The sequence below is a fragment of the Oryza sativa genome, chromosome 10 (genome assembly GCF_034140825.1).
Source record: "Oryza sativa Japonica Group chromosome 10, ASM3414082v1".
NCBI classification, from domain to species: Eukaryota; Viridiplantae; Streptophyta; class Magnoliopsida; order Poales; family Poaceae; genus Oryza; species Oryza sativa.
Window position 1 is genome coordinate 12,344,674 of NC_089044.1, and position 60,876 is coordinate 12,405,549.

The window sequence follows — 60,876 nt, forward strand, 5'->3', positions numbered from 1 at the left end:
AACGTGGGCATCACCGCATTGACATCGGATTGGGATGGACTTAGGCTTCGTCGAAGCGGCTGAATCAGTGAGCTAATTTGTTTGACGTAAAACGAATGTAGCATATAATTAATTAAGTATTACTAATAATTATATATTTTAAAATAAATTTATTTGATTTTAAAAAGAAGAGTAAAGTACACGGCCAGTCCTTAAAGTTGGAGCGAGGTGTCACTTAGGTCCATGATCTAGGTAAATCGTCATTCAGGTCCATGATCTTGTTTAAGTAAATTATTTAGGTCCAAAGCACCTCTGATTGGGTTGACTGGCTTACATGGCTATCCACGGTGGCAGCATATTTGCATTTTAGCCCCCCCCCCCAATCTTGGCTCCCCCTTGTCTCTATCTCATTTCTCTATTTCCACATGCTGCTAGCTGCTGACCACCACGCGTGCATGCATGAGCCATGCATGGCGGCGGCGGGCAAGCAGCTCACAGCACCTTACCAAGAATCGCCGCCGCCATTGCTGCTTCCGTTGCCGAGCATGCTGCTATTCCAGAACCCTGGGGTCTCATGGCCACCGATGACGCCGCCTCCGCCACCTTGGTTCTTGCCGTGGTCGTACTGATGATCGCCGCTGCTGTTTGCGTCGCTAGCCGTGGCGCTCGCCACCAGCTTCAGGTCCTCGAACGGGAACAACAACCTGCCCCACCGCGCTCTCTTGCAACCCAGCGCTGCACGCGCCAAACACCCTGGAGCTGCCGCCTGCACCCGCCATGCGTGTCCTGGGAGAAACCGAGCGCAGTCTGAGCTTGTTGCTGATGCTACTGTGGCGGTGGCGGCATGCGGAACTCGCCAAGATGGAACCCCACAACTGCATATTCCACCGGCATCCCTAGCGGCCCCATCTGAGGCAGAGGAACGTAGTAGCCGATGCTCCTCAGCAACTCCATCGCCGAGAACACGCGCCCACGCTGCCCCTGCCACCGGCGCCGTTCGCCGCCGCCAGGTTGCCTCCGGGGTTGCACATGGTGCTGCTCTTCAAGCTCGGGAATGCCGTGAACTCCGGTGACTGCAGGGCATGACCATGGTGATGAGGGAACGCCAGGTTGAGGTCCTGCGCGCCCTCATGCATCAGCTTCGGGTTCTTAGCCGCCAGCCCCACGGGGACCGAGCCGGACACCGCCGCGGAGGTGGAGGCCTACGCGGCCGCCGACGACACCATGAGGACGACGAGCGCTTGTTCTCCCGTGCCGTTGCCGTCGTACGCGCCTCCCTCCTCTTCATCGTTGTCGTCCTCACGGCCGCCGCCACGTCTCCACCGCCACCCCAATCGACGCTGCAATCGCTAACCCTAGAAATCACACAGGAGGAGGATTTCGGGGAGAATGGTTGGATTGGAAATGGGGAAGCCAAGATGTGGGGGGGCTAAAATGCAAATATGCTGCCTCCGTGGACGGCCACGTAAGCCAGTCAACCCGGTCAGAGGTGCTTTGGACCTAAATGATTCACTTAAACAAGATCGTGGACCCGAATGACGATTTTCCTAGATCATGTATCTAAGTGAAACCTCGCTTCAACTTTAAGGACCGGTCGTGTGTTTTACTCTAAAAAGAAATTTCTATATATATATATATATTATTTTTCACGAAAAACTCAATTTAGCAGTTTGATAAGCGTGTTCCTGATAAATGAGGAAATAGTCTAGCTCAATGGTTCTTTGTAACTCACCTTTATCCCATTCAGAAACAAGCTGCATTTTTTTCATCGGATGGGTTAGGTCGAACCCATTTCTAAAGTGTTTAATTTGAGGATATGTGAGATGGGTTGATCTCCAAAGGGGAATATTTCCCTAATATTCGTGTTAGATTCACACCTCAAAATCTAAGGGTCCAATTCAACCCACCTCCTCTCTCTCCCTCGAAAAAATGGAACCAATCCATTCTTAATGCCAAATAGTAAAACTATCCCATTAAAAAATACGGATGATTTTAACCCATTTCACCTGATCTCTAAACTAAACGCACACAAGTGTTCTCTTTCAAGGATGGATCACGTGAAGCTACGAAGAGCTAGAGCTCTAGCCAATGGATGATTTTAACCCATTTCACCTTATCTCTAAATTAAAGCATTGCTAGTTCTCTATTATTTTTGGACGTATTGACGATCGAAATTGGTCTATAACGACCATCAATAGTATGCAGGTGATTACTTGTTCCAATTGAGAGAAAACACTAGTAAGAAAGCACAACTCCAACCAATCAGAGGAGAGTACACGAATTAAAGGGCCCACACAAGGAGGAGAACAGCCTAAACTTGAGGACGCACCAAGCGGTGACCCTGACAGAAAACGGCGCGAACAGGATCGGCCGAACCCTGGCTGGCTCCCCTCGGCCTCAACTTCCACGTGGCGACGATTACTGATCTCCTGAAGTAAGTGGCGTAAGTCCCAAGGTAGGAAACCACCATCTAATGTCGGTTGTGGATAGGTGGAGGTTTGAGAGGAGCTGGAGGGAGAATATTCCCTTAGCATCCCCACTCTCTCAAGTCACTTCCACACCATAAATAGGCCTCCACTCCTCACTCTCAAACACACACCAAGGTAGAAATCAATGCCACATTCCAAAGGTGAAGCTCTCTGCAAGCGCACAGATACCGTTGTAGCTTTCACCCAAGAGTATTCCAGGGTGTCATATCCGCAGGGAACGTGTGTGAACTAGTTTTCTAACTAAATTACCCAAGGACACAACATAAATGGTAGGTGAAGATATGAGAGGAATTCCAATGGCTTACTTATCTTAGTTTAAGTTAAAGTAAAATTCTATCAATTGCTTCGGGCACCGGCTTACCCCTGATCTGCCAAGGAGACTCTGGCCTTATGATGTACCCGAACGTGGAGGATTACGAAGGATGGACATGGCTATCACCACCAGTCATCTACCTCTACAACCCGTGGGGCACACAAAAAACAATGGTAATCTCTAGCCTAGACACCACATCTATGCTATTAATTACTACCTTAATCTCAGTACAAAGTTAAGATTAATGTACTCTACCGAAGCAGCGCGATGAACCCACAACGATGAGAATATATCTTACTTAAATAAGAAGAGTGAATACCATAATGAATACTTACTTATACTAGAAAAAATGTCCGTGCGTTGCAACGGGTAAGATGTTTTTGAATCCATTCTTTGGCCCAACCTGCAGGTGGAGCCGTGGGTCTCCATCTTCTACCTCCACGAGATGGTGCCATGCACATATGATGTTTGAGCTGATTCTCCCCATCAAATCTGGCCGAATGTTTTTCGATCTCCTAAAATTGGTTTAGGGCTTTTGATCTACTCGATCTTCTCTTTCCATTTTTTCCAAAATTGGAGCGAACAAAACTCGGGATCAAAACGGTTGAGGAAGCTTACTGGCCGGCCATCATCGACGACACTGGCCGGCCATCATCGACGACAGTTAAATGGAGATTAAATCCGCCCAAGCCGAATTGTAGGGGAAAATCATGGGAAAAATGATGAGGGATGAGTGGAGAAACGATTTTTGTAATCAATTAGAGGAGGAAACGCATGGGGAGGCAGATTGACATGGCGACGGAGCTAGGGTTCGGCCTAGCGAAGGAAAAACACGGATTGGTGACAGCCAACGTGATTAATTTATGTAGGACTAACAATGCACTTCTTCTTGTTGCTGGGTGTAACAATTTTGTTCAGTTTTAATATTTCTAATTAATGTAATTTAAATTAGCTGGACTTATAAATTTTTTACCCATTAGTTGAAAGGGTAAGTTAACCCGAGGTAACCAAACTCTAATATATGCAACCAACCAAACAAGATTTTCCCTCATGTGCATTCATCCAACCACTATACCATTGCATCCAAGATCAACTGATCTAACCAGCCAAACAACATCAATTGTACACACTTATCCATGACACGGTAAGCCAGGATGATCCATACGGGCTATGCTAGACTAGTGCAGATAAACAAACACTGGTTCATTCCTTGTGTATACATAAAGGTATATAGTTTAAGGAAACATAGTAGCCAAGGGAACCTATTAAGCTGCTAACTAACGGAAGAAAAATCTGCTAACTAAGGGAAGAAAATCTTTTATAGTTAAAGAAAAAAAATACTGCTAGCTTACCACCTAACCCTCTAGACTAACTCACAAACTATAGTAAGGATTATACTAACAAATTATTCTTTTGTGGAAAATAATATATATTTTTTTATGTAGCTAGCTAGCTAGAAGTTCTCCTTGAATATTTTGTCAATGCAATCTAAAGACGCATATGGTCATGATCTTCAATCACTTTTAAGACCTACATTTAATATCTTGTATTGAAGATGTCACTTCTCGCGTTGTAGATTAGCATCTAACTGAAGACATAGATTCTCAATATTGAATAAGGTATAGGATATTTCCAACTAGAATCAAGTATCTGAGATCACCTTCAGGTATGTGCCACTTAGCATGGTAATCTCCACCACAAACACATTAGTTATATCAATATTAACATATATACCTAAAAGAGTGAATTAATTTTAAGACCAAGGACAATCATATGCAGTGATTCTACATATACTGAGTGGATAATATAAATGGATAAAATGTTGTTTTTTTGATTGTTTCGAAGAGGTGCATCTTCAATGTCATCAGAAAACTCGAGCATCCACAGTGACAAAAGGATGTAATGCTGCCTAGCTTATTATCCTCAACTATTGTCATCGACGAACTCGATGTTAATGATGCAAGACTCGTGAGCATATCTCTATTTTATAGCCCACAGATTTTTAAAATCAATAAAAAGCATAAAGTATGATAGGTTGATATATTAGAAACTAAATTGCATGTTAGTTCTAATACTCTACGAATACACAAAATAACATAATCTTACATGTGGATTGATTCATCTAATATAAATGTTTTGTGTGAAAAAAGAGTTAATTCAAAACCAATAATAGCCTAAATAGTAAATACATAATGCACATACCCTCGACTTTTTATAGTTGTATACACATGACCTCCACTAGGTCGGTCCCCACTTATTCTTAAGATGAAAGACATCAAGTGAAAAATGTTTTGTTGGTACATGCTGCAGCAAATACTTGAAGGTTGCAAAAATGTCAGAATATTAGAAGGGGAGGATTTCATACCCATGCAAGACTTTAAATCACGAGAAAGTAAATTGCACAAAAGAACTTCAATTCATCTCAATTACAAAAGAGTGGAACATAAACACTCAAAGATGCACCTTAACTTAATTAGTTTGAATTTAAACTCTCACACAATGAGGCCCAAATGGCTCTCACACAAGGGACACCTCAAACCCAAGGTTTGGTGCACTATTTATAGGCTAAGTTGATTGAACACCCCCTCTGGAAATCTCTAAACAACCCTTGGAACATAGCCACATCAATAGCCACACTGATGCCTGAGCACCGCCACACGCCGTCACAGAAGATCCTAGGCGCTATCCTTCGTCCATGTTGTGCTGCCCAACCAGGAACAGCCACGCGTCCCGCGCCGTCTCCTAGCCTCAGAACTTATCTGCATCCTCCTACTTTGCACCAATAGCCAATTGACATGTTGTTGCCTCGATCCCTTGCGTCGTATGGCTCCAGCATGAGTGCGTCCACAGGCGAGGCGAGACGCCTCTCCCGCACCCCCACTTTGTCGTGCGCCCATCAATCTGAGGCGCTGCTGACTGTCGTTATAGACAAATTTTGACTGTCAATATACCCAGAATAAAGGAGAATTAGGAATGCTTGCATGCATATTTGTTTAAGAATAATCTATTTCCGACAATTTCCGATCGCCACAACCATCATTGGCAGCCTATTTAAGGACCTCACTCTCTCCATTCCAAAGTGCACCAAGAAGGATCAAATCCAAGAAGCTCTCTAGTTTATTTACATTGTTCTAGTGCTAGTGGAGTAGGATAGAATAGTTTCTTTAGTTCTTCAAGTCTTCAGGAGATTTTGGGTATGTCTCTAGTAGCTTTTCCTTCTATTTTAAGACACTCATTAATGAAATATTCTTCTTTATATAGTTTTGGTCTTATACTTCACTCATATTATTATTCAGCTGCCGACTTTAATTAGTTCATATTTATCTTGTAATAATTATGTAGCTAGCTTACTGGAAATATGCAATGGTGTTGGTTTAATGTTCATTTATATGATTGCTCTGTGTCATTTGCAAAGATGTAGAGTAGTATTTAGTAATGTAAGTGCTGTGCTTTTATTATTAGATACCATTAAATGGTGTTATATGCCACGGGTCTATAGAGGTAGGCCACTGATGGGAGACTAGGACTTTCCCAAAAAGAAAAACAATGCAATGCCGTTTCAGGAAAAGAACGGAAACGGTCCCGCGAACTGACATGGATACGGTTCGTCATGCAAAACAAAATCGCGGACTGAGAGGGGAGTGAATTGGGCACAATTCATGACCAAAGCAAAGGAAGAAAACTATTAGCTTGACACTTTTAACTTAGCAACATTGCCTCCGGTGATCTGATATTTAATCTCCGGTGACCTAAGTCATGTTAGTGATTTTCGGAGCAAAGAGAACTCGAAAAAAAAATTATCCCTGACAATTCCAATTATTAAATGTATTATTAGCTGGGGTTTTCTCCTGGTTAACCAAAGCAAATTCTCGAGGCCATTTATTTGTGATTTGGAACCTAAGGAAAGGGAAAACTCCGGGCGTGACAATAGTTTAGCAATATGTCCTCTTTAGATTAATATTGTGGCCAAGGAAAATATAGAGGTGTTTTAACAAATGTTAGTGTTTCTTGAATATCTACGCTTGCTATCTACATTTTACTTCCACTAAGGCAACTATGGATGATTTTTGTTTTGGAATTATATGTGATGACCATTTCGTGCAAGTGAAATAGATTTAAACTTCGTGTTTTGCAGAGCACATGAACTTCTACTGCACACATGGAAGGAGCTAGTTGTATACACCTCATTGGTGATGATGTAAATGCTATTTTCAATTGATGGCCATGACGGGTATATTTGAAGTATTGTTGGTGAAGACATCGAGTCCTTTTTATACGATTACTGTAGCTAACGTGGGAAACGTGTATTGCACGTACACAAATTACTAGTATTTGTTAAGCTGGCAATATGTATGTATATGATAAGGCAAACTAATACTGGTTGGTAGGTTTCATCGCATGCTCACTTTGCAAAAGTCCGTAACTTTACGGGCCCCTTTGATTCAAAGGATTGGCAAAAGGTTTCATAGGATTCAAATTCCTATGAAATGTTTCTTACAAGACCCTTTAATTCATAGGAAAAAAAGAAGGAAACTATAAATGTATTCATATGCTTCACTTTCATAGAAAAATAGCAAGAAGTATGACCTATTTGTAAATTTCTTTTCTTTTTGTATGGAACTATCAAAGAGGCCATGTCCTATTTTTTGGTTATTTATAGTCCCATAGGATTAACGGAATTGCTATTCGTCTTGCGACAGATTTGTGGCTCCTGCTGATCTTTCGTTTTTTGCGAAACCGCTTCACAATATGTGCATTGCATATATGTTATGGTGATATACTGATATATAGCTCCCGCCTTCTCGTTCAAGCAACCATTCAGAAATTTCGGATAGCTTTAGTATATGTCTTTTATATGTCAGATGCCAGCATTTTGCAAAGCAAAAATGCCTCATACGCCAAATGAGATTTCGTCATCGGATGAATCTGGGGTTGACTACTGCAATTCTAATTCCGACCGTGAACCGTGCAACTACACTGTAAGTGGTCTGTAACTACCCTTTAAATGATACTCCCTCCATTCCATAATATAAGGCACAACCACTTTTTTTAGATGTTCCATAATATAAGGCATACATGCATGCATGCCATTAACTATGACATATTCTCCATTAAATTACTACTTTTTAAAATCCTTCACTCTCACATACTCTAACTCTATTGGATGCATGTATTATATTTATTAGGATGATTCAAACTACAATATGATAATAATTATTTCTTGGTTTTGGGTTAAGGGTGGTTGTGCCTTATATTTTAGAATGGAGGGAGTATGTAACTACGTAGAAAAGTGGTATGTAACTATTATGTAATTGGTATGTAACTACACTATAAGTGCTCCGCAAACTATAAGTGCTCCGCAACTATCCTATGGCTGCGTTCGTTTGTGCCGGTTAGGGGTCTATCCCTCTGGCACGGAAAACAGAATAGCTTATTGTCGCATAATTAATTATGTATTAGCTAAAACTAACTTTAAAAATGGATTATGATTTTTTAAGCAATTTTCCTATAGAATTTTTTTACAAAAAACACATACCGTTTAGTAGTGTAAAAAGTGTGCGCGAAAAACGAGGGAGTGAGGTTGGACAGCCTATAACTAGTATTAACTACATTGTAAGTTATCTGTAACTATTATATAATTGGTCTGTAACTATAGTGTAAAAGCAATGTGAACTGTAACTACGGTGACCTGTGCATGGTTCTGTTTTTTTCTTTTTTTTATGGTCGAGCAAGTTGCTATCTGTGTGTTATATGGGAGGATAAGTTGCTGTCTAAGTAAGTTGCATCTTCTTCGCGAAAAAAAAAAGAAATAAATGAAAGTAAATTATGCCTCACATAAAAATATTTTATATAAAATATGGAAATTTTTAGAACAAAACATGACTCCATGGCCCAATGGATAAGGCGCTGGTCTACGGAACCAGAGATTCTGGGTTCGATCCCCAGTGGAGTCGTATCATTTTTTTTTATTTTTTCCTAACAAAGTAGAATTCGGCTTTGTGCCAAGTTGGCCATGTATGTTTTGATATTGCTATACACAGGATTTTTTTTTCTTCAAGGTGGTATTTGTGTATTCAGAAATTCTTGTCGTTGTTCAGCAACTTGACAAAAAGTTTGTACGGTCTAATCTATTTTACTTTCTTTTTAGAGGAGAATAATCAATAAAAAATACGCCAAATAATTAAGAAGAGTGAGGCCTCGAACCCAGATCATCTAGCTCATCACCTTATGAAGCTAGCCAGAAGATACGTGGGCGTTTCTCGAATAATCAATCAATTATCTCCCATCCCAACCAAGACCTGACTAGCCTCTTTTAAGATCAAACAAAACACTCCCCGCAAAAAAAAAAAACAAAACACGTCAAACACACTACAACGCTACAATGGCAAATTTACTTGCAAATTACATAGAAATGCTACACCCAGCCCCATTCAAAGCTAGGCATACTCTTGAATCATTAATACAAACCGAGGAACTGAAATTCATCGATCAGTCGAAATCATCCCCCTCTTCTCCATATGGAGTTATGGACAATACAATACCCATTCAAGGGAGTCCAAATGTTCTTATAATCCGCAACGTAATCTTTAGTGCTATGGTATAAAAGCGCATAATTAACCATGGAAAATGCCAAACTCATCGTTATCAAGTAAGATGGGGCAGCACACGCGCACGCCACGCTCGTCCTGGATTCCGGCATCGACCTCCGCGAAGATCTCAGCGATCGACTAGCGTGGTCGGGGAGAGGACACGGAAGTTGTAGTGGTGATAGGTTGATCCAAACTCGTCGGTGCTTATCCTTATATATATCTCTGTCGAATCCGAAGTCTAAGTTACCATGGGCACTTCTAAATTGCTAGAAAATTAGAGTCATATGAAAACAAAAGGAATAAAAATCTTCGAGAGCATGCACTTCTGGAAGATTCCATTTTGCATATTCCAAATACTCTTTTCTCTTTTGCACTATTTCATTTGCAACACTTTAACAATAACAATAAATTCCCATCAAGTTCCTAACTAAAGTCAACAAAAGAATATCAAAACGAAAAAAATAAGTAGCCCTTCTATTTCCTTTTGAATTGCTTGAGAATATGTCTAGAAATTTACTGATAACTTGGAATGATCACATCTAATAAATCACATACACATAGCGAGAACTTTTATCCACTTCTCCATGTTTGAGAGAATGCAAGAAACAAAATGAGTCCAATACTGAATATATTTGAAAAGAAATTAGATTATCTACCTTCTATGCACCACTTATAAATCTATAGAAAATTATACTAGTTCTTTCATATGAAAAATTTAGAATATGTTTCATATCAAAATATTATGAATTCTGATTCTTAGGGTTAATAAGAAAATATCGATATGTCATAGGTTAAATAAAAAACTAACTGGCCTTCACCAATTATTTTATATTATGCAAAATTGTTGTATTCTAAAGGAGAATATGAATTGCGAAAGAATGCTAGTAGGTCCAATAGGAATAGGTAAGGTGCCGCCAATCGATCCAATCCTGAGGTTAGACTCATGAGAGCTAGCCAAGGGAATTTTGTGGTTTTTCAGTTAAAGAAATATATTATTACATGTTAATTTAGAAATTAATAACCCATCAAGTGGTCCTTCTAAGTATCGGTAGAAATTCAATGGGATATAACTAACTCCATGAAAAAATTTCTTAACTTTTGTGTATGTTAAACATGACATAAACAATATACATTGACTAATTACAAAATTACTTAACAAACATCTTATAAAATAAGAAATATAATAAGAAAGTACAGAAGGTATGATATTTATACTTTGAAAGAAAAAAATAAATATAACTTTTTAAGAACAAAAAATGACACATAAGTATGAGCTATTTGCTGAAATTAAACAAAACATATATTATTTTAGATTTTTTATAAGGATGACAATAATCTATCTATCTATTATATACTAAAAGTTCAGTAAGCTTCCTTAAAACACTCTCAAGATGCCACGTGGCTTCCTAAAAAATGCTCTCAAGTTGTCATGTGGTGCCAATAAAATCTATCCCTTGATTTTTACTTAATTCTATGGGTCCAATACTATAAACTACTAGGTGATTCCCTACGCTTTGTTGCAGAAATTAGTAACTTCTATTTTTTAAAAAATCAAGCTAAAAGTAAAAAAAAAATTAGTTATTAACAACAAATAAAACTGATTTGTCAAACTATTTTAAGAGAAATAAATTTAGTAGACTTTGTATGAAATTATAGATGAAATATGATGTCCTGTACTTTGATTATATGGATTATATGGATGAATATATGTTAAGTATTATAAAAATGATTGATATATATGTTAAAAAATATTGTGAAAAAGAATGTGAAGGAAGATGATTGGATATTGATGTGTAGAACTCAATGAATTATAGATGTTATTGCATGCTTGTATAAGTTTATATGTAATTATTGCTAGTGGATAATGAGATGGCATGTTTGTATGTTGAGCTTTAGAATTAGTGGGTTATAACTTTATAGTAAGATAGGATTAGATTTGATTAAATCTAAAACAAACCAGAGATACAACGTCAAAGTTTGTCTTTGTTCAATCGTATACGTCCATAGCAGCACAACGGTTGGATTACCACTACTACATGATATATTTTCCTAGACGCCACCCCTTTTGTTTCCATGTGGTCCATAAGTAGAACCACACGGGAAAATAGGGGGACCGACGCCGGGTTGTCCCCCGCACGAGAAAATACATTTTTCCATGCGGGCATCTTAATCCGACCGAATAGGATCACTACGCCAGATTCTCACACCTGTGGCGGCATATCTGTGACGGACATAAGTGCTGGTCAGTGATGAGGGTCACCTTTGACGGGTCCTACAACATGTCATCATCGGTGAGCCATCCGGCGGCGACCCATCACAGGTAACTAGTCACCTGTGACAGTCCAAAAATGGAACCCGTCAAAGGTGAGTTAAAGTCACCTGTGACGGGCCAAAAATATTTAGCCCGTCACAGCTAACTAGTCACCTATGACGGTCTAAAAATAGAACCCGTCAAAGGTAAGGTAATGTCACCTGTGACGGGTCAAATTTTGTGTGCCCATCAAAGATGATAAAAAAATCGCTCTCATAACCCTCCCCTCTTCCCGTGCAACTGTATCGATCGATCCTTATCCTCTCCCAAACACAGATAGCCACACAGGGATCCTTATCCTTATCCTCTTCTCTTTCAATCACTCCCCCCCTCTCTCTCTCTCTCCCTCCCAACCCTTTCTCTCTTCATCGGCGGAGGGCACTGGCGCCGGCGGGTGCGCGGGCCGTAGGGGGAGGCGGCACCGGCAGGTGCGAAGGCCGAAGGCGGAGGTGGCCCGGGCGGGTGCTGGGGCCGGATGTGGAGGCGGCACCGGCGTCGGCGCCAGTTGGAGGCCAGGAGCTCGGGGTTGCCGCCTCCTTCGCCGGAGATAAGGTCGGCCTCTCTCTGTCCCTTTCTCCAATTCTCTCGACTTCTCCTCTCTCTCTCTCTCTCTCTCCTTCTCTCTCTTTGTGCAGCGGCGGCCCCATCGAGCCAAAGATGAAGACAACGCCACTGCCCAACGCCATCGACAAGCCCCGCCATCCATCGCTGCTTATCTCCAGTCGACGACGAGCTTCTGCATCCCCACCTGGCCTCCCCTTGACAGCCCCAGCAACCATGAACCCGGGGGCTCTAGATCCGGACACCCTGAACTCGAAGGTCGCGGATCCAGCCATCCCGAGTTTGGGTGCTCCAGATCCGTCCGCGAGGAAAGCAGTCCGCCGTCCACACCACTCCGCGTCGTCGAGGTCAACCTGCCGAGGGGAGAGCAGGCGTCGGCTATCCCCTTCCACCCCATCGTCGGTAGTCACTGCCTCCTCATCTATTTTACTTAGTTTAGTACTAAGCAGAAGTCACCCTTTCCTTCTCTTGCGTCCAGATCTGAGCTTGCAGTCAACCGATTCTAGCATCTCCTGTGGCTCCTGTGGCTAAATCCTTGTCCAAGGATGCATCTAGCTTTAACCCCAGGCAAAAATCACGAGCTACTGGATCATTAATTAGATGATCTTTGTGTACTAGTATTTTGTTTGGATAGTGGGCATGCTGTTTCGCTTTGTTTTCTTGTTCTATTTAAGTTGATGCATCACTAGATATGTTTTTATTTTCCTTATTAGACCTCTTACCAGAAGTTTTTTTGGGTGTGTTCTTGGATACTCTACAAATTCCCCAATTTCTATGCTAGCTGAACAAATTAGACGCTAGTTCTTTCTACAAATGGTAAGCTTCCTCTGCTAGTTGATGTATTTCCGTTTCTTTCACATAATATTTAACTACTGACATGCATATGGATGACTATCAAGGATGGGTGAAAGGCTAATGAATACTAATCTGAGGTAAACTTCTCTGAATGATGTCATTGCAGGCACTGGGGGCTGTACTCATGATCTAATTGTAAGTTTGTATGTTATACCATATTCGTCAGGCTCAGAAACCAAAAGAAGGAAATGCTATGTTCAAGTTTGTGTCACTTAGGCTGTATTTCTCATTTTTCAGTATGTTGGCATTGAAGTATGATTCTTTGTATTTTTGATAACCCTGTGTGCATATTAATGAGCACGGCATGAAGTATGTTCTCTTCTTTTCTGGATTTATTTGTGGTGCTTTGAAGTATCGGCTTGGCTCAATTCGAGAACTTGCAATGCATGTGTGTGAATGTCTATGGATTTTCGGTGACAACATGGAATGCATGTGATGTTAGTTTGAAACTTTTAATGCAATGGGCTGAAACTGGAGACATATATATTGCATGTGTATGTTCTGTTTTTAATTCCAGAGGGCATGTCTAGCAAATCCTAGGGCTAACCAACATTTAGAAATTATTTTTTTCTAGATGTAAGCTCATCACTGACGGTTCATATCGCAAAAGCCTGTCACAGGTGACCATACCAGTGACGGCTTTGCACATACATGCCGTCACAAGTGACACACCTGTGACGGTTTTTACTCTTTGAGCCGTCACAAGTGAGTCATCTGTGACGGGTTGCAAAATGGCATGGGTTAGTGCAGACACTTATCTCTGACGGACCGTAGAGTTCTAGCCCGTCAGAGGTGACTGTCATCAGTGACGGTCTTCCACCCATCAAAGGTGACTGTACTCACCAGTGACCACTGATCACTGACCAAGCCCAAAGCCGTCAGAGGTGAGGGTTTGGGCCCGTCACAGGTGACCTTGTCCAGTGTAGTGGATAATCCTCATTATCCCGTGCGGTCGACTTAAGAGGACCGCACGGAAAAATCAATTTTCGCGTGCGGGCATATTAAGTGGACCGCACGCGAAAATACATCTCCCTCTCACTCACTTTAAAATTTTCACACCTCTCCCTCTTACTCACTTCAAAATTTTCACACATCTCCCTCTAACTCATTTCAATTTTTTCACACCTCCTCTCCCTTCCTTTTTGTTTTCACTCCCCTCTCTCTCACTTTCCTCCTCTCTATCTGTCTCACTTTCACTCCTCTCTCTCTCTATCTCTCTCTCTCTCTTTCTCACTTTCTCTTCTCCTATCCTCTCCTCTCCGCAGGAGGCGCGCGGCCGGCTGGCGACGAGGCGAGCGGCAAAGCGGCAACTGGGCAGGCGGGGTGAGGCGGCGACCGGGCGTGGCGGCGGCGAGGAGTGGCTGTCCCCCTCCTAGATCCGGCGGCGGCAGTTGACCCCCGCCCGGATCTGGCGGTGGTGGCGGCCGGCGCGACTGTAGGCCAAGTCGGCGGCGGTGTCCACGATGTTGCTCATGCCCGGAGTTGATGTCGCACCGGACGTGAGGGAGGAGGAGGAGGAGGTGGTGGTGGCAGCGGTTGCGGCTGCGGCTATCGGCTGGAGCGGGACTGCGCGGCTGCGGAGCGCATGGGGCAGGACCAGCTGTAGGACGTCGATGACGTCGTGCACCACGGCGGCGGTGACCTTGCCGCCGACCTGCCGGTGGCGAGGAAAGACTCGCCGCAGCGGCTGGTTGCGTGCGGGCCGGCGGGCGGGCGGCGATTTTCGCTTTTTTTTTATATTTTTGGTTTTTTTTTTGTTCCGTATGGGCGGTATAATTTGACCGCACGGGATAATCGATTATCCCGTGCGGTCCACTTAACCCGACCGCATGGGAAAATGATTATCCCGTGTGGTTGTGACGTCCACACGCGAAAATATTGATTTTTCCATACGCTTGGGTGCAGACGGGCAAATCCTCCACATGGGAAAATTATTTTGACCGCACGGAAAAATGTTTTTTTCCTAGTAGTGTACGTTGTTCACAAAATCACCTAGAGTTCCTCTTTTTCTCTACCAGTAAATCTATTTCCTTGTCACCATAGCTGACATGGCTGGTTGCATTGTTGTGGAAATCTCATCTCTACTCATATTCACGAGACTCAAACACCAGCATTAGCACCTAGGTTGTATGTGGTTTTCAAATTGATTAATCTTTGGTTGGAAGGAGACCAGCTTGGTTAGCTTCGCTGACCTTAAATATATATTATCTTCTCTCCCCCGTGAGCAGTTGCTCTTTTGATTTACGAGAAAATCGCTTCTGTACCTCTAAAATTTATTTTAGTTAATCTTTTCTATGCCCCTAAATTTAATTTGCTTACTTTTTGTATAACCCAAAATTTAATTTTAATCCCTTCCATAAATACCCCTTCCGTCAGTTGACCGTTAGTGACCGTCTAATTTCTATAAAGATGATCATTTTACACTTTGGATGAACATAGAAATTCATGAATTACATTATTCAAAATGTAAAAGTTTGTCGCATAAGACTATTATAGTTATGAGTGAGTATTCAGGGTTATAAAAGGGATTGAGTGAGTTTTCAGGGGTATATAGGGTGTTTACTCTTGATTCATATCGCAAGATCTCCTGGAGTGTCCAAGGGCGAGACTATGTGTGAAGGTGAGGTAACAGGAGAAATAAGATGAAACAAATGAAAAGCTAATAACAACTGCAGAAGCAAGCAAGCAGGGAAAGTAAACCATGGCCAAATACAAAGGGGCTCACGTTGGAGAATAAAGGTAGGAGTATAGCAGTTATGAGTTTCTTCACATAGTATTTGTGATATATAAGCTACACTAAGGTAGCAGTGTGTAGTTGGTTTAAAAGTTATATTTGTTGATTTTAAATTCAAATTTTAGGACTCATCTTGACTAGGTATTTTAAAGAAACAATCTCTAGGATTTATATATCTATTGTCTTTATTTACTCATATGTAATAGACATCATTAACCAACTAGAAGGAGAAGTAGCTTAATGGTACAAATAAAAAATATTTATTATCAATAATAATATTTTATCAACTTAAAATGGAAAAAAAACCTTATTTTGAATTTAGAGTTAGACATGTCTTTTAAAAAAAACTAAGTTAACCCTCTTTGTACATAATGAAAAAGATTACAAATAATTTCTTATAGGAATGAATTCAATATTATATAGTTTGAAGTTAAAAAATGGCTTGAAAAAAATTTACCAAGCAACGTTGACGAAGAAAATTTGTGGAGTAGTAGTTTTGAAGCTTAGCAAGTGTTATCCGTTTCATATTCATTCCTTATTAGTTTCTCAAACACAACTTACAATACATATCCATGCAAATACACGGGCTACTTCCTAGTCTTTATAAAACTCATAATATAATAACTCTGAATAATGCAGTCACGCTAAGGCTGTGTTCGCTAGGGGAGAATTGGAACATGCACAGTGTACACGGAAAACGGAGTAGTCCATTAGCGTGTGATTAATTAAGTATTAGCTATTTTTTCAAAAATGGATCAATATGATTTTTTAAACAACTTTCGTATAGAAACTTTTTGCAAAAAACGCACCGTTTAGCCGTTTGAAAAGCGTGCGCGTGAAAAACAAGAGGGGAGTGCTGGGAACTTGCTCTTGCAAACACAGCCTAAGAGCAAGGCTAATAATACAGCCAGCTGCTTACTGTATAGATCTTTATAGACTATCTCTCAGCTCACTCATATAGTGGTTAGCTCTTCATTATATAAATATATGGTCCACATGTCTGTCTCACATATTTTCTTGATTCTTGTGCCTAAGCCGGCTGTAAACTTACAGCCCGCTTCTCATCTCTCTCCTCTCCTCTCTGATCCACCTCAGCATTCAGCCTTCTTATAGCCCTCTATTATACTTGTTCTACAGGTGTGTTCTCTGCAGGGTGTTCCCTACCGGAACAGTGCGCACGAAAAACGGAACGATCTATTAGTGCGTGATTAATTAAGTATTAGTTGATTTTTTTTCAAAAATGGATCAATATGATTTTGTTAAGCAACTTTCATATAGAAACTTTTTTCAAAAAACACACCATTAGCAGTTTGAAAAGCGTGCGCATGGAAAACGAGAGAGATGGGTTGGGAAACTTGGGGTAAGAACACACGAGAATCCTAATTCTCGCGCGCGCACTCCCGGCCCACACGCCCCACGCGGCGCGCGCGCGATTTTTTTTCGCTAACCTACCGCCATTTTCTTTTTTTTCGTTTTCTTTTTTCCGTGATTTTTTTCGCTTTCCTTTTTTTTTGCGTTTTTTTCCTGATTACTTTTTAATCTTCCAGCAGCAAGTGTTTTCAATTTTTTTGTTGAAAGTTTTTAAATCTCGAGTTGAAAATATTTAAATCTCGAGTTGAAAGTTTTCAATCCCGAGATGAAAGTTTTCAAATCCAAGTTGAAAGTTTTCAAAATCTCGAGTTGCTCTCAAGTTGAAAGTTTTCAAATCCAAGTTGAAAGTTTTAAAATCCCAGTTGAAACTTTTCAAAATCTTGAGTTGAATGTTTCCAAATCTCGAGTTGAAAGTTTTCAAATCTTGAGTTGAAAGCTTTCAAACACTAGTTGAAAGTTTTTCAAATTTGAGATGAGAAGTTGAAAGTTTTTAAATTTTGACTTCAAAAATTCAAATTTCGAGTTTGTCGGTGATATGGGACCGGGAGTATCGTGACCAGAGGCTTGAGGCAGACACAATCGCCCACGTGGCCTGGCACCTTCGGGGACGTCGGGCCCGAGGGTGAGGTGTCCGCCCTCCTCCTGATTTCCCCGAGGGGGGGTCGGGTGACTCCTGCCCCGGCCCCGAGGGCCGAGGCGCCCCGACCCCTTGTGGAGTTAGCGCCACATGAATGGGTTGGGTGAACACGGTAAGCCTCACCTAACCACATTTATTGCGGTCTGGTCGAACGTGTCACGCTGCATGCAGCGTAGTGCAGCACGTTCCTTTATCCGGTCTGTGACCAGTCACAGACCGGTCAGATCACGGGTTAGGTGGCGACTGGCGGTCTGACGCACGCCTTGCCCCATCCCGTCAAGACGAAAGCCTCTAGGCACTCGTCTCAAGCCGGAGCTAGCGTGTAATCTCTTAGAGATGGCACGTTAGCCCTGGTTAGATTTATACCAGGCTTCATCCCAACCATTACAGGCAAGATGCTACATGAAGAAGGGCAAACATACACGTTGCTAAGCTGACACGTGGTGGACAAGGATGACTGATTTGTGACCGGTCTGACACTGGTCGCGTCATCAACAGACAGCCATAATCCCACGTCGCACCTGTTTCCGGCGGAAAGGGGGGTAGATATGGGCCGTCCCGTCAGAAGGGCACCCGGAGAGCAACCGTACCGATCTCCGTCCATTTATGAAGAGAAGAACAGTCCAGTTTGGAGAGGGAGAGGGGCATGTGGTATCCCCTTGAGATATAAAAGGAGGACCTTGCCCACTTAGATAAAGAGAGGACTTTTAGACACAAGGCCTTCTCCAGATCCGATCCCAGGGCGATTGGGGGCTGGTTGACACTTTGTTACTTGTTCATACACAAATCCACTAAAACACAGGAGTAGGGTATTACGCTTCCCAGCGGCCCGAACCTGTATACATCGCCCGTGTCTCGTGTTTCTTCCTAGCTGGCGATCTTTCCACATACCGAGAGAGCTTGAGATTTCACCCTAAGCCCCCGGCCGAACCAGCAAAGGGGGGCCTGTGCGGTCTCCTGGTGAGGAGCCACGAGCTCCGTCATCTGGCGCGCCAGGTAGGGGGCTCAGCGTGTGTTTTCTGAGCTCTCGTACTCCTCCGTGTGCGCCAAGTTTTTCTTGTTCAGCCTAATGGCCGAGCAAGCAAAGGTGCACGACCTCTCTCCGAGTGTGAGCGGCGACGACGGGGAGCCAAACCCACGCCGTCGAGCTCGTACTCCCCCACCTCCTCCACACCAAAATCCTAAGCAGGGGGAGGCGCTCGAGAGGGTCGAAAAATCCATAGCATCGCCAGTCGCGGGTGATGCAGGAGAACGGCGAGATGGGGAGCGTCGCCTCCTCGTCTACGGCGACGGCAGCACGCCTCAGGGCGCGCTTCAGGCTGTTGGCGCGCTCCTACGTCACCCGCCCATCGTCCCTGACCCGGAGTCTCCAGCCCAGCGATGGCTGGACGACGTGGCCAACTTGGTCATGACGGCACAGCAGCGCCTGGGTGCTGGTGGACGGTCCGCCACCACCAAGACCTCCGGCGCCGCCACTACCAGCTCCGTGTCGTCAAGACGGAGGGCGCGGCGAGCGGCGGCTGTTGCACGCCATTCGGCTGCCACTCCCTCGTCGGCACCTCCGACTCGGGAGGATCAGCATGGAGAGCCGGATGCCCGCCTCGACATCGAGCGCCGGCGTAATAGCCGGCGTACTCCCCGCGCAACGGAGGGCGCCTCTTCGTCCAGAGTGTCACCTCGACATGGACGTGAGGACCAGCCCTCCGTGCCCCCGGCTGGTGGTGTCGGCTGTAGAGCCTTTGTGGCGAGTCTTCGGAATGTCCGTTGGCCCCCAAGGTTCCGGCCCACCATCACCGAGAAGTATGATGGGAGTGTCAACCCCACCGAGTTTCTCCAGGTCTATACGACCGGGATTGAGGCCGCTGGGGGTGACGACAGAGTCATGGCGAATTTCTTTCCCATGGCCCTGAAGGGACAGGCGCGGGGTTGGCTAATGAACCTGCCACCTGCGTCGGTCCACTCTTGGGAGGATTTATGCCAACAGTTCACTATGAACTTTCAAGGCACTTATCCGCGCCCAGGCGAAGAAGCGGACTTGCACGCGGTACAGCGAGGGGATGATGAGTCACTTCGCTCGTACATTCAGCGGTTTTGCCAAGTCCGCAATACCATACCATGCATCCCTGCACACGCGGTGATCTATGCGTTCAGGGGGGGTGTGCGGCACAACCGCATGCTCGAAAAGATCGCTTCCAAAGAGCCCCAGACTACCGCGGAGCTTTTTCAGCTCGCAGACCGAGTGGCTCGTAAGGAGGAAGCATGGACCTGGAACCCCTCCGGTTCCGGAGTGGCAGCTTCGGCCGCCCCCGGATCCGCCGCTCAGACAGGGCGGCGTGACAGGAGGAGGAAGAAGAGGTCGGTCCATTCCGGCGACGAGGGTCATGTCCTCGCCGTCGAGGGCGCTCCGCGGGCCACCCGAAAGGGGAGGCCTGCGAGCGACAAAAAGAAAGAGGCTGGTACTCCCACCAGGGAGCGCCCAGCCGGCAAGTGGTGCTCCGTCCACAACACCTCCCTCCACGATCTCGCGGACTGTCGCGCGGTCAAAAACTTGGCTGAGCGAACGAGGAAGTGGGAGGAGGACAGGAGGAAGGAACGCCGTGAGGGCAAGTCGCCGGCAGCTCCCTCCGGTAAACGGCGAAGTGAGGCCAAACAGAAGGCCCCCGCTGTTGACATCGATGACGGTGATGATGACCTAGGTTTCCAAGAACCTGGGGCCACCATTGCCACTGTCGATGGGGGAGCGTGTGCTCACGTCTCTCGCCGGAGCCTCAAGGCCATGAAGCGAGAGCTTCTGGCCGCGGCCCCTACTCATGAGGCGACGCGCCGGGCGCGGTGGTCGGAGGTTGCCCTCACTTTCGACCAGACCGACCACCCACCGTGCGTCGCCCGGGGAGGGCAGATTGCGATGGTGGTTTCCCCCACCATCTGCAACGTGAAGTTGGGGCGTGTCCTCATAGATGTTGGAGCGGCCCTCAACATCATTTCCCCCGCGGCTTTTGATGCCATCAAGGCCCCGGGGATGGTGCTCCAGCCGTCCCAACCGATTATCGGTGTGACGCCGGGGCACACATGGCCGTTGGGTCACATCGACCCACCGGTCACCTTTGGTGGATCAGCCAACTTCCGCACGGAGCGGGTGAACTTCGATGTGGCGGACCTCAGTCTGCCCTACAACGCGGTCCTGGGGAGGCCCGCGTTGGTGAAGTTCATGGCGGCGGTCCACTACGCCTACCTCCAGATGAAGATGCCGGGCCCCGGTGGCCCCATCTCTGTCCATGGCGACCTGAAAGTCGCGCTCGCTTGCATGGAGCAGCGCGCGGACCACCTCGCTGCTGCGTCCAAGCCCGAGGGTGGTGACGAGAGGCGTGGCACCTCCGCCCCCACCGCCCCGAGGCAGCGGATTGTCACATGCGCCGAGGTCCCGGTCAAGGAGGTTGCCCTAGGCGACGGCCCATCCAAGACCACACGGATCGGTGGTCTTCTGGATGGCAAATAGGAAGACGCGCTCGTCTCTTTCCTGCGGGCAAACGCTGACGTCTTCGCATGGAGACCGGCGGATATGCCCGGGGTCCCCAGGGAGGTGATTGAGCACCGTCTCGCCGTGCGGCCGGGCGCAAGGCCGGTCCGGCAGAAAGTGCGGCGGCAGGCCCCGGAACGTCAAGCCTTCATCCGCGAGGAGGTGGCAAGACTTCTGGAGGCCGGATTCATCCGTGAAGTCATCCATCCGGAGTGGCTGGCGAACCCGGTGGTCGTTCCAAAGGCGAACGGCAAGCTTCGGATGTGCATCGACTACACCGACCTTAACAAGGCATGTCCTAAGGACCCTTACCCCCTGCCTCGCATAGATCAGATTGTCGACTCCACCGCGGGGCACGACCTTTTGTGTTTTCTAGATGCATACTCTGGTTACCATCAGATTCGCATGGCTAGGGAGGATGAGGAAAAAACTGCGTTCATTACCCCCGTAGGAACCTATTGTTATACATCAATGCCCTTCGGGTTAAAGAATGCAGGTCCTACTTTTCAACGTACTACTCGAATTTCTTTGGGTAGCCAAATAGGGCGTAATGTTGAGGCTTATGTCGATGACTTGGTTGTAAAGACGCGCAACCAAGAGACTTTACTCTCAGATCTAGCGGAAACTTTTGAAAATCTCCGCTCCGCCCGCATAAAACTGAACCCCGATAAGTGCGTGTTTGGTGTACCTGCGGGCAAGCTTCTCGGGTTCTTGGTCTCTGCCCGAGGCATCGAGGCCAACCCCGAGAAGATACGAGCTATAGAGCGGATGCGCCCCCCCAGCAAACTTAGGGATGTGCAATGCGTCACCGGTTGCATTGCCGCCCTAAGTCGTTTCATATCGAGGCTGGGAGAGAAGGCGCTACCCTTATTTAAGCTCCTCAAGCGCTCGGGGCCGTTTACTTGGACGGAGGAAGCTGAACGTGCCCTCACTCAGTTGAAGACATATCTCAGCTCTCCCCCAGTTCTAGTCGCCCCGGGGCCAAATGAGCCCCTACTACTCTACTTAGCGGCGACCCCCCAAGTAGTTAGTGCAGCGTTGGTTGTGGAGCGCGGTGAAGACAATCCTCATTTCGCGCACCCCCGCCCTGTGCTGACTTGGCCCGGGAGCGAGCAGGGAGGAGAAGCCCCCGAGTCGAACGGTGGCCTAAGGCCCCTGACGACCGGAGTTGGCCTTCTGCCCGCTTGTCAGACGGTGCTGGGTGCCCCCGACCCTCAGGAAGGCCCCGAGGCCACTGCAGGAAGGCCGCACCTATCGCCCTTTGGCCCCGAGGCTAACCCTGTGCTGACTCGACCCGGGAGAAAGCAGGGAGAAGAGGCCCCCGAGCCGAACGGAGGCCTGAGGCCCCTGACGACCGGAGTAGGCCCTTTGCCCGCTTGTCCGACGACGCCAGGAGCCCCCGACCCCCAGGACGGCCCCGAGGCCACTGTGGGAAGGCCGCTCCTGTCATCCTCCGACCCCGAGGTCATCGGCACAGAAGACGAGTGCGCCCCGAGAGGCCACTTGGACGAAGAACGCCCCGGGGATGCGGCCCCTAGCGAAGAGGATCGGCCCCGCCGAAAGGTGCAGCGGCCTGTCTACTTTGTTAGTGAGGCCCTCCGGGACGCCAAGACCCGATACCCTCAGGCCCAGAAGATGCTTTACGCTGTTCTGATGGCCTCGAGGAAACTGCGCCATTATTTCCAGGCGCATCGGGTCACTGTGGTTACGTCTTACCCCCTCGGTCAAATCTTGCATAATCGAGAGGGTACAGGACGAGTGGTAAAATGGGCAATCGAGCTTTCTGAGTTCGATCTGCACTTTGAACCACGCCACGCTATCAAGAGCCAGGCCCTCACCGATTTTGTGGCAGAGTGGACCCCGGCTCCAGAGACCGTCTCAATCCCCGAGACCAGCACGGACCCCTCTCAGCTGCCTCACACCGCCCACTGGGTGATGCAGTTCGACGGTTCTCTGTCTCTCCAGGGCGCCGGTGCGGGGGTCATGTTGACCTCTCCGAACGGAGACGTCCTCAGATACTTGGTCCGTCTCGACTTTCGAGCGACTAATAATATGGCAGAGTACAAGGGACTCCTTGCCGGACTCAGAGTGGCAGCTGGACTGGGGATCCGCCGCCTCTTGGTGTTAGGCGACTCCCAGCTGGTCGTTAACCAGGTCTGTAAGGAGTACCGGTGCTCTGACCCACAGATGGACGCTTACGTACGCCAAGTGCGGCGTATGGAGCGCCATTTTGACGGGATAGAGCTTCGGCATGTACCCAGACGGGATAACATGGTTGCCGACGAACTCTCACGGCTCGCGTCCTCGCGAGCCCAGACCCCACCGGGCGCCTTTGAAGAAAGGCTTACCCAGCCGTCGGCGCGACCCGACCCCTTAGGGGAGACGGATGCGCCTGACCGGCCCCCGAGGCCCGTCGGAGTCCAGGCCTCGGGACCCGAAGGGAGCGCTCCAAGCTCCCTTAGATTGATTGCTTGGATCTCTGAGATCCAAGCATACCTCACAGATAAGACTCTACCTGAGGACCGTGAAGGGAGTGAACGCGTCCAACGCATTTCCAAACGCTACGTGCTGGTAGAAGGGACCCTCTATCGGCGCGCGGCTAATGGAATCCTCCTGAAGTGCATTCCTCAGGAACAAGGCGTTGAGCTTCTTGCCGACATCCATGAAGGCGAGTGCGGAGCCCATTCCGCCTCGCGCACCTTGGTTGGCAAGGCCTTTCGTCAAGGGTTCTATTGGCCGACAGCTCTCAATGATGCAGTTGATCTGGTCCGGCGATGCAGAGCGTGTCAGTTTCACGCCAAGCAAATCCATCAGCCGGCCCAGGCCCTGCAGATCATACCACTTTCGTGGCCATTTGCTGTCTGGGGGCTCGATATCCTGGGACCGTTTAAGCGGGCCCCGGGCGGGTTTGAGTATCTGTATGTCGCGATCGACAAGTTCACTAAGTGGCCCGAGGCTTATCCGGTCGTCAAGATCGATAAGCACTCTGCACTTAAATTCATTAAGGGCATCACGGCCCGTTTTGGAGTGCCTAACCGTATTATTACGGATAATGGCACCCAATTCACTAGTGAACTCTTCGGCGACTACTGCGAAGACATGGGCATCAAGCTCTGCTTCGCCTCACCTGCCCACCCCAGAAGCAATGGCCAAGTGGAGCGCGCCAATGCAGAAATCCTCAAAGGCCTTAAAACCAAGACCTTCAATATTCTCAAGAAGCATGGCGATTCGTGGATCGAGGAGTTGCCAGCGGTGCTCTGGGCAAACCGAACCACACCAAGCCGAGCAACCGGGGAAACGCCTTTCTTCCTCGTCTACGGCGCCGAAGCGGTTCTCCCATCCGAGCTCACCCTGAGGTCTCCTCGGGCCACCATGTACTGCGAAGTTGATCAAGATCAGCTTCGCAGAGATGACCTCGACTACTTGGAAGAACGAAGGAGGCACGCGGCCCTCCGAGCCGCGCGCTACCAGCAGAGCCTGCGGCGCTACCATCAGCGCCACGTCCGGGCCCGATCACTCTGCGTCGACGACCTCGTCTTACGCCGCGTCCAAACGCGTGCTGGATTGAGCAAGCTCTCACCAATGTGGGAGGGTCCGTATCGAGTGATCAGTGTCCCCCGGCCGGGCTCCATACGGCTGGCCACGGGCGACGGCACTGAGCTGCCTAACCCGTGGAACATCGAACACCTTCGTCGCTTCTACCCCTGAGGGGGGGTCGAGTGTCAGGTTTTGGCTCGGGCCAACCCCGCACCCCCCTCGGGTGTGCAGGGTTGGCCGGGGGCTACCACGCATGCACATTCTTATTTCTCTTATTTCAGCATTTCAATAAAAGCAGTTTCAATTTCCTAAAGGTTGTGTCTGTGCCGTTTTTTCCTTTTGAAGAATCTTGACTTGAAATAAGGTCACTCATACTCAACCTTGCCCTCGGGGACTCGGTTCGGTCAGCTAAAATCGCCAAACGGGGCCCAGAACCGAGCCGTGCCCCGGGGCGTGGTGAACTTCGGGGGGGAATCGGCAAAAACCCACCATCGGGTCACCCATAACCCTCGGTCACCACGTTCCCGGCCTGGCCAGCCTCGACATGTGGATCTCCCCAGGCACTAGCCCCGACCCGAGCCGTTAGAGGACTGGGACTTGGGCACGAGTCCTTAAATCAAGCTAAGACACAAAAGAGGACCACGGCACAGATCATCCTCATCTCATACGCATAGCAAAATAAAATTGACACGAATTTTTTCATCATTTTTGATTCCAGATTAAGTTGATCTATACAAAAAAGAGGCATGAAGGCCTTAGAAGAAAGAAAAAGAAAAAACTGGAGTCTGGAGGGGGCCTGGGGGCTCAGTCCGATGCGCCCGGGTCGCCGGCCTCATCGTCACGATCGTCTGCACCGCTGGCATCGCCCTCCTCGTCGGAGTTGGGGGCGAACGCGAGCCGAGGGGCCGACCCCTCGAAACTGTGGACGATGTGGTCGGCGGCATCCCGGACCCGCGCGCGCGCGTCGTCCTCGGTCCCGGGAGGGAACTCTTCCAGCGCCATCCATGGAGAGAAGTTGGGGTCCCTGGCCTGGTAACTCGCTAGTACGAGTTCAACCGCTCCTTGGGCGAGGTCCCTCGAGGATGACTTGATGGTCTTCTCGAGCTCCTCGGGGAGTTGTTGAAGAGCCCAGGCCATCTTCGTGAGGTGCGGAGCGAGGCCTTCCAGGTTGGTGGAGTGCGTCCTTGGCTGGCCTTTCCAGAGGCCCGCTTGCCGACCGGCGCGATCCAGGCGGGAGACCGCATCCCAAAGCATGCCGGGCCCTATTTCGCCCGCCAAGCGGAGGGCCTCGGCTTCCCCGGCGGATGAGTCTAGCGCGCACTGCATGTCGGCGACGGTGAGTTCGGCAGCTGCGAGGCGGGCGGCTAAGTCGCTTTCGCCCGCAGCCGCCCCGCTGATACGCGCCCTCGCGTCCAGCTCCTTTTCCCGCGCCTCGAGGTCGGCAGCCCGCTGCTCCAGTGCGGCTCTCTCGGCGCGGACGGATTCCAAATTGCGGCGTGCCTGCTCCGCCAGCGCTGCCTCACGGAGGGAAAGGCTATCCGCCAACCGTTGCGCCGCGGCCTCGGCCTCTTCGAGAGCTCGCTCCCGCTCAGCGAGTGCGTCCTCGCGGAGGCGGAGCGCGGACTCCTCTTCGGCGCAGGCGGCCTCGTGCACCGCCAGCGTTGTCTCCCGGATAGCGGCGGCGGCCTCACGGTCCGCCAAGCCCCTCTCCACGGCGCCGGCGTGTTCCTCCAATGCCATAGCACGGGCCTCAAGGGCCTCCTCGCGCCGCTGGGACGCCGCTTCAATCTCCGTTGCCCACCGCTCTCGGGCAGTGGCGGTGTCAAGGACCCCTTGGGCGGCGTCGAGCTTTTTCTTTAGCTCCGCCTCCCAGCTCCCGTGTTGAATGCGGAGGGTGTCCTGCGCCTCGATCATCGCGGTGGTGGCAATGAGGGCGGCCTCCCGCTCCTCCTCCACCTCTCGGGCGATCTCTGCCAGCGCCGCTTTGCGGGCTTCAAGCTCAGAGACGTGACGGCGGTGAGCCTTACGGCCCACCTCCACCATGACATCCACCGAGCGCCGCCCCTCCTCGACACGCGCCCATGCGGCCTCGAGCTCCGCTCGTTCCGCTCGCAGGGCCTCCACTTGGGCGCTGAACCCATCTAGCACCGCGGTGTTTGCGGCGGCCAAGGCCTGCAGAAGGGGCTCGGCGCTCAGCGGGGCGACAGAAGACGAGGGGAAGAGCCGCCTTGGAGAGAATGCGACGCGGCTCGGCCCGCCGGAGGACGCGCTGGGCTCGGCGATGTCCCCCAGACCCGTTTGGTCCTGGGCGTCGCCTGGGGAAGTGGGCCCAAGCGACGCGCCAGCAGCTTCGTCGTGAGCTGCCTCGGAAGACGCCATCGCCTCAGCCTGACGAGCCCGGGCGGCCTCCTCCTTAGCAGCTTCTCCGGCTTGGCGAGCCCGGGCGGCCTCCTCCCGAGCGGTATCCTCTGCATGGCGAGCCCGAGCAGCCTCTTCAGCTTCCCGAAGGCGATCTGCGGCCTCTCGCCGGTCAGATTCTCGCCTCCGTTCCTCTGCGGCCGCCGGATCTTTGGCCTCGGACTGGCCGGACTTGGGATGGCGGGAGGAACGTGACGGGACATCACTGAAGCAAAAGAAAAAACCAGAAGACAAACAAGATGGGTAAGAGAAAACTTGCTTTTGGGATAAAAGAAAGACGGTCGCAAAGAGAGTGGGACGAACCTGCGAGGGGGTCGGTTAAATGACCACCTTGGAGGGGAAATCAGGTTTCCCCGGGATGGTTCCGTCTCCCCCATCTTGCGGGGCCGCTTCTTCTTGCGCTCCCTCTCGGGCTGCGATGTCGGCGCGGCCCCCTCCAGGTGCCGACTGCTGGCACGCACCGCCCCGCCCCCTCGGGGAGGAGATGGGGGAGGTGTTCCTCCCAGCTTCCTCTTCCCCTGGGCGTCGGCAGGGCGGCTGCTCCCCGAGCCCCCGACGCGGGGCCCAGAAGCACGACCCCTTCCTGGGGTAGATTGTTCCCCCCGGCGGCTCTCGCCCGCGCCGTCGTGGCGCTTAGGAGTTTCCTCCTCTGAGGCCCCGACCCCCATCATAATGGTCAGAATGGAGGCGCGGTCGGGATCGCTGCAAAGGGGGAGGATTCCTTGAAGAATGAGAGACGCCTCCACGGAGCTGAGATTCAGCACCCTTTGGACCACGATCTTGAAGTCCTCGGGAGCCCAATCCCATCTGACTCCCTGGTGGGTCCGCATGTAGTCTTCGGACCCGGTGTACTCCCAGGCGCCCCGGGCGCGCCGTTGGAGCGGCGCAATCCGGCGACGGAGGTAGTCGCCGTACACCATGGCCCCTGTGAGCCCCTGGGATCGCAGGCCCGCCAGGCGGTCGAGGACGGCGTCATAGTCATCCCCCAGATCTACCGGCGCCCGCCAGCTGGAGACCTGCGCCGGGGGCTAACTCGGAAGTCGGAGGCGCGCTTCGTTGGCGAGGGGGGTGTAGAACCAGTCGCTCTTCCAGTCGTCCCACTTCTTGCGGAGGGCGCAGGGGATGTAGCGGTTCAACACCGGCCCCCGCGGCTGGAAGTAGCAGCCACCAACCACCGACGGCGGCGACACCGACTGCACGGTGAAGAACCACCGGAACAGCCGAAGAGATGGGCGCACCCCAATGAACATCTCGCACAGGTGCGCGAAGATGGCCAATGTCATCATTGCATTGGGGGTGAGGTGCGCCATCTGGAGATCGTAGAAATCCAGAACATCCATAAAGAAAGAAGAAAATGGCGGAACCAGCCCTGCCATTGCGAAGGGGAGGAAGAAGACGGACCGCCCCGGGTAGTCTGGTGCCGGGCGTCCCTCGCCCAGCATCACTATCTCCCGGCCGGTGGCAGATTCCGGCATAAAGCGGCGCGGCAGCCCGGCGTGCCTCTCGCTCACGATGCGAGAAGGCGGAAGTACGCTTCCGTCGAGCAGAGCGGAACCCCGTGCCATGGCGCCGGAGGAAGGGATGATTGAGAACGAGCGCGTGTGGCGAAGGAAAGGCGCAGCAGAGAAAGAGTTAGAGCTCAAGCAGCGAAGGCAAGGGGAATAGTGGCGAAAGGAAGGGAGCAAATCCTTTCCTCGGTGTCTTTATACCTTTGCCATCGCTGTGCCCGGCTCCTCGTTTCTCGCGCCCACTATCTCGCTCCCTCGTTTCTCACTATCTCGCTCCCTCGTTTCTCGTGCCCACGCTTCCACTAATCCCATTCGCCCGCTTGCGGCGCATGAGGTGGATATGCGGTTGTGGCAGTCGAGATAGATCGTATCGTGCGCGCGTTAATTACGCTCGCCGACCGAAGCAACGTTACCATATCTCCAGGCGAAGCAAATCGGCTCACCCAGATTCGTACGTCGCTCAAGTAATGTGGCAGTCTTGAAGAGACCGCCCATTATGGACAGCCAAGTCACCGTTACCGATGTGCATGATTTGAGACCGTTGGGTTTCTGCCCAACCATGGAGACCGGTCCCACCTGTCACCAAGCTTTAGGAGTGGCGTCACGCCCGACCGCTTCCCTTGAGAAGGGCAATCGCCCTGGCATAACGCCGGGGGCTACTGTCGGTGATATGGGACCGGGAGTATCGTGACCAGAGGCTTGAGGCAGACACAATCGCCCATGTGGCCTGGCACCTTCGGGGACGTCGGGCCCGAGGGTGAGGTGTCCGCCCTCCTCCTGATTTCCCCGAGGGGGGGTCGGGTGACTCCTGCCCCGGCCCCGAGGGCCGAGGCGCCCCGACCCCTTGTGGAGTTAGCGCCACATGAATGGGTTGGGTGAACACGGTAAGCCTCACCTAACCACATTTATTGCGGTCTGGTCGAACGTGTCACGCTGCATGCAGCGTAGTGCAGCGCGTTCCTTTATCCGGTCTGTGACCAGTCACAGACCGGTCAGATCACGGGTTAGGTGGCGACTGGCGGTCTGACGCACGCCTTGCCCCATCCCGTCAAGACGAAAGCCTCTAGGCACTCGTCTCAAGCCGGAGCTAGCGTGTAATCTCTTAGAGATGGCACGTTAGCCCTGGTTAGATTTATACCAGGCTTCATCCCAACCATTACAGGCAAGATGCTACATGAAGAAGGGCAAACATACACGTTGCTAAGCTGACACGTGGTGGACAAGGATGACTGATTTGTGACCGGTCTGACACTGGTCGCGTCATCAACAGACAGCCATAATCCCACGTCGCACCTGTTTCCGGCGGAAAGGGGGGTAGATATGGGCCGTCCCGTCAGAAGGGCACCCGGAGAGCAACCGTACCGATCTCCGTCCATTTATGAAGAGAAGAACAGTCCAGTTTGGAGAGAGAGAGGGGCATGTGGTATCCCCTTGAGATATAAAAGGAGGACCTTGCCCACTTAGATAAAGAGAGGACTTTTAGACACAAGGCCTTCTCCAGATCCGATCCCAGGGCGATTGGGGGCTGGTTGACACTTTGTTACTTGTTCATACACAAATCCACCAAAACACAGGAGTAGGGTATTACGCTTCCCAGCGGCCCGAACCTGTATACATCGCCCGTGTCTCGTGTTTCTTCCTAGCTGGCGATCTTTCCACATACCGAGAGAGCTTGAGATTTCACCCTAAGCCCCCGGCCGAACCGGCAAAGGGGGGCCTGTGCGGTCTCCCGGTGAGGAGCCACGAGCTCCGTCAGAGTTGAAAAGTTTTTAAATCTAGATTGAAAGTTTTCAAAAATTGACTTCACGTGTAGATCTGTTTTCAATTTGTTACTTAAAAAAATTAGGATATGGCAAATTACCGAGAAATCAAAACTAGTTATGGTGCTAAATTACGGCGTTAATCGTGGGCTATCGCGCGAGGGTTGGGCCGCGTGCGCGTTGCCGGTGCGCACACGCCAACTAGGAATCCGCGAGCAGCGATGGGAACGGTCGATTTGTTCCCGTGGGGAATTTACTGTCGAGTCTAAAGTTTGTCCGTAAACCGAAATATCAGGGATAATCCATCCCTCAACTTACAATACCGTGCTACTCAAGGTATCAAACAGTATTATGCCAAGTTTTAGACAACTTTTAGTTGACATGACGAGCTGAGTCAATATGGGACCCACACATGCCCCACATGTTAGTGACCAAATTTTTACTTCCTTCTCTCTCCACCTCTTTTCCACTCTTCCTATCTCCTTCAAGGCAGCTCGCAGCGAGCGGCGTCAAGAGGCGTGGTGGGAGGGCGGAGAGGGGCAGCGGCCGCCGGTGAGAGGCTGTGACGTGGTGATGGCAGTCAGACTGGAGTCACGCGGCCAGCTTGGGGCGATGGAGGGGGGGTCCACAGCGACCTACTCTCGTGCCAGTCCCCGCCTCTATTGCCTCTAGATCTAACACTGCAATTTCGATATCGCGCTCCTTCGTCGTCGACGTTTGTGCCCTAGAGAGAGGTTCTGACAGCCGGCGGCACCCTTGTTGACCTACTCCAACCACTGATGACACCCTCATTGACCTACTCTGACCACCGACAACACCCATGTCAATGTACTCTAGCACCGATGGCACCCTTGTTGATGTACTCCAACCATCGGCAGCCCCATTCACTGCTCCACCCCATTGCCTACCCTATCGCCCAAGCTGGCTGAGCAACTCCTCTCCGACGGCCATCACCATACTATGGAGGTAGTGCTGCCTCCCGGCAGCGGCCAACGCCTTCTCCGTGCCTTTCCATGTGTGAGGTCTGAGAGAAGAAGGAGAGGAAGATAGGAGGGAGAAGAGTTGGCCGCCGACATGTGGGACCCACATGGGTCCCACTCGCAACGTTAGCCAAACCCGGCCACTATACTAGCAAGGGACCAAAGTTGACACGGTATCATGAGTTAGGGGATGGGCTATATATACTTGGTGTTTCGGTTTAGGGACGAATTTCAAAAATGTTAAATTAAGGGACCTATATAAACTGAACTTACTCCTTAGCTTAGATCCAATGGGTGCATGTATGGGAGAAGAGAAGTCCTGCAAAAAAATGCACAAGAGCTTTACACTATTACAAAAACACCCATAGGTGTCGGCCACAAAGGTGCTAGTTAGCTAAAAACCGGCACCTATAACGGTTAATTGGTGTCGGTTTTAGTTGGGATGGTCATTGGTGCTGGTTTTTCATAAAAACCGGCACTAAAAATACTCCCGCCAACGGTCCGAAAATAGCATAGGTGGCAGCCGTGCACAAAAAACCGGCACCTATATGAAAGGTAGCGGTTATTTAACCGAACCGACACCTACAGTGCTATATAGGTGTCGGTTCTTGGTATAGAACCGGCACCTATAATATTATAGGTGCCGGTTATAACAATATAGGTGTCTGTTCTGGGTGCACAACCGGCATCTATAGTACCATATAGGTGTCGGTTCTTGGTGTATATTATAGGTGCCGGTTATAAAACCGGCACCAATGACTTTGATAATAGGTGCCGACCAAAGGGTGTCGGGCTTGAAACCGGCACCTATAGGGCCTTAAAAACCGGCAATTTTAATACAGAAACATCCTTATAAATAAAACGTTGAATCCACTGATATGAATTCAAATAGAAATTGAATATATATTTCTTTGGTGTATAAACTTTCCATATATAAAAAAAAGAATCTGAATATCCGAATCGACATGTCTTTTAATTTTCATGAATATTGCATAAAACAGACTAATCATCCAGAACATCATCCATTCCAAATACATAACCAAATGGCAACCACCTACGCTGGATCTACAGAATCACGTACGAGGACAACTTCGTCGTGTTTTCATCGGCGAGAAGGAAAACTATAGCTCACGAAATTTGAAACTACAACATGGCCAATGACAAGGTGTTTTAAACTGCTGCAAGCTCATGACATTCGTTATCTCCATGGTAGAATAATACAAAAAAATAATCTTACTCTAAAAAGTATGAAGTTTGATAACTCATGGTATCTTGAGATATTATTTTTTATCCTCATGGCTCCATGAGGATAAAAAAGAATATCTCAAGATAAACAACACATCTCCATGAGGATAAAAAAGAATCTCTCAAGATAAACAACACACAAAAAACACACCACAACATGAAATTAATAAGTTACATACTTACATCACAATCTAGGGAAGTGCTACACTTTGAACTAGTTAGCTTCTACTTAGTTGAATCATTTATTTTTCCACAGCTCATCAACCAATAGCTCAAATGATGAAAGCCAATCCTTCTTCTCATCGTCTTCATATGGACCATACCAAAGGTCCTTGCAACCCGAAATGTAGTCTTGAGTGTTAGGGTGCAGGAGGCCACTGTTGAAGATACTCTCATTGGCCATGTTGTAGTTGTAGGAGTTCAGGGCGATGTTTACGTTGTTGATGTGGTGGTCGTCGTCGTTGTCGTCCTTGATGGTTATTTGTTTCTCCGGTTGCGGTGCAGTGCTAGTGGCTGGCTGGTCGCCGGTAACCTGCAGGGACGGTGGCTGGTAGGCGAAGCGCCATGCGTTCGGGGTGTGGCGGTAGGCGCCACCAGCTTCTACCTTGTTGGCAAGCATGGCGTGATTCTCCTCGAAGACATTGTTCTTCTTGCCTTGACAAAGACCACACTCGTACTCCGTAGATGAGGAGGGCCTAGAATTCATGGCGCTGGACGGAGGCATGCAATTACAAGCTTAGCTAGCAGTTATAATCCCGATCGGGAGGCCGGCCGAGACGATCGATCGACCTTGGCGACGAGATGAACGGATCAGGGGATGGATGGATGGATGGAACGAGGCGGCTGGCCGGGAGGGAGGTGTCCGAGTTATATATGGGCGTGCGTGGTGGTGGCGCGGCGGGATCGGAGTTGGGATCCGAATCGGAATCGGAATCGGAAGCCAGGAAGGAATTAATTCTTCTCTCCGATTCGGTCGCCGTCGGGCTCGAACGTACGTACGCGCGTCGGGCGCGCCGCATCCTCACGAGATCGCACGCACACGCACGCAGCTCGGGAGCCGATGGCCGGCCTCGACACCGACACGTCCACGTCCACCACGTCGAATATCCATGGCTCCATGGCCCATGCAAGCAGACGCGCGCGGCGGTGGCGCTGTACATGCCGCAGGAGTGCAAACTGCAAAGGCAAGAGCAAGTTCGTCCTGGAGCACCAGGCCATGTGGGAGAAGGAAGGGAGGAACAAAGGCTACGACACCACCGTGCACCGCTGGCGCTTTGCCACCGTGCCTGAAGGCAAAATCCTTGCCGGCTGGGAGAAATCGGACATTCTGCCACTGTCAAAGAGGGTTTCACTCAAATGTCACTTCGCGGATTGAATTTGTTAAAAAGCCACTCTCAACCGATGCCAAACGGCTGCTTTGCCATATTCACTGTTACCTCCGTCACATATTACTCGGCCGAGGATTTCCTAGTGGCCGACGACGCGCCAAGCCTGCAGCACCTCGGCTGCGACGGACGGGGTCTTGCCGTCTTGGTATGCCTCACGGACGACGAGCTGAAAGTCCAAGACAAGGTGTACTATGATGGGTTGTTGGAGAGCAGGTGGGCAGAGGACACTGGCTCATCCTATGCTCCAAGGACGGCGGCGGTGGCGAGCTCCGTCACTGGACGACGGCATGACCAACGTGGACAGAGGCACGATGGCGGTGATGAGGAGCACAGCGGCGGTAAGGTGCCACAGGGCCAGGACAGTGGCGAAGCTAGGATTTGAGGTTAGGGGGGTGTGGGGGAGAAAGTCATAAAACCGATTAACCAATATGAATAGTAAATGAGCCAAATAGTCACTACCGATAATAATCAATGTGTATATAAATATAGCTTCGTTGTAGCTAGATTATAAAACCATCATATGTTATGTTTTTTTCAAAAAAGCGGTTCAAATGTTCAATATAACAAGACATCATATGTTTTGCCTAAAAAACTTGAATTCAGTTCTTTCATAATATCATTGAAAGTTTGGAACCAGTCCTTGTTGCTAAATTCTTTCAATGTAAACTACCAAATAGTCTCATAAAAAGCATTTTCTGTTTTACTTTGAAAAGATGAAAATCATAAGACTAAGTACTGAGAGTCTGCCTATAATCTAACGTGCTAATGCCCTAACAGTGGATGCTGCCTAATTGCCTAACCCTGTAATATACTACTAGCAGCCAGGGGGTTCGGGATAGGGGGGTGCTGGCCCCCTCCGGCACCCCCGGTAGCTTCGCCACTGGGCCAGGAGCTTCCACGGGCTGTGGCTGACGGTGGCCGCGGGCGGGGAGATGCCTGCGGCGGCCTTGGTGGTTAGGGCAGATGACTTGGCGGAAATGGCAGTACCATTTTTGCACTTTGGACTAGCTAGGGTTCATAATTTGGGTATTCATCCTTCAGCCATGCATCGTGCAAGTTTTTCTTGTGAAACTGAGCATCATGAGAGCAGAAAGATCGGTAGGGCAGCAACCAAAAACACAAAAGTACAAAGATTTGTTCTTGCAATTGGGTGTTTCACAAAAGTGTGAGTTAAAAAAAGAATATATAGTTTGATTTTCGGTATTAAGTGACAAGGGCTTTGGTTGTGGTGGAATCCCTCAAATCAATTCATATGACTTATGTCGAGTGTTTGAAATATCGAGCTAAGACATTTAGCGATTGGCCTTCTCAAATAGTAGTAGCTATAGCGGACTAAATGGATCTATAGCGGCGAAATTCTACATGAGATTAAATAGCTAGATCCTTCTCAAACAGCTAGCCGGAGATAGCGGCAACTATATATGATATTAAGTGAAAAGATAGACTTGTCTCTAATTCATTGTAAAACTTTGGTTAATAAAGGTGGATCCGATGTGAAATTTACTCTTGTTACAAGCAACTAGCCACATTTAGGAAATGAGCACTACTACATGCCCGTAAAAAATACTTATGAAAGTCTTACAAATAATTATCTTAACCATTTAACTTAAAGAGATACAAGCTATAGGAAATCTAAATATACTAGCAGGATGGCAACATCAGTGTTGGTAAGAGTATCAGTGTTAGTATGAGTGAAATAAGAAAAAAAATTAGTAGTGAATAGGCAAATTTTGCTACAGGACATCGTAATTGTGTGGTTTTAGCTCAGGGACACCGTGAAAGTGAAGTTTTGGGGGAAGACATCCCATAATCGTGGATATTTACTGATGGACACCGCGCCGTCTGCCGTGCTGACGTGGCGGACGGGAGGCCCTTTTTTGATGCGATCGGACGTAAATACCCCTGCGCAAGAGATAATAAGGTTATGTGGGGCCCACTTGACAGTGTCCCCCCTCCTCTTCTTTTTCCTCTCTCGGTTTCTTCTCCTCTCGATCTCTCCTCATCTCTCTCCCTCTCGTTTCCCTTTCTCCTCACGCGCGTGCGCGCCTGAGCGGTATGCGGCAGGCGTGCGATGGCGCGGCAAGCGACCGGCCGCAGCGGCGCGGGCTGAGGCAATGGCGGCGGCCTGAAGGCGGCCCGACGGCGTCGGGTGGATGGGGAGGCAGCGTGGCGGACGGCGACAGCGTCGGGCGACGCCGGCGGCGAACGAGCTGCCGAGCAAGGCCATGGGCGACGCCGCCGTGATGAAGGTGGACACGGGCGGCACGTCGCGGAGTGCGCGCCAGACGGCGCTGTTGCACTTGAAGCCTGAGCCGAAGCCGATCTGCCAGACACGGTGGCCGCGGCGGACGCGCCCCTTGGCCTCGGCGTAAGCAAGCTCGTACCAGAGCGAGCCGTTACTGGTGTTAATTGCACATTAGGCTCGACATCCCGTGGTTAATAGGCACATTAGGCTCTCTCTTTGATTTCCTGCATCAATCAAGCTAAGCTTGGTTAATTAATCAACTAGCAGATTATTGTATATCACTCATCATTGTTTGTACTAGATCAATCACTTTTGTGCGTGTGGTTACCTCGATGCCGGGAGCAAGAGCAATGGCAGGCGGCGGCGGCGGCGGTGCGAGCCAGATGCAGCCGTCGTCTTCGCTCCACCACTCGGCTACCGCCCGAGGCAGCAGCTCCACTTCCGCCGGCAGGCGTCGTGCGGGCCGGCTTGGCCGCGCGTGGGGGCGGCGCTCGCAGCGTGGTGGTGGCCCCGAGCAAGACGAAGACGGCGGCGGTCGCGGTGGCGATTCGTCCGGGCGGAGATGGAGGTTGGAGGTGCTAACAGTCATGGTGGCGAAGCGGCAGTGGCGCGCGGGTGGTGCTCGCGCGGGAGATGTGGCCGCGCGCGGCGGCAGCGGCCGAGCGTGGCAACGGCTTTGGCGCGGCGGCAGAGAGGTGAAAGAGGTAGCTGGCGGCGGTGGGGAGTGGCCTGACGGGAGGCCCTTTTTTTTTTCTGACGTGGCATAGGGGTATTTACGTCCGACCGCGTTAAAAAATGGACTTTCGTCCGCCACATCAGCACGGCAAGTACCCTTTAGATGGCGTGGTGTCTATCGGTAAATATCCACGATTATGGGATGTCTTCTCCCAAAACTAAAACCACACAATTGCGATGTCCTGTAGCAAAAATTGCGTAGTGAATATAGGCTAGATTATTTCAGTTGTGGCCCCAATGTGCTCCATATTGACCCGGGATTGCATCGGGTCGGAGAATAAGTTCGTTGGGAGTTTGTTACCTGATGCAAGCGATGCGGCGATCAGGGGATGGAGATCGCGTCAGTAGCGTGGGCGTGAGTTTAGCGTAGGTGCGCGAGTAAATGAATTCAAAGATTTGTGGATCGTGGGGTGGTGGCACGATTTAGCCTCAGATTCTTTCTTTGTGTTGAGTATAAGTAGGAGATTAGCTCAACTTCTAATTTGTATGTTTTCCAATTCATTTGAATGAAATCCCCAGTAAATCGCTCCACAAATTTCTTCAAAATCTTCAGTTTTTTCTGAAACTTCTCTCGTTCCTACGTTCGTCAGTTTCGTCAGTCGAAACTGTTTTCGTCTGTTGCCATACAAGACAGGAGCAATGTGCGCACAAGGTATTCGACAAGCGTTCTTCTCCAACATGCCCAACGTACACCGTGGCGGATTTAGGATTTAAGATATGGGTGGTCCAACCTAAATTTTCTTTTTAAAACACAGTAAATGTAATGATGCTAATATATGCAATGCAAATATAGATAGTAAAATAGACAAAATCACCAAAAGTGTACCATGATATACTAGTAATATACCCGTGCTAACGCTACGTCTATGTTTAGTAATAGAAATAACAGCACATGGTTCGGTATCCAAGTATCTAATAAGATAAATTTAATATTTAGGAAAAAAACTACGGAGAGAGTTATTATATTGTTGCTAATTATATAGCCTCCAAAATATAAAATCACAACTTTTGTATCTTAGGAATACAAACAAAACTTATTACCTACAAATAATACAAACCAAACTTCATATTACAAGGAGAAGCGTTTTGATTATTTTATACTATATTAATCACCGGAGACAAATCTGACCTAAATGGAAGGATATAATTATACAGAAAAGACCTACCAAAGTTTCAGGAGTCATTGTCTAGCTCAAGTATGATCATAAGTAACAAGAACCCTATCTGGACCAGTCCTCATGCCTTCGCAAAGCATGTTAAACAGTGCAAAAGCATTTTTTGTCATTCTGCATAATAAATTGAAATTTGTCATTTATGAATTAGTTTATAGAACATGCTGTAAATTTGAACCGCAAATGTATAGAATATATAAGGATATACCAACTATCCTGAATTCTTTCAAGTGCATGCAATCCTATAATAAACCAGATATTAAGAGAGTATTTCATCAAGTATTCGCTACTATAATTATCTTTAAAAATAAATTGTTATAAAATGGCAGCAAACCACCAGCAGTACTACTTCATGCTTTGTAAAATTAGAATATACTTGAATAAATTCAGATGCATCAATGGCTGATGAATTTTTCATGCAAAATTCTACTTACTTTCGGTTATGAAGAATATAGATAGCACTTACCATCACCAACTGGCTTGCCATCCCATTTGACAATGGGCAGAAAAGGATCTGAATGCTGCATCCCAGCACACTTCCTTGCAGTTGGTGATATAGTCAAACCTTCTCCCCATGCTCATTAGTTTTGCACCTTCCACTGTTCTCCACCAATATTATTGGCAAGGGAAAATCCTAAAAGAGTAAAATATTATTAAATTTAACATTCAAAGAGGAAAATGGCAAGAGATTTTACAAGCACGACTGTTTGTGAACACCTAAAAAAAGGGTACAGTTTATGAACAAATCAACAGTCCAAATGAAATATATTGGCTATGAAATCAACAGAGTCTGTAGTATATAGAGAATGGTTAATTACAGAAATCATTTGCTATGAAAGAGCATGTCAAAAAGCAAAACATTGGGTCTAAATGAAATATATTGGCATAACTTAAGATGACTGACGCACTACACACATTTGGCTATGGATGAGAAAAATGTGGAGTTCAAGTCCATCTACATAATTGCATCTTGTCATATTTACAACATGCAGCTGTCGGGTCTTTCCATGGACCTACAGTGCATATGAACATGGAGATATAAAAAAAATACAACAAAAATACAAGACCAAGAAGTTACCATTAGAGTAATGTGGTTATAGTGCACATGAAAACAGTTTAATAGAAATATAGGATCAAGACTCGTTGCATGACAGCCTAAATTCCATGTGTAAGATTTAGATTCCAATTGATTTAAGACAAGTATCACCATAACTCAAGATGAATACCTATTTATGACATTGACAGCCTGCTCATTAATTATCCACTTACAATGAGGCGGGGAAGACAGGATCACAGGAAGGAGTACTGCATCCGAGCAACAACTGTAATGGTGGAGGAATTTCCTAATGCCCAATGATACTACACATGAATTCTTTTTTCCAATTTCAATAATTAATTGGCTAATACCATGAACCTGCAGCCATATGAATGGAGGGAAAAATAATAGGAGAAATTCAAGCATTAGGCAAGCCCCAAAAATATTTCAGGAAACCAATTTTTTTGGAAACTTGGGTATTGCAAGAACTGAAAAAACAGAGACACTAAGAAATGTGTTCCCTTGCCTTTTAGTCATAACAACAAACATGCATAGTGGCACTATGACTGGACTAAAAAAGAGAGAAAGTACATTATGTGTTTTTTCAACCCTGTATTCCAACAGAATAGAAGATGAGCCTATTATGTGCAGTCATGTATCTCTACAAATTATCCTTATGAAAGCCAAATCAATTCTAGTACCATAATCTAAGGAAAAGCAAGAAAGATACTGTAATGTGAGATCAAATCATACACCCTAAAGCTCTGTTCATCTTTTATGTGCTTACTAAAGCAAGCTAATATATCACCCAAAATTGGATATTTGGGCACATGGTATAATATATCACATGATAATAGAAATATTCTCTTAAATAGTTAGTATAATGTATAGCTTTGTATTAACTGAAAATGGAAAACAAACCTTTCCATTGTTTGTGTATTTAAAAAAATCACTATATACCCCTATAGGAAATAAAGCAGCATATACCCTCTCCAAGGAAACATGCAGTATATACGATTTTTGCACTGCACTGAATATCACTAAAGCAAAATATTGTTAAAAAGGAAGCTTAACATAAACTTGTACTTACATACATACCAACAAAAATAAGGGAGAACCAGATGTGCATTCAGTGATGGTGGCAGTGTAGGAGTCTAGTTCTAACTGTATAAGTTGCCTATAGGAATAATAGTAAACATGAACATCACAAGAAAAATTACCTGCTTGGTGGTCAATACAATCACCATCACCAAGTCCGTTTTGATCTTTGTACTGTATGAATAAACTCTACATAAACTATCATGACACACTGAATGAGAACATGAAAAGGAAGAGAGGAAATTCGTTGTACCTTGTAGGGGGTGGAACAGAGAGGATGGGGGCCAGCTTACCCCAACCGCCAAAGAAGATGCAACCCAACTGCCAATGCTGCATATGTCTATGCAATTAACCCTTTTCTCCCTAGGATCTATGAGGTTTAGTTAAAATTCAGTGACAACCAGTGATTTTTAAGTCTCCTGTATACTTGCATCAGCTATCCTACTATTCCTAAAAAGCTTATATACATGTGTTAGGTTATAAAAGCAAGTCGGAAATTCTTAACTATGCATCACTAAAAGTCTTCTATTGTTCAAGAATCAAGATAAGAGAGGCATAACTGGATCCAAACTGACCTTGGCCAAAGATCTTGGTCACAAATTTTCTTAACCAAAACAGGGGACTGAGTTAAGCGGAATTCTCACGGTTAGCAACATCGTGTTTTCCTACAATACAAACATGCTAGGAAAACACAAAAGCAATCTCTGTGGTAAACAATTTGGCAGATCTGCAATATGTATATAGTGAAATCACAATCTGAGAATGTACTGAAGATAGAAATCTGCACCATGTAAATTGCTAAAATATATTAGCCAAACAAATGAAGCACAAAAAACTTAATTTTGAAAGAAATATAACATAACATAACCTTTACCCCCAGAACCTCAGTAGTGTACCTGCTCAATCACACTTAAGGATGGAGCTTTATCCCTGCAGCTTGATTCCGGTTCTTTGCACATATTCTGTTGCCGGCGTTTGCGGCCATAGAAACGGACAAAGTGTTGATCTCCCCAACTTTGGTCCATATCACCTGCATAGTTTATGGTCAGTATAACATTTTTCGCTTTTAGCGTAAGCCCACGAGAAAAGGTCTAAAAAATCATCTCATAATAAACTTTTTGAAAATTACTACAATATTAAATGATTGGCATTCTAACATCTATGATTGGGCTAAAAACGGCATAACTGTAGAAGGAAGCAACAACTGACAAACAAATGGTCAATATCTGAATTGGCAAATGTGTTTAGTCAGCATATCAGTGCTGCATTGCAGGAATGAAAATGTTACTTCCAAAAAGCAAATAATTTCACTGTCAAATATGCACATGGTACCATGATCTTATTAGAGAACACTTGCCATTGCAGGCCCAGCACCATCTGCCACTGCTTCCGAGTTCCGACCTGGTCGCCTCTGGCTGGGATCGATTCGTAACCGCCAGGGAGAGATCGGAGAGGCGATGCGGCGTGCGACGGCGGTGGAGGTGGTCTAACTTCTAAGGGGGAGAGAGCGGAGCGGAGATGCGGAGGGAGGCGTCTGCCTGCTGCCAAGGTCTCCTCCTCCCGCCGCCACCCGGAGTCGTGCGACGGCCAGCGGAGGGGAGAGCGGAGCAGATCACGGGCGCGCATGGTGGATGGCGCGACGGGGCTGCACAGGAGAGGGAGACGAAGGGAGACGGCGGCGGCGGGGGAGGGGTCACGGGCTAAGAGAGAGGAGAGGAGAGGGGGAGGAGATGGCGTCGGTAGGCCGCGTCGGCGGCAGAAATTACGGGCGGAGCGTTTCGGTCTTTTGGGAGGGAGAGGAGAGGTGAGGTGGGAGCGATTTGGGACGTAGGATCTGAGAGAGATAATCTGGACCGTTGAGTGATGAATGAAAGAATGAGTGAAACTATTTGTTTAACTATAGGCTAGATAGACTAGATAGAATTATTTAATAAAGCATATTGAAACATATAAAATTAGTTATTATGTAAAAATTTAGCTTCAAAAACTTATACGGTTATAGAAGTTTAAAGAAGACTACCATACTACTTTTTCTTTTTATCAGGTCTACGCCTTCTAATGGCCAGAAAAGTATTCATTATATCTTCTTCACCCACTTTAAAGAAAACATATTTGTTGTATACTTTTGAAGAAGAGATGCAATATCTTCATCTTTCTTCGTGATTCAACAATCTATAATATAGTACTACAATTTAATATTACAATGTACAAGAGTTCAAAAATTTTAAATCTAGAAATTAAAAAAGGTACACAAGTGGAAAACCTAAAATTGTTGGTGCAGGCGGCCAGACGTCGGCGGCAGCGCACTGCACACAAGAAGGCAGATTTCCGTGAGTATGTGACTCTATTTTTCAGTTTTACTCGGCTCGACGACGGCTCCTCGCGGCGGGGGCACACACAGCAGCAGTGCGGCGCAGTGGCAGCCAAGGCGGCAGACTCGCGTGCGGTGCAGTGTGGGCGTGGGAGGCGCGTCGTGCGTGGGCCGGCGACGGCGCGGCGTGGCGCTCGCTCTAATCGCGTGATCAAATGAGATTGCATTGACGCGTCGTGTTACGAGGCTAGGGCGAGGAGGAGAGAGTCGCGCGACACTTCTGTTCTGATCAATACACGCGCGTGTGGGCGGCGGGCGCCATGAATCAGGAAGAAATAAGGATCGCTATTTTCCTTTTTTAAAAAAATAGTCACTATTTTCTTTCTTTTTTTTTAATAGTGGGGTCGATCGTCGTTTGTTTGCCCCGGACCACCTATGGTCCGCCATTGAGGATTCAATCTATAGTCAATCGAAGTAAAGAGTCTTCCTGGTGATAAATTACTTACTTAACTCAATGGTGCTTTCATACGCAGGAGTCATTGATTCAAATCCAATAGTAGGTAGGTTGGTAGAAAAATTACTAGATAGCATTGGCCCTACTTCGCTTCGCTATCTAATAACTTTTTCTACCCCTCTTCTCTTTTTCTTTGTATCAACTAAACTGTTGGGTTGTTTTTAATTAGATGGGGAATCCAATTAATAGCCTCGACTCGTATCCTAGCTCGTCTGAGAGCTAGCTTCGCTTCAACCAATTTTTTCGTACCCTCAGCTCTACTCACGTTAGCTTCGGCTATTCCAGGAATACGTAACCTATTTTACTGCTGATTATGTGTAAACTGCTTCTGGCGACGGACGGTACTATCTATTCTGTCAAAAAAGTTCAATAGTAGTTTTTTAAGCAAATCATGCAATGGTTTTTCATTTCATCCATTGACGTGTTGATCACTTAAAAGTTAGTTCTCGGAAGGAGATGGACTAATCACCTTATCTCTTCTTTCTATAAAGTTAATGCCCACTAAACACCTAAAATTTATCATACAAACATACTCTCTCCGTCTCCGTTTTTTAATAGATGACGCCGTTGACTTTTAAACATATGTTTGACCATTCGTCTTATTTAAAAAAATTTATGTAAATGTATATATATAAATCATGCTTAAAATACTTTAAGTGATAAAACAACTTACAATAAAATAAATTATAATTACGTAAATTTTTTGGATAAGACGAATGGTCAAACGTGTGATAAAAAGTCAACAGTGTCATCTATTAAAAAACAGAGGTAGTAGTATTTATTAGTACTCCTAAGGCTGTGTTCGGGAGACAAGGTTCCTAATCTTGCCTTCCAACACGAAAAACAAAGCCCACGCGAGATTAATTAAGTATTAGCTAAAAAAACTTAAAAAATAGATTAATATGATTTTCTAAAGCAACTTTCATATAAAAAACTTTTTAAAAAAAGCATGTTCATGTAAGCATAGAGTAAAACAAGGGAAGTGAATTAGGAAAGAGGGAAAATGAACACAGCCTAAAGTCTACATGCAAGCATGCCACATCAATCCATTTAGCACACAAAGCTCAACATGTAAGCATAGAGTAATTATACCTACAATTTATTTCATTATAAAACTCAACATAACATGCTAAATCATCATTCTCAAATCATTTTCATAATATTTCAATACAAATCATTTCATCATTTCTCCAATATTTAATATATATCCCATAGCAAAGTACAAGGTATCATCTAATATTTTATTATTTGTGTGGTATTTGTGCGAACTTTACGAGTCTCGGGGTCTGCCTTGTGCACCCAAGCAGCGACAAGTACATCCTCTAATTAGAGAGCAGGTACAATAGAAGACTATAAGCTAGCTACAAACATATATCGATAAGATAAAATAGGAGAGAGAAGCAGCGGACTATAGATCTATAGCCAGCTACAGCACGGGCTTCAAGATATAATGTGTGTATAACATATGAGACCATGTATTAATAATATAGTATATGTTTATAGGTAACTATTGTATGAATTGGCTATTAAATTGGATATAGATGATTTGAAGCCATTAGTTGGCTATACTATTAAACTTGCTCTTAACTAATGCAAAATTTTCATGTAATCTTCATAAGCTGCTAGGTTTTGTTGATAGGATTATTTGTAGTATCTTCTGATATTGTGTAGGTAATGCCGATTGAAAAAAAAAAAAGATGAAGTTGTATCCATAGCTAATATCTATATGTTCCTTTAGTGGCATGTTGGGATCGTGGGAAAATTGCATGAGAAAATGCATAGTACGGCAATCACTGCTACTCCCTCTGGTTTAAAATTTTTTACGTTTTAAACAATGTTAATATTTTCTAACGTTTCAAACAAAGGCACTAGTCTCCAAAGGATATATTTAGCTACAATTTTCTATTATAACCTATACAATAAATAAAAAATATTTATTTTTATTGTAGTACTTTTCAAAACTAATTAATCTATATATGTTGTTCTAGTGCCTTTAACTAAATTAAATAAATAGTTTTATATAGTTTTATAGTAATTGATAGTCAAAGTTCAAAATATTCGATCTCAAGCTTTTTCAGAGCGTCCAGAGAATATTGATAACGTAAGTAGTACATGCCACTTGGATCTCAGCATAGAATGAAGCGTGTCTGTCAGGTTGGCTTCACCGCCACCACTACATACTTTTTAAGTAGTAAAGATAAAGATGCTAAGATTTGTGCACTGTGAAAGTTTTGTATGTAGTTTTGGGTTTTTTTGATTGTTTGCCGAGATAAAAATATTGTTTCTTTCCTTGTAACCGAAAATCCCTTTTATAAATGTAATCTATTTCCATATATTTCACCCATGTACGGCTCGGTCCCCACCACCGTAAAAAGCTAGGTCGTGTAGTCGTCGTCGTCCTCTCGTCGAAAGGTTGGTGGGCATGGACCTCTCCTCGTCGTTGGCGGCGGCGGCGTCGGCGTCGGCGGCGTCACCGTCGTTGGCCAAGGCGGTGGACACCTACAGAAAGGCGGTCGGCACGGCGGCCACGCTGACGGCCTACACCGTGCTGGCGCGTGGCATGGCGAGGGAGCTCGTGCCGCACGACCTGCGCGCGGCGGTGGCATGGGCGGCGTCGCTCGTCCGCGCCCGCTTCGAGCCCCGCCCCGCGGAGCGCCGCACCGTCATCATCCGGCGACGGCGACCCGTACGGCCGCGGCCACGAGAACCGCGTCTTCGCTGACGCCCACTCGTACCTCGCCACCAAGATCGACCCCCGGTCCATGACCCGGTTCTGCCTCAGCGGCGGCGCCTCAGGCGGCGAGCGACGCGCGCGGAGCAGCGTCGTGATCTCCATGGTTCCCGGCGACTCGATGACCGACGTGTTCGAGGGCGTGGAGTTCACGTGGACCTCCGTTCCCGGCGAGGGCGGGGGCGGCGGCGGGAGATCGAACGGCGGCGGCACGGCGGCGGAGTCGGACTCGAGGGAGCTCAGCTTCGACGCGGAGCACACGGACACGGCGCTCGACAGGTACGTGCCCTTCATCAGGGACGAGGTGGAGCGGGCGCGGCGGCGCGACCGCGAGCTGGAGATCAGCATGAACGAGGGCTCGTCGTGGAACGGCATCGTGCACCACCACCCGGCCACGTTCGACACGGTCGCCATGGATCCGGCCCTCAAGAAGCAGTTCGATTTTAATAAAAGTCAAAACATCTTGTTAACCTTAAACGAGGAAGTACCTTATAAATGACATGTGAAAACGAAAGGATATCCACTTGAGGGATGAATAGTGTTTCCCATGCCAATGAGGCAACGACGTTTGTTGTTTGTGAGTCCAGGAGAAGGAGAAGCTGACGCTGTCCGGGCTGCTCAACTTCATCGACGGGCTGTGGTCGACGAGCGGCGAGGAGAGGGTCATCGTCTTCACCACCAACTACAGGGAGCGCCTCGACCCGGCGCTGCTCCGGCCGGGGCGGATGGACAAGCACGTCTACATGGGCCACTGCGGCTGGGACGCCTTCACGACGCTCGCCCGCAACTACTTCCTCGTCGACGACCACCCGCTGTTCCCGGAGATCCGGCGGCTCATCTCCCAGGCCGAGGTGACGCCGGCGGAGGTGTCCGAGATGCTGCTGCGCAGCGAGGACGCCGGCGCCGCGCTCGCCGGCCTCGCGGAGTTCCTCGAGGTGAAGAAGAAGAAGATGAATCAGGCCGCCGTGTGAATGTGAAGGCGAGTAGCGTCGTCGTTGCATCAAGAACAGTCGGATGATTCAGTTCTTTTGCTCCTAATTTCATGTGAACCGTCACTGCTTTCTGAATCTCTGATTGTTCTGGTTCTCTCCTAGCTAGTTAGGAACTAATTTGGGATGATTGATTTTTGTTTCAAACAAATTTCGGTTAGTTGATTGGTTTCACAATTTTTTTGGGTGATTATTGTATTCGTGATTGGATAATCTGTCCTCCACTTGGGTTATGTAGAGTGCACAAACTGATTCAGATTTAAGTATGTTATCCATTATGCAGAGGAACAAGTTAGCTAAGAACACCAATTGGTCCTAGCTTGTTTCCTCTTCTGTTCTTTCACTTGAGAGCATCATGTTTCAATTATGATCATTTTTAGTGGTGATATTCTTCAGGGACAAGTATTATAATCTCGTAGTTCGTATTCGTTGTATCTTAGGTTCAGGGTAGGTAAGTGTAGATGTTAGGTGGGTAGATGAATTGGGGTGCTCGATGGGAGAGTGAGGCCTGCCGCCCCGCTTTCTTGATTACCTTCAAATGACTGTCCCAATGCTAGTAACAACCCTACGTAATACTCCTTCCGTCTCAAAATATAACAACTTCTAGCGTTTAAAATTTGTCCTAGAATATAATAACTTCTTCACATATATTCTCTTCTCAACCAATCACAATCTTCCACCTTTCAAATTCTCCATCAACTTTTTTTTTCCCAACCAATCACAACTTTCTTCCATTTCATTCTACTTACTTTCTTAAATATTAATACCCGTGTATAAACCTAAAACTCTAGTTGGCGCGTGCGTGGCTCCGGCGCACGTTTTCTGGGACTAAAAGTTAGTTAACTAATCAATTAGTTTTAGATAATTACAGTATGACATAATGACATTAGTAATTAGGATTTTTCTTTTTTCCACGAGATTTTTTTACCTAACAAATTGAAAAGAAATCAATATCTGAAGTCTAATTTTCAAATTTTAAATCCAGATTTGAAAATTTTAACTCAAAATTTGAATTTTTTAAGTCAAATTTTGAAAACTTTCAACTTTCCATCTCAAATTTGAAAAACTTTCAACTCAACTTTGAAAACTTTGAACCCAGATTTGAAAACTTTCAACTCGAGATTTGAACACTTTCAACTTAGATTTAAAAACTTTTCAACTCGAGATTTGAAAATGTTCAAATCGAGATTTGAAAACTTTCAAATCAGATTTGAAAATTTTTAAGTCAAGATTTAAAATCTTTCAACTCAGGATTTGAAACTTTCAGCTCGAATTTGAAAACTTTCATATCAAAATTCAAAACATTTCTCTTACATTTAAAAAACATTCAAACTAAAAATTTAAAACTTCTAACTACAATTTTAAAAACTTTTGACTCCAAATTTGAGTTGAATCACGTGCCTAGATTACAAAAGTTCACCAAAAAATCACCAAAAAGATGTTGGGAAAAGAGAAAATCATGCGCATATGGAAAAAATCGTAAAAAAAAAAAAGCCTAAAAGTCGCAAGTGGGCAACGCGCGCGAGATAGCCAACTAACGCGTCTGCGCGAATTAGTTTTTTCGGCTTGGAGTAATGGAGTTGGATGCATATGCTGCAGATGCACTACAGTGGGAATGCAAAACCGCAAGCAAAAAAAAATGAACGCCGTTGCCGGGGATCGAACCCGGGTCACCCGCGTGACAGGCGGGAATACTCACCACTATACTACAACGACTTGCGTGTCCCCTCGTTATACAGTACTTTACTTCTCCGCAGTCCACACGAAGACGATTGTTCGATTGTTGTAGCCATTCCAGGCAATCCTAACATGGTTGCTGCTAAAACGTTTCAGCAAAATAACCTCCATTTTTTTTTTGTCATCACAAATGGCGACAAACATATGCTCTCCACTTTTTTTTCGCAGGTAGAACTACAATTGATCTTCAATGGACATCTTAAACACTTGTTGATCATTTTATAAATAAATTGATTAACTAGGCCATTAATTGAGGGTTTTCGTTAGTTGGCCACGGACATAGCAAAAGCATTTTCTATTTTTTTAAACAAACAAAACTCAAATTACTATATGTATATTTACAATTAAATTTATTATTTTTGTTACAACTTATAGAAGTTGAATTTGAACTGGCATGTTTATAGAGTGATATATTACATATTAATCTATCTTGTCATTTTTTAAAAAAAAATTCGTAATCATCTAGTTGATATGCAATAAGCGAATGAACGTTCACTCGAGCTATTAGAATCCATCTCCGGATTTTAAAGGATGTTTGCACGACTTGAACTAAATCTTGTGAACACGCTATAAAATACTTGTATAATAGCCTAATAAAAAATCATACATATATAAACTTTACACACATATATATATATATATTACATATGCGATATGGATTTTGTACATATTAACTTCAAACAAATTTAAAAACAATTGAAAAAAGCAGGGCAAAAAACATACTCGTGGGTTGATATAAAACTGTCATGCTAAAGAAAAGAAATGTCTAATTCAACCTGTGCAAAACAAATATGCTCAACCTGCGAAAATAAGGTAAACTAGATGACAGTAAGCCTATGAAATAATTCGAACAAAAAAGAATCGTCAAAACCTGTGTAGCAGAATTTAAATGGATTGACCAATCAAGATAGTGCGGATGGATCGCCTATTAACATTTTCGACTTCTTTCGAACAAATCCATCGTTTTTTACCCTCGTACCATAAAAACGCACGGCGATCAAGACTTGTCCCCTTCATCATCAACCTGCCAGATGTGCCTTCGCTCCTTCAGCTTCATCAGGGTACCAATTGGCTTCATCCCCAGCGATCGTTTTGCTGGCACGAATCTTACAGAAAACCCACGCCTCCTCCCCTCTGTAAACCGGGAAAATATGTAGTGCAAACCTGAAAACTTAGAAACTACCGTTGGATTCACCATAAGTTAAAATTTAACTCGCAGATTCACTCATGAGTTAAAATTTTACTAGGAGTTAATTTTTAACTCATGGTGAAGTGGACGAATCTCGGACATCCATTTCTCGATTCAACGGTAGTTTCTAAGTTTTCATTATTGCACTGCATATTTTCCCCTATAAACCTCACCATCCCTGTAACTAACTAACCAACCGCCTCTGGGACCCACCACCACCACCACCCAGCTCAACCCAAGAATCCAAGAACTCGTGCGCTGCACGCGCGCGCCACGCCACGGCCATGGCGACGGAGGCGGCGCCGCTCCCCCACCTGCTCCCCTCCTTCGGCTCGCCGGCGACGACGCCGACGACGCCGCGCCACCACCTCGCCGAGCTCCGCATCGAGCGCGCGCACTCCGCGGTCGCCTTCTCCGCGCCCTGCGACGCCGGCAAGAAGCGGCGGTGCCTCCTCCCGCCCTCGTCCCCGCGCAAGAAGGTGCTGCTCGAGCTCCACCCCTTCGGCTCCCCGACCCCGACGCCCTCCCCGGCCACCGCTCCGCCTCTGCTTTCCTCGCGCGCGGGGACGCGGGGTTCTTGCCCCGACAGCGACTTCTCCTTCCCGTTGGCGGTGGGCGGGACAGGGGGCGGCGGCGGCGGCGGCGGGGGTGGGAACATGTTCGCGTTCTTGGAGGACGCGCCGAGGGCGCCGACGACGCCGACGGGGTCCAGCGGCAGCAGCGCCTTGTCGTTCTTGGTGTCTCCGGCCGCGCCGGAGACGCCCACGGGCTCCACCGCGAGCGGCGGGTTCGCGTTCGTGGCCTCGCCGAAGGAGCCCACGGCGCCCCCCGGGGCCTTCTCGTTCTTCGCCTCGCCGAAGCAAGCGGCGGCGACCACAGGCCCCACGGCCAATGGCGGTTTCACGTTCTTGGGTGCACCGGAGCAACCGCTGACGCCGACAGGCTCCAATGCCAGCGGAGGCTGCGGTTCCTTGTCGCCGAAGGAGTTGCACGGCGGCAGCGCCATCGCGCCCTTGCCTTCCCCGACGCCGGCGAGCACGGACTCCACCGGCAGCGGCGGCTTCTCCTTCTTCCCTTCGCCTGGGCCGGCGTTCGGAACCGCGGCTTCTCCGGGGCTCGCGGCGGCCAATCAGTCGTCTCCCACAGGCGGCACCTCCCCCTCGCCGCCGTTCGTCTTCACGGCCTGGCCAGCGCACAAGTCCGGCGGCCGAAGCAGCAGCAACAGAAGATCGCGGCGAAACCTCCGCGTCGCGACCCCGCGCCGCGGTACCCCGCGACCGCGGGACGAGCAGCAGCCGGCCACCCCGCGGCCGCGGAAGGCCGCCAAGACGGCCGCCGGCGAGGCCTCCCGCTCCTCCATCCTGTCCGGGTCGGCGGGCACGCCGTGCTGCGCGTTCTTCGCTTCGCCGGCCAAGGCGGCCAAGCAGGTACTCCTCCTCCATTGCTTCCTCCTTCCTCTTCTTGATTTCTGTCTGCTCGTCGCCATTTCTTGCGCATCTCATTGCTCCGATTTGATCGCAGCAGGAATCCAAGAATTCCTCCAGTGAGGCATCTCGCTCCGGGGCTACATCGCCGGAGAAGACGATCACGCCGGTAAAGCCTCCCATTTCTTCCTTCGCATAATCTGAAATCGAACAGAAGCAAGAACAAATTCACATGCCCTGCTTGCACATTTTGACCTGTCAAAAATGTCTGCATTGTTTACTCCCAAATGTTAGCAAAATTCGTTTTCAAATCAATCCCAAATTTCAAATTCGGCGTATGAATCACATCTCTGCAATTGCCTGGACTCCTCTGTTACTGGCGATTGCTGTTGTATTCATCTTCTTTTCATGTCATTGTCATTCGGCAATCTGTCATTCTGAAACCTGAACATTTTGTACCTTTCAGGAGCGAGAGGTTGAGGTGTCGAGCGCGGAGAGAGAGGCACCCAGGCCGAGCTCGCCGGCGGCGGCGGCGGCCTGCACCGGCGGCGAGCTGGTGGTGCGCGTGACCTGCAAGTGCGGTGTGCACAAGGAGTTCAGCTTCGACCATTCCCACTGATCAGTTCAGTCGGTCCCCTTAGTCCATCCTCACCGTCAGTTTTGCCACATCAACGGATCAGATCGCTCCTCAACTGTGTTCTTGATCCTCTAGTGACCAGAAACTTACTGGCAAATCTTACTAGTTATAGTAGAGCTGCTCTGAGCCTGATAGAGCTGTAGGATTGTAGGAGTCTGCATTCTGTAATTTCTCGTATCATCTTCTCTCTGTTATTTTTTTGTCTGAACTGGAAGGACAGTTTGCACGTATGTTTCTTATAGATATCTGTTTTTACTGTCTTGATGTAATGCTTTGGTGTGCGTGTGAGCTGTGAATACTGCACCAGATGTAGTGGTTATTAAGCGGCGATCCATTCTTGTGTGATCGAAATTCGAAACTGTAATTTTGGTTATTTCTGACTGAAACCGCTGAATAGTGAATACCTGCAGGTTTTTATTCGGTGCTACATTTTTTTTGTGCATTATCAGAAGATAACGTTTACACGCAGATGAAGTCTACGATTTATACTCAATGCTGCATTTGTTATTTTGGCATGCGGCGATATTAGCAGAAACATGTTAGTGGTGGTTTTGTGTTGTTTTTGACATGTTGGTTTTTTGTTGTTAATTTGTGTTTGAGAGATTTCGTATTCGGTGGCTGACAGTCACTAAGAAATGGGTTCAGATTTGTGAGGTATACATATTTCACTATATTTTGGATCAGGATAGAGTGCTGTGATACATGAGAAATTCTCATCGAAAATTCGTTGATCTGGAAGCAAACTGCGTTCCAGAGGTAATTAAGATGTGTGTTGTGGGATGAAATTAATCTGAAAGTATGCTGTGTGATAAAGATGGGTGTGTCGTACTCGTACGATATGTTGCACGTGGAATCTTCTCCTTCAATTTTGCTATATATTTATCGACAAATTTTCTCCCAAAAATTTAACAGATGTAATTACAGTACAATCATAGTATAATTATACTGTAACTTGCATGTAATTACACTGTAACTATAATATAACTTATATATAACTTTCAAAAATCTCTCCGTAATATGTTATTTCGGTAAAATGGAGGTCGTGGGAACAAATTCTATCACATGTGTGTGCTGTGATTTTTTTCTTCGTCACCAAAACTAATCTTGGAATAGATCTAACGATTCAAAATTATGTGAGATTTACATACAAGTTACACTGTAGTTATATATAAGTTACACTGTAGTATCATGTAAGTTACAGTGTAATAACATATAAGTTACAGTGTAACTACACTATGATTGTACTATAATTACATCTGTCAAATTTTTACGAGAAAATTTATCGACAAATGTATAGGTGGTCCCGAACGACTCCCCGAACTATTGAAACCGGTGCAATTTGTCTCCTCCAGTGGTTTTGGATGGCGGTTTTGTTGATGTGGCCTGACGTGGCGGTGTTGACCGGGTCTTCATCCCACGTGGCGCTTAGGTGGCATTAAAATTAAAAATATTTGGGACCCATCCATCATTTACACAAAAAATATACTCCCTCCATTTCAAAATGTTTGACACCGTTGACTTTTTAGCACATGTTTGACCGTTCGTCTTATTCAAAAATTTTTATGAAATATGTAAAATTATATGCCTACATAAAAATATATTTAACAATGAATCAAATGATAGGAAAAGAATTAATAATTACTTAAATTTTTTGAATAAGACGAGCGGTCAAACATATGCTAAAAAGTCAACGGCGTCAAACATTTCGAAACGGAGGGAGTATATTATAAGGCCCACATGTCATCCTCTCACGCTAACTCTTCTTCCTCCTTCCTCTCTCCCTTATCTCTCTCTCTCTCTCTTTTCATTTCCCCCTCAGCCATGGCGGCGGCAGGCAAGACAACAGGTGCTGGAGTGGCGGCGGAGGCGAGCGGGCGAGGGCCGGAGCGACAACGGCCTCAAGTGCGGGGAGAGCGGCGTGGCTTAGCCCAAATAGTGACAACCCAATCGATTCTAGGAGCGTCGAGTGAGCACTGCCGCTGCGCCTCCCCCTACCCACCGTTGCCGCCGCTCCCGCTCCTTGGCCCTGCACCTGCCTCCACCTCCCTAGTCCTTCTCCTTGCCCTTACCGCCTGCTCCATTCCTTCTCTCTTTCTTTCTCTTCCCCTTCCTCTCCTCTTTCGTCGTCGGCCGTTGCAGGCCCGGCCTCAAGCAGAGCGGCGGCGAAGCGAGCGCCGGCCCGGCCTAGAGGGGGTGCAGTGGCGGGCCGGCTTGGAGACGAGAGGTGGCGTGGCATGCCCAGACGTCGAAGCGGCTCCAGTGCCTGTCGCCGCTATCGCTCTGGCCCTGCCCGCCCGTCTCCGCTCCAGCCCTTGCCCGCACGTCGCCGTCGCCAGTCCAGCTCCCACTCCTTACGTGCGTCGGAAGGGGAAGAGAAAAGGGGGAGAGAAAAGAGAGAGAAGTGAGAGAGAGGGAGGAGGAAGAAGGGAAGGAGAAAGGATGACATGTGGGCCCCACAATATATTTTTGTGTGTGAATGACAAATGGGTCTCACATATATTTTTTTAATTCTAATGCCACATAAACGCCACGTGAGATGAAGACCGGGTCAACAGTGCCACATTAGCAAAACCGCCCTCCAAAATCGTTGGAGGAGTCAAATTGCACTGGCATCAATAGTTCAGGGAGTCGTCATATCCGGTTTTTGGGTTGAGGGATACGAATTAGATTCGGCCTACTTTTTTAAGGGAGTCAAAGTGGACTTTTTGCTTTGTTATTTGATCCAAACGGGTTGCTTAGCAGCTAATGGGCTAGGCTAAAGTGATTTGTAGCCCCAAATTCGTCTTAACGGGTCGACTTATCAACATTAGTGTGTTGCGGGCCCGTTAACAAACAACGTGGATGCTACATCCAGTGACTGCAAAATCTGCAAGATTTCAATCTACAAAAATCTGTCAACTGTTCAATAGGCAAGTCCCTCGTTTGTTTCCACAAATATTTAGAAACTATATCTATTTGTCCTAAAGAAAACTGAATTTTAGAAGTGGGCGATCATCTAAGATTAATGAATGCAATTTTAGGCACAACACACGGTTCAATAAAAAAAAAATTTATGGGCCGGCTAGAAATAGATGATAAGATGTGATGGGCTATATAGGCCGCACCGATTGTGCAGGCAGCATTCTAGTCCGTTTCGTACTCCGCCCCGAACCCTTCTCCGACTCCAACTCCGGCTCCGGCTCGCCGTCGGTCGGCCACCCATTAAAACCCTCGCGCGCCGCCGCCGGAGTCCGGACCACGCACGCACGCAGCTCCGCGAAAAGCACACGCCGAGCGATGGCGTCGCCGTCCGCCGCGCCCAATCCACGGTAAGCCCCCCCGCCCTCGTTTGCTTTCTCCTTTTATTTATTTATTACTAGCAAAAATACCCGTGCGTTGCAACGGGTAAAAAAAATAATCCAATGACAATAGACATTTTTCAAGCGTACCCATATCAATGATAATGTTTCTATGGATCGTTGTAGCTAACACAATTAGAAAATTAGAGCATCTTTATGTAATGACCCAAACTCGATGATGGCAATCTTTTTACCAATGCTTGCTTTAACTAAAATAATTGGATTATTCATATAACAATATACATATAATAAAAAAATATTCTTTCAATATTATTCTTGCAACCAATAATAGGTTAATCAAATCCTACACTCAGGATCAAGTCTACACAAAATAGTCACCGTGCACTCTTCTCTAAATAACAATTAAAAATATGTTTATTTTTAATACTATTTTCATATAATATGTTATTAAAAAAAGTCTGATAATGATAATTGCATACAAAAAGTGCAGGGATTAGATGAGGAAACAAATGATGTGTAGGAAATGATGTGTAGGAGATGAAAAAATATCGATGGATCTTATCCGACCCAAGCGTCCATCAATTTTATCTCGCTTTGAGTCGGATGGTTTCTCGGAGCGGTTCTTTTTATAAACGGCGGTTTTTTTCTCGCATTGAGTTGGATGGTTTCCTCTATTTTTTTTTCGAAATGATGGTTTTTTTCTCGCATTAAGTCGGACGGTTTTCTCGAACCTTATTTTGAAACATCGGTTTTTTTCGCGTGTTGAGTCCGTTTGTTTTTTTTGGATCTGTTATTTTATAAACAGTGTTTCATCGGTTAGTTTTTTCAGAGCGGCTTTTTTTTATAAACAGTTTTTTTTTTCTTGTGTGGTTTTTTGAAACCATTTTTTTTAGAAATGGTGTATTTCTTTCTGATAGTTTTTAATAGCATTTTTTTTGTTTTTTTCAGACGAAGGAAACCGTATTTTTCCCGCGCATTTTTTTGGAAATTATTTTTTTCTTGCGCATTTTTTTCCTTTTTAACGGATGATGGAAACTTCTCTTTCTAAAAAGTTAGATTAGATTGATAGATTAGATTAGAGTTAAAGAGATATATACGGATAACAAGGGGCGACTTTAAGTTTGGTCGGGTCGTTTTTTCCTCCTTTTCTTTTTACGGAGTTTGAGTTAGATGTTTTTTTTCTTTTTTTTTATTACGGACGAGAAAACCTCTTTTTCACGAGTCGGACTTTTTTTTTCTCTACGGGAGTCGGTCCTTTTTTTCCTTTTTTTACGACAGAAGGTTTTTTAGAGATAGATATTTATTTTTAATTAGGTATTTATTCACGCGTGTTTCCCTTCGGATAGAAACTTTTTTTTTCGCACTATTCTTTCCTTTTGTAGGAAGATGGAAACTCTTTTGTCGCTCGGAATTTTTTTTATTTGGAATCGGACAGAAACTATTTTTGTGGGTAATTTTTTTATAATTAAAAACGGAAATTTCTTTACCGGTTTTTTTTGGATCGGACAAACTGGTTTTTTTCGCCCGGTTTTTTTTCACCCGGTTTTTTTACCGGTTTTTTTTTGATCGGACAAACTGGTTTTTTTCGCCCGGTTTTTTTTCACCCGGTTTTTTTACCGGTTTTTTTTTGATCGGACAAACTGGTTTTTTTCGCCCGGTTTTTTTTCACCCGGTTTTTTTTACGGACGATGGAAGCACCTCTTATTTTTTAAGTAGTAGTAGATTTGCAAGCTAAGCAGCGGAGGTGGAGCGCATTAAATTTTTAAAATTTTTGGCTCAATTGGTCAGTACCAAATTCTTGGCCAGATGGATACATGACCTAATAAGCTATGAATGCCATACTCTGAATCTCAATCTCTGATGTATGCCTAATTCTGCCTATGCGCCTTTTGTTTTGTTTTGTTTTTTTTTAAGAAAGGCGAAAGCTTTGCCACATTATATTCATAGAGAAGAAGTAAAAACTTTACTGAAAAATATATACTGGCCTATCTACCGAAGAGACTCAAAAATAGGACTACTCTCCATGGAGGATAATCTCCGCAATTTTGGAAGCTCCTGCTCTGATGCCTATGCGCCTATGGGAGTTAAGTATTTGATTAGATGGAAAATTAGAGGTGTCGGGCTGTCGGGCTGCCATCGAATCCCGGTTTGGATGCATTAGAGCAAGTGCTATAATAGATGTGACTGCTACCTTCAATTTATCCATGCCGTTCACTTATAAATTAAGAGTCAACATATATAATATGTCATCCCTAATACACAAATATCAATACCTTTAACACTCTCAGACTCTTCTTAGTGTTTGTGTGGAGGTTGTTTCTTAATTTAGGGGTAGCTTATCATTTATCTCCTCCACCTCATCACCGAATCCTATATGCCACTTTTTAGGGGCATTATATTACTTGTTGTTATGCTTATATGTATTGGGATTAGAATTAGTTCATGACAAGATTGCAGGTAGTGTACACACGCTGTCTCAATTCCCCATGCTCAAGGCCTAGTCAAATCTAAGAGCTAGGATTAATGCGTAACAATGCTAATTATACCTCACAAAAAAAAAGGTTTTTTTGGTTCAACTAGTGCTAACAAGTTGTGTTGTTGTGGTGATTGCCAGGATCCATGCCCGTGCAAGCACAAGAGGCGCAGTCAAGGAGTGCCAAGGCAAGAGCAAGTTCTTCCTCGAGCACCAAGCCAAGTGGGAGAAGGAAGGGAACAAAGGCTACGACACCAACGCGCACGGCTGGCGCTTCGCCTACGAGCTCACCTTCCCGGAAGGCGAAATCCCTTCTGACTGGGGGTACAGCAAGCCCCTGTGGGACGAGCACGCCAAGGACGAGGCTCGTCGCCGCCACCGAGAGGCGAAGCAGCGCAAGAACGAGGCGCTGCAACGCCAGCAGCGCATAGAGCAAGTACGAACACGCTGGCGGGAGAAATATGCCGCCGGGAAGGCACCGCGTAAAGAGCAGCTGCAGAAGGAGGCTATGGATGATATGTTTGACTGGCAAGTTCTGGCTGAGAAGAGGCACACCAAGAATGTGCAAATGGCCTTGAACATCATCAACAGGAAGCATCCGGGCAGAAACTACGAGCTCTGGGAGATCTCTGCAAAGAGCACGATCGTTGAGATGGAACTATCCTATTGCCACTACAACTTCACTGCGTACTCCCCAAGCAGTGGATTTGGGTTCTTCTTCGCCGAGACGAGCGACGATGTTAAATGTGAGGACCAAGTTCACTCGTGGTGTTCAATCGAAACAGGCGAAATAGGTATGGCAATGATTTATTCTGTTTACTTTTGTGGCATTTCGCTTAGACATTTATAAAGTAATGACCATTTTCTTATCTCATTTGACATGGGACACAATTTCATTTCACATGATGTCAGTGGGGTGATTATTACTGTAAAATTAGCATTTGGTTAAATCACTTTGCCTATCCTTTTGGATACACAATAATCGAGCAAAAACATAAGAGGACTTCACAACTTAACGGTGTATGGGATTGCTTATTATTTTTAATTCATTGCTGCATTTTTTTATTTACTTGTGTAGCACTCTCCAGAAGACCACAGTTTTACCTGATTTTATATATTACAAGCAACTGTTCTGTTTTAGGAAAACTAGTGAGTGAATATGTGCTACTAGCATATTTGACTGCCGATTGTTTGCAAATTGTTTCTGATACCAAGTCTACGCTACTGCACTACTATCTATTCTGTCCAAATATTTCCAATAATAGTTTTCCAACAAATCTTGTAATGATTTTTCATTCCTTCTAGTAGTGATATTCTCTGAAGGAGATAAACTGATCCTTTATATTTATTTTTTTTACAGGGTGTTGTGTGCGATGCATGAGTTATGAGATTTACCTTGTACACCCAAGCACCGACAAGTTCTTGTTCGGGGATGAAAGCTTACATTGCTGCTGTGCTGACCACTGATGGCCATATTAGTAAATGTATTCTTGTAATCTTGAAAAGCTGCCAGTGTTATCAGTAGGATTTATCTATTGATAATATGTAATACAAGAAGAATGTTTGCTTGAGAAATTTGTACGCACTAGATTTTAAATTATACCATTATGTAGTCAATGTCTTTAATAACTTCAATCAAGAATATACACTGGGGAAATTATTTTTAGATAATATATTATATTAACCCGGCCTCTACACCTTAGAAAGGTGTACACAGCCCAAATACACTGGAGAAGTTATATATATAGCTGTAGCAAATATCTCTATTCACTCGTTCAAACTTCAAAGTTGGTCCAGTGTGAACTGGGCATTGGACTTCACGAAGCTAGCTTTTCCCATCAGTGATTTCTGAAATTTTGATTTATTTGAACTGTGGGAGTGAGACTCATGAATCAAAATATATTCTTTGTTTCACTTGCTCAGTTACTCTTATTCTGTTTGGTTCTATGCCAATGCTAGCCATATCAACATTTTGTAATTTTTCACAAGATTGATTAGCCTTTTAACTCGTTTTGCAATGCCATTCTTTTTCCAAACCAAATGAGTGATAATTTTTGTAATGCTGACAAAATTTGATTAGCCTTTTACTTGTTTTGCAATGCCATTCTTTTTACGAACTAAATGGGCGATGATTTTTCGGCGTAGCGAAATGGTTAGGTTGGGAAACAAACCAAACATGCCTGAACTTCGGTGGCCTGGCTGCTCTGTTTGCAAGAGCTGGTTACCAACTCCCTATACTCGTTTTTCCACGCTTACGCTTTTCAAACTGCTAAACGGTGTGTTTTTTTAAAAAGTTTCTATACGAAAGTTGCTTAAAAAAATTATATTGGTCCATTTTTGAAAAAAATAATAAATAATTAATTAATCACGTGCTAATGGACCGCTCCGTTTTCATGCGTACTATTTGGGCTGGGAACCTGTTCTTGCGAACAGAGCTTGGGGACTAGGGAACTGAAGATGTATGAATAGTAATCCTCCTGTACCATGCCATATTAGAAACATACTCCCTCCATCCATTTTTTGACGGAGTATATGGTTGGTATTCTCTGATGTGGACGCCATCAAGCTTTGATTGACATCTTTCTCACTGCCTTGCTGCTTTTCTGATCTCTTTTTTTTCCCGTTTGGATATGCTCACTAACAAAGATCAAGATCTTTATACTCAAATAATATAAAATCAAGATATGTACACTAATTGAATTCCATGCATTTATGAGCATATATTAGTTGGAGTTTATTTAGCGTTTATTCAATTCCGCATTGGATAAAAAAAGACTAGTCAGTTGTTGCCGATGACAGCGCAAGACTTTTCTGAGATACGACCACAGAGTCGTTGAGTCAAGCACCCCGTGAGCATTTTGATCTACATGCTGTGAATGTTTCATAATACATACCTTGTTATCAGTATTCCTTTCTACATGCTGTGAATGTTTCATAAGGATATGGATTAGATACTGCCAGGTATATTCAACCTAATGTTATTTAGCCACGTTGAATAAAATTTATATAGGAGTAACACGTACTTTTACAATTTGGGCTATTTTAGAATATTGGATAGAGGATTACCATGTTTATTGAGAAAATCAAAACTCA

At 46.6% G+C, this 60,876-nt stretch overlaps 4 protein-coding genes, 2 long non-coding RNA genes, 2 other non-coding genes and 1 pseudogene across 8 annotated transcripts; 5 read left to right on the forward strand and 4 right to left on the reverse strand.

Moving 5' to 3' along the window:
- Positions 1 to 481: 481 nt before the first annotated feature.
- LOC107279083 (dof zinc finger protein 2-like) lies at positions 482 to 1,267 on the reverse strand (annotated as a pseudogene).
- A 7,395-nt stretch (positions 1,268 to 8,662) lies between these two features.
- TRNAR-ACG (transfer RNA arginine (anticodon ACG)) lies at positions 8,663 to 8,735 on the forward strand. Its single transcript has one exon. It is a non-coding gene; the product is annotated as a tRNA-Arg (tRNA).
- Positions 8,736 to 11,906: 3,171 nt separating this feature from the next.
- LOC107278978 (uncharacterized) lies at positions 11,907 to 13,420 on the forward strand. Its single transcript, XR_003239118.2, has 3 exons — positions 11,907 to 12,645; positions 12,722 to 13,059; positions 13,205 to 13,420. It is a non-coding gene; the product is annotated as an uncharacterized lncRNA (long non-coding RNA).
- A 1,050-nt stretch (positions 13,421 to 14,470) lies between these two features.
- On the reverse strand, positions 14,471 to 26,937 carry LOC136353534 (uncharacterized). Its single transcript, XM_066304540.1, has 2 exons — positions 25,942 to 26,937; positions 14,471 to 14,752 (listed from the first exon to the last, which is right to left on the reverse strand). Exons 1-2 carry the CDS (start codon positions 26,935 to 26,937, stop codon positions 14,471 to 14,473), a joined length of 1,278 nt encoding a protein of 425 aa, XP_066160637.1.
- An 11,193-nt stretch (positions 26,938 to 38,130) lies between these two features.
- On the reverse strand, positions 38,131 to 42,249 carry LOC4348479 (uncharacterized). The gene is made up of 8 exons (XR_010737244.1): positions 41,837 to 42,249; positions 41,376 to 41,509; positions 41,055 to 41,206; positions 40,733 to 40,849; positions 40,602 to 40,653; positions 39,615 to 39,759; positions 38,812 to 38,979; positions 38,131 to 38,459 (listed from the first exon to the last, which is right to left on the reverse strand). It is a non-coding gene; the product is annotated as an uncharacterized lncRNA (long non-coding RNA).
- Positions 42,250 to 45,681: 3,432 nt separating this feature from the next.
- Positions 45,682 to 47,029, forward strand: LOC107277186 (AAA-ATPase At5g17760). The gene is given in 3 exon segments (XM_066304542.1): positions 45,682 to 45,984; positions 45,986 to 46,522; positions 46,623 to 47,029. Coding segments are annotated over 3 exon segments (1,179 nt in total). The 5' UTR covers positions 45,682 to 45,726; the 3' UTR covers positions 47,007 to 47,029.
- A 1,639-nt stretch (positions 47,030 to 48,668) lies between these two features.
- TRNAD-GUC (transfer RNA aspartic acid (anticodon GUC)) lies at positions 48,669 to 48,740 on the reverse strand. The gene has a single exon. It is a non-coding gene; the product is annotated as a tRNA-Asp (tRNA).
- Positions 48,741 to 50,167: 1,427 nt separating this feature from the next.
- Positions 50,168 to 52,280, forward strand: LOC107278235 (flocculation protein FLO11). Its single transcript, XM_066304935.1, has 3 exons — positions 50,168 to 51,377; positions 51,475 to 51,543; positions 51,841 to 52,280. The coding sequence occupies exons 1-3, from the start codon at positions 50,235 to 50,237 to the stop codon at positions 51,991 to 51,993; spliced, it is 1,365 nt and encodes a 454-aa protein (XP_066161032.1). The 5' UTR covers positions 50,168 to 50,234; the 3' UTR covers positions 51,994 to 52,280.
- A 2,830-nt stretch (positions 52,281 to 55,110) lies between these two features.
- LOC112936617 (uncharacterized) lies at positions 55,111 to 59,383 on the forward strand. The gene is made up of 3 exons (XM_026020758.2): positions 55,111 to 55,319; positions 57,925 to 58,577; positions 59,144 to 59,383. Exons 1-3 carry the CDS (start codon positions 55,288 to 55,290, stop codon positions 59,248 to 59,250), a joined length of 792 nt encoding a protein of 263 aa, XP_025876543.1. The 5' UTR covers positions 55,111 to 55,287; the 3' UTR covers positions 59,251 to 59,383.
- The last annotated feature ends 1,493 nt before the right edge of the window (positions 59,384 to 60,876 follow it).

Coding starts and splice junctions, on each gene's coding strand:
- LOC136353534 (XM_066304540.1), bottom strand. CDS start 26,937: ATGGTGGAGGTGGGCCGTAAGGCTCACCGCCGTCACGTCTCTGAGCTT. Junction 14,753..25,941: donor CCCAAGGAGCGGTTGAACTC/GTACTAGCGAGT, acceptor CGCCACCGGCAG/GTCGGCGGCAAGGTCACCGC.
- LOC112936617 (XM_026020758.2), top strand. CDS start 55,288: ATGGCGTCGCCGTCCGCCGCGCCCAATCCACG. Junction 55,320..57,924: donor TCCGCCGCGCCCAATCCACG/GTAAGCCCCCCC, acceptor GGTGATTGCCAG/GATCCATGCCCGTGCAAGCA. Junction 58,578..59,143: donor AATCGAAACAGGCGAAATAG/GTATGGCAATGA, acceptor TTTTTTTTACAG/GGTGTTGTGTGCGATGCATG.
- LOC107278235 (XM_066304935.1), top strand. CDS start 50,235: ATGGCGACGGAGGCGGCGCCGCTCCCCCACCTGCTCCCCTCCTTCGGC. Junction 51,378..51,474: donor CGGCCAAGGCGGCCAAGCAG/GTACTCCTCCTC, acceptor TGATCGCAGCAG/GAATCCAAGAATTCCTCCAG. Junction 51,544..51,840: donor CGGAGAAGACGATCACGCCG/GTAAAGCCTCCC, acceptor TGTACCTTTCAG/GAGCGAGAGGTTGAGGTGTC.